This window comes from Vanessa cardui, chromosome 5 (assembly GCF_905220365.1).
Source record: "Vanessa cardui chromosome 5, ilVanCard2.1, whole genome shotgun sequence".
NCBI lineage: Eukaryota > Metazoa > Arthropoda > Insecta > Lepidoptera > Nymphalidae > Vanessa > Vanessa cardui.
In genome coordinates this window covers 6,764,403-6,825,350 of record NC_061127.1, presented here as the reverse complement: position 1 = coordinate 6,825,350, position 60,948 = coordinate 6,764,403, and the positions used below count along the sequence as shown (strand labels likewise).

General features: G+C 32.0%; 4 protein-coding genes across 5 annotated transcripts; 1 reads left to right on the top strand and 3 right to left on the bottom strand.

Moving 5' to 3' along the window:
• Positions 1-700: 700 nt before the first annotated feature.
• LOC124530007 (germ cell nuclear acidic protein) lies at positions 701-6,527 on the top strand. The gene is made up of 8 exons (XM_047103980.1): positions 701-862; positions 1,013-1,233; positions 2,302-2,412; positions 2,499-2,900; positions 5,223-5,430; positions 5,559-6,039; positions 6,132-6,266; positions 6,352-6,527. Exons 2-8 carry the CDS (start codon positions 1,020-1,022, stop codon positions 6,484-6,486), a joined length of 1,686 nt encoding a protein of 561 aa, XP_046959936.1. The 5' UTR covers positions 701-862; positions 1,013-1,019; the 3' UTR covers positions 6,487-6,527.
• Positions 6,528-8,103: 1,576 nt separating this feature from the next.
• On the bottom strand, positions 8,104-49,513 carry LOC124529639 (sodium-independent sulfate anion transporter). Of its 2 annotated transcripts, none has more exons than XM_047103460.1 (13): positions 49,245-49,513; positions 33,906-34,119; positions 29,532-29,727; positions 28,488-28,627; positions 26,285-26,365; positions 23,666-23,829; positions 19,918-20,072; positions 18,778-18,939; positions 16,223-16,335; positions 15,098-15,271; positions 11,337-11,487; positions 10,706-10,879; positions 8,104-9,084 (listed from the first exon to the last, which is right to left on the bottom strand). In XM_047103460.1, exons 2-13 carry the CDS (start codon positions 34,104-34,106, stop codon positions 8,888-8,890), a joined length of 1,908 nt encoding a protein of 635 aa, XP_046959416.1. In that variant the 5' UTR covers positions 34,107-34,119; positions 49,245-49,513; the 3' UTR covers positions 8,104-8,887. The 2 variants fall into 2 exon arrangements, with proteins under 2 accessions (XP_046959416.1, XP_046959417.1); XM_047103461.1 differs by lacking the exon at positions 49,245-49,513 and adding an exon at positions 41,959-42,105.
• Positions 44,035-45,687, bottom strand: LOC124529802 (uncharacterized protein K02A2.6-like). Its single transcript, XM_047103717.1, has one exon. It carries the CDS (start codon positions 45,685-45,687, stop codon positions 44,035-44,037), a length of 1,653 nt encoding a protein of 550 aa, XP_046959673.1.
• Positions 45,838-47,883, bottom strand: LOC124529801 (uncharacterized protein K02A2.6-like). Its single transcript, XM_047103715.1, has one exon. It carries the CDS (start codon positions 47,881-47,883, stop codon positions 45,838-45,840), a length of 2,046 nt encoding a protein of 681 aa, XP_046959671.1.
• Positions 49,514-60,948: the final 11,435 nt, after the last annotated feature.

The following is a 60,948-nucleotide window of genomic DNA, read 5'->3' as shown; positions in this document are numbered from 1 at the left end:
AGTGCCAAAAAATATGAATAAAAATCAAATATTTACATCTGAACTTTCCATGTTTGATAAATGAAACTGATTTCCATATTTCGAGTATTATTTTAAAAATCTTGCCAAATTAAGTTGATGATATTCTATTAAGATCATTCGAGCAATAAATTATCATAATAGCTGAGTAAAAGTGGCAATGTTTCCCAATCGATTGCCTCCAATTTTACGTCACGTTATTTGTGTAATTGACTTTGGACGCGTTTATATACATAACCTTAAGTGAAAGTATGGGGCTGGTCCCCACATACTAATGGCTTAAAACTGTTTTAAGATTCCGAAACCACACGCCACCGCACTTTTCTCTAACCAGACATACCGAGTCGGCAAATAAGTTGAATAAATTAGTCAATCGAACTTACCAACCCCTCTTCGATTCTGAAGAATAGAAGAGTTTAAAAACAGAGGTGGCATTTAATATTCAATTTACGACTTAATTAATTAGGTAATTTAGAAATAATAGGTGATATATTTTTGGCACATACGTGGATGGTATATGTATAAGCAATATACAAATTATCAGGTATTGTGTAAGCATTTTTTCGTTACGTTTCAAAGGTAAACATATAGCTAGATAAGCAAGTAAAGCCAATGGGCGGTGAAAGTCTTCGCGGTCGCTGATCTATGTCCAGTGTGAATACCATCACCACTTTCCTTCCCCGCGAGTGACGTAACGCTATAAAAGAGAGTGCCGTGAAGACGCCGCCGCTATATCGTTTCCGATCGCCAACCTCGGTCATAGCGTCCCGTTCACCGACATAGAAGGACGCGAGCGGAACCTCTTCCGCTAGAGCCCCAAAGGACTCAACAGTGAAAGTCAAAGGTGAAGTGCCCATAGGACTTAGTGATCTCGTGCTTGTGTTTGTGCTGTGTTATCGTGATAGCAGTGACCGTGATAGTGGCGGGACTTATCGGCACTGTCGCAATCGCGGTCATGTTGGCGGTGATGATTAAAGGCCTCTGTTTGTTTCAGATACGAGATGAGGTCGTTGTTGTTATTGGCGGCGTTGTGCTGCTTAGTGTTGTCGACTTATGGAAGTCCCATCTCACGGCCTGAACATGAAGTCCAGGAGAAAGAAGTAGGTAGGCAGTCTGCAGGTGCAGCTGCGCCCGCTCCAGCGGCTTCCTCTGACGACGACGACGATGACGATGACGATGATGATGATGACGATGTTGACCTCGATCCATTATCAGGTACGTTAAACAACAAATTCACTAAGAATTTAACAATTAAAAGCTAAATGTTTTTAAATTAATATTAATAATAGAAAAATTTATTTACAAAATAATCGTGTTGCTTGAAAAAAATACGTATTACATTACACGCTATTTAGACGGACATAATTATTTTATAAATTAATTATCGCGTTCGTTTTGATATGTGCAATAAATAAATCACATTTTGTGGCAATTAATAATAATAACTGTAGTAAATATAGCTCGCTTTTTGAAGTAAAATAATAGAGGAATAATTAATTTAAAAAAATAGCATCAATCAAGCTCTTTTGATACGTGATGGCAATTATGTACCGATATATCAATTATTAATCAAATTAACATTCTATGAACACCTGAGAATCTAATCCATAATAAATGCACGGGGTTATTATTACATTTACAGTAAACTGACTTGAATACTCTTTTTTATAAAAACATTTCTCACGATTTTTGCTTTTTTTGAAGTACGTGTTAATTTAAAAAAAGAATGATGTTATCTATTTTATATCTGATAGTTTAACGGTTTATTATTGCTACTACTATAAGTATTACCTACAACTACTAAGTGTTACGTGCAGTCGATAAAAATTCCAATGAATCAGGACGCAGACCAACGGAATGTGAATCGAACAGCGTGACAGGTGCTCTCATTTGCTAATTAATTTAAACATAAAAACTCAATCAGAGAAATTGAAGCTACTCTGCTTTCCACAGTCGAAAGCCTTGCTCAGGACGTCACGCACCAATCCCCAGCGCGGAATCTGATTAACTGTTTGAATAGCTCATTTGTACGAAGATGTATTGCAGTAAATAGTAATAGTACTAATGAATTAGCAAATCGTATTAACAGTTTCAAGTAAATATATTTAAATTAGTAGTTCCGTTACCGAAAAGTGTGACAAATATGTTCGAATCGTGTTAGGAAGCTTGTGATAATTATTATGTACCTATTCGTCACGAATTTTGTAAAAACCTCTAAATGTTTAGTAAGATTCAGTTTGACAACAAAGTAATTATATTCATGTTTTATTTTTCCCTTTATAGAAGACGATGATGACGACGATGATGACGATGATGATGATGAAGAAGAGGATGAAGCTGATGATGATGAAGATGATGATTATTTGGAAAGATTCTTCGATGATATCTTAGGAGGTAAATAAAACATTAAAGTAAAAAGAGAAATTTCTTATACAAGTTTTTGTCAACTGTTTTTTCTAAATTTATTTTCTTTTGTACAGGCGGAGACGACGACGATGACGACGATGAATCTACTGGAGTACAATCTGTTGTAGCATCAGCTGATACTGTTGCTGCTGCACCTGCGCCTGCAGCCCCGGTTGAGGAAGTTGCTGCAGCTTCTGAGGAAGTTGAAGCTTCCGAAGCCGCTGAAGGTGCCGTCGATGGTGATGAACCTGAAGCCGGACAAAAAGAGCCAGCAAGCGCTGAAGTAGAGACTCCTGTTGCCGCAAGTTCTGAAGCTGCTGCCGCTGCTGATAGTGATGACGACGAAGAAGAAGACGACGACATCACTGACGCACTTGACCCTGAAGATGATGATGATGATGAAGATGAAGAGGAGGACGATGATGACGACGACGACGATGACATTTCTGATGCCCTCGGCAGGAAAAAGCAAGCACGTGAGTCAAAAAAACTGAAAGCAAACGTTGCGGCGTATGCGAAAAAGAGCGGAAAAAAGACCAGTCACATCAAAGTAAAGAAAACCAAAGCGACATCCGCCGCGGCTGCAGCCGTCGAGCATAAAAAGTTCAGATAGTTAGAAGGCGCCGGAGACCGGGCGAGCCTCGCCCTAACATCCACCTGAGAGACCCCCGCGGTTCCCTCCTTAGCTTAACTATTTATTGACTATTTATTTACTCTATTTATTTTATTTATTAAGTGTGCGTGCTTGATGTGTGAAAGTGTAAGTATGGGGCAAAAGTTAAAAATTAAATTAATGTCTAGATCATGTCACAACAGTTCCGTGGCAGTTTTTTGAAATAAATCTGTTTGCTCTAATTTCTGTGTAAATTTTATTATACTTTCATATACAAAATACTTACTTACCTTTGTTGCGAATTGTGCGTCTAGAAAATATATAATGTAAACGATTAGGAGAGAAATTAATCGGTCAGAACTCTAGTTCTTATTGTCAGATAACAGTGACATTATCTAGTTGTATTAATTTAATTTTATTTGTAAAAAAAATAAACGTATACTAGTCAAAATCCTATATGTATTTATGTAAAATTTCCCTCCTCAAGAATAACAAAATTATATCCTCGTTATTTGTATACTGCTTAACTTTTATCACTATATATTATTTTATAATTCTTCTATATTGGCTATATATTAATATCGCATAGAGAACTTCAATGTAACACATGAGTAACTAGCTTTTTGACCGATTTATTTATGTAGTATAACGCACAAAGAAATCCCTGTTCCTATTTCCTACACCTGTAATGTCTAAGTAATACCAACAATCTCTATGTCCAAATGAATGTTAAAACTTCCATCAAAGATAGTGGCGAGTGTCACCCGATATCAATCTAGAAATCTTGCGCATAAATTTTAAGGACGAGTAGCGTGCCATAGATAGTGTCAAGGAAGAACTAGTTTCTTGTAGCCCGATGTATGTTAAGGGGTCGGCTATGAGGAGCGCGTTTGTTGCCTGCTTACTTTCCCATCCGGAGCTAGTTCGTTGAACTCACCCGATTTCTTCTACAACCTTGACACTTTCTTTGACCTTGCTCGGATAGTTCTCAGGAAATGACCTTGACTAACTTGACAATCAGTTAAGCTATCTGTAGAAAGTAAATTAAACCAAATATTTACTCTCACTAAATGACGAAATAGCCGTAAAATTTTGCGTGTCGAGTGAAAACAACAAACGAGATGGTAAAAGAGAAATTCTTAAATGTTTACCGTCGAGAAATTCTGGGAGAGTCGTGAGGAGCCATATTCGACCTAAATGAAACTCGTTTATCGCCAGCGATACCTAAAGCAGCATGATGGCGCGTTCAATCTCAGTCCCCTTTCATGGGAAAGAAATTTTTAAAATAGCCATGTAAAGCAAACATGTTAGTCATACATTTGAAAAAAAAAAAACATTCTAAAAAGCATGTACGAGTCATAAGTTTCAGTAACTTTAACATGTATTCCATAATTAGATTTCTTTGAATGTCCGATACTCGGCACGCAGTTTCTTTTACGTGTGGAAAATAGAAAATCCACTGTTGACTGGTCCTATTAATTGTTATTGGCGATTAGAATTCAACCGGGCTCGCAGATAGAGAAACAGTTAGTTGTTGGCGTGCCCATCGACGTGAATAACATTAAGCATGTTGCCGTATGAATTATTAGTCCAATGCATACCTAATTATAGACACTAATTGAGGTGCGTGATAGCATGAACGGACGAGTAAATATTTGCAAAGATGCAGTGGATTTAAAAAAGTACTATATAGTTTTGCTTGTTAGTCTTTTCGTGACTGTCAGTAATTAATTAGCGTTTAGACCAAGCTAAAAATAGCTGTTCTTTTCAATCAATTAAATTGAAATTGAAACTAGCTTTACAGTAATAATTAATTAAGGTTTTTTTATTTTGATTTCAAATATTAAAAATTAAACCATTGAGAAAATTTAGTGAATCACTTCAGTGTTGGAGTCAACAATTTATTTCTGAGAATTTTTATCATTGAATGAAATAATAGAAAGTGTAGTATTATTTGAACAGCAAACAAATGACGAATGTAAATAAAGAAAAAAGTTTTTATATATACTAAACACTTAATATAAAAAAAAATATTTGGACTTTTTTGTAGATAAAAGTTTTAAATAACAATGAGGCGATGTAAAAATGTAGCTGTCATGTGGCTCAGTTCGTTAATTTTTAGTACTTCTTTAGAATGTGACAGTATTCGATCAAAGTAAGTTACCTAATAAGTTATTCAAAACAGGTGCGTTAAACGAGGAGCCAGCAAAGAAACAAGCAACTGTTCCAGCAATTTACATAGTTAAATATAATAAGTTTGTGGACAATATTCTCGAAAAAATGAACGAAATATTGCGACGCTCCTATGACCCTGTCAATGTTAAGCTGCAACCGATCGACGCGAACAAGAAGACCTCCAAGCCACAGAAAAATAAGCCCAAGACGAATAAAAGGTAAGATATAAGTTATCAAAAACATATATTTTTGACACTGGTCCTTGAAATTTTTATGAATGGTACAATATTTTGATTCATATCTTTTTAAAAATAAATTTTAATTCGTAATTACGTTTTATTATTAGGAAAACTTCTAATAAGAAGAAAACTTCGGCTCGTGGAGGATTAACTGATACCAAAAACGGAAATACTACCTTAAAAGTTAATGCAAATGATAGGTTAGAAGAAAAAAATAAAATCGAACAAAACATCATGGCAAAAGATGAGATCGTTAATGAAATTGTTGGAAAACATTTCAAAAGCGAATCGAGAGCTGTCAAAGAGAAAGCAAGTACCAAAGCCAAAACAACTACTGCAAAACCAAAACCCACTAAGGCAACTAAACCGAAACCTAAACCACCTACAAAGACTACAACTAAGAAACCAGCAACAAACAAAAATAAAACAAAGACTAGTGAAAAGAGTAAACCAAGAGCTAAAGGAACTTTGTATGGGCTTTCATCCCTGAGGAGGAGCGGTGATGTTTCAGTTAGCATAATGTCTAATTTAACAACTGTTAAGGGAAATTTCGCCGTTGGCCCCCTAATATTACGCGTAGAAAAAGAGGTATAACATATTAATATGAAAGTTGTTTTCTCTTTGAAGATAGGTAAAAATACTATATAATAGGACAAAATTCTAAAACTATTTTTTATCAGGTTGGACGTGGTGCTAAAAAGGAACTTAAATCAGCTACAGCGACGACTGCAGAAATGATGGGTAAACTTACATTACGAGTCAACAACCAAGGAGTTGCGACTTTACATTCAATCAAAGTTCTGCAGCCCAAACAGGTATAAATATTTAAATTAAAATTAATGAAATAACAAACCCTCAATAAAGTTTATTGTAACATTTACATAAAACCCATTGTTTTAGGTTCGTGTGGACAGCAACCACGAGAGAACGCGTGAGTTGGCATGGCAACGCAGTGCAAGAATTGCTCATGTCGTTTCCGAGAAATTAAGATCAGCATCCAAACCGATGTTTCACCAGAGTGTTGCAAGACAGTAGATGACAGTCAAAAATCTTTAACATACCCAAATATATGAAAATGTATGAAGAAAAAAAGAAAACACATCGATTCCTTACTGAAATTTATGGCTTATTCAAAAGCATTTTATTAGATTTAAGGAAGTAGAATTCAGGATGAAAAAACGCTAAGGTTTTAGAATATGAAACGACTGGATTAGGATATTATAGTGTTGTAAGTTATGTTTATGATGGCTTGCGCGAAGTGCGTCAGAATGAGACTTTATGATACTCATAACTGAATAGTCAGAACATGCATTTATTATTGTAACTTAATGGTGCTAAGATGTATATTAATGTATCATCGAATATATTTATAATATTTAAATTAAAATTTGTTTTCTTTACCTCACATTCATCATAAATGACGTATTGTCATTGCTAAAATAAACAACACTTTCTTTAAATAGTAGGCTTGAATATTTCGTACTTTTTAATCCAAAAGTGTGCTAAGACATGATGTGCTAAGCATTTTTAAACGGGAAAGACTTGGCCTCAAAAATAAAGTATACAGCGTAATGTTTAATAAATGAATTGCGTTTTCTCGAATTAGAAGTATAAGACGATGATTGTTTTTTATTTATTGTCTCTGTGGTCCTTTTACTAAAATACTATTTTTGGGTTTCCTTTTTATTAAATAAGAGTAAGTAGAGCTTAAAGTAATAATAGCTTCTTATTACTTTAAGCTCTGGGCGTTTTTTTTAATCTTATCTTGTTCCCATTTCAAGTATTATCATTGTGAAAACTGTACATTTATATCTTGCTTTCCTAAATACTTTGTAAGTTGATGTTGATGAGATTGACATTGTTTCAAAATGCCATTTTTAAGAGCGGTGACATATTAATTAATTAGACAGCGGTGACATATTAGCGGTGACATATTAGGAATTAGAATTTATTCGGTTATTTCTATAGCTTTCTTAAATACGAAATAATAATTTATACTACTACTATATTACTTTCAGTCGATAATATTAAAATTTGAATTTTGACGGTTTGAAGTATATGTATTTTCATACAGAATATATTTAAACTGATTCATGATTCCGTTAAAATTAAAAAAAAATATGACTTTATTATTCGATTTATTGTTATTGTTGGTCGTCTCAATAGAAATGATTATTTATAGATCGAAGTAAAATTGTTTTTTGTCTAATCAGTGAATACTTTACGTTTACCTATATAGTTTCTTTGGAACCATTAGATGCCATTTTTCACAGATTTCTTTGAAACCATTAACGTGTAAATGTTATGCGGTTTTTTTTGAACTTTGAGATCTCAAAACGTTCGCTTAACGACAAAGCTTAAACTTAATATTTTTAGCGTTCGCCAATATCACGAATATTTCTTCCATAGATTCTAAATATTTCAATTTTATTTGGATAAATATTCCAAAATATTTTCTTATTAACAAATCGGATTTAGTAGCGGTATATAAACGTGAGAGAGCCAAGTGTAAAAGTTCAATGCATATTATATATGTATGAAGACTTATCTCCTTATTTAACGTTTATCCTGAGATTTTCTTTTTTTTCTTTCACGTCACTTGCAAATGCCTGAAAAACATATATTTGAAAAACGAATCGAAATAAAACCAAGTTTCTCGTAGTTAAGTACAATTTTATTTTCTTTTAAAGAAAACTGGACCGATTACACTTAATCTTAAAATTTTACACTGCATACAATTTGCAATATTTTACAATTGGCATACACATATTATAAATTAATGTTCAAAACATGCAACTTAGCAAAAATTCTATTTTATCTGTGAGGTATGATTGGTAACTAAATAAATGGTTATTAAAATGTGATGTAGACGTAAGATCAATTATTTTACTTCAATTCCATAAAAAATTGACATAATTTGCATTTTTCGTCACTGGTAACACATGATAAATTTGTATACATAAAAAACTTGCAACATTTTCACGGAACCGACTTGCTGGCAAAATACAAAACATACCCATTATTTTTTATAAATCTCGATTAACATATATACTGCAGACGTTTTGATTCAGCATATGATTAAGACTTTTTATTGTTTCTTTAAATATGTGGTTTGTATACTCTGTGAACCTGCATAAAGGAGTGTTTAGTGTTTACCCTAACAAAGAGTGATTACAGAATTGGTCTTATTTGTGTCTCATTTCATTTTGATTTTTTTTACACACGTGATGTGACTATGTATTTATACAGATTCATTTGATTTTGAATATGTCGGGTAGGAACCATACTTAAAACTTTTCGAATATATTATCCACTAAATCATAAAACGATTTCAATACACATCTTCATCTATTAACCTCACTAGAAATACAAACTTACTGGTATTTGCGTTATTTTGTCTTTCTTATTATTATTATTACTTATTGTTAAAATAATGTCATGTATCATTTATTTCTCTTGATAAAGATTTGCATGATATTGAATTTGTGAGTAGAGGAGTGGTCTTATCTTCGCTCACTACAACTTCAATTGATTCTTCGTCCATTTGAGTTAATGATTTGTAGGAAGGCGGTGGCGTTATTCGTTTCTTGTCAGCACTGTTCAGTTCAGATAAAGCGACTTGGCCGGTGAGATCTGTAAGGATAATTTAGTTTTAGACAATTATTATTATTTAATATTTCAATGAGTACAACCTATACAGACAATAAAATCAGAATGTCTGTTTGTAATCTTTAAATGTTTACTGTATGTATACACGGTACATATACCACAATATCTTTTATTTTTTGAGTAGAACAGCTGGACTGATTTTGACGGGACTTTTAATGACAGAAAGATTATATCGGGGAGAGGAGAGGAGATTATAAGGAGTAACTTAGGCTAGAACTATAACATTGTTATATTCAAAACCGCACGAAGTCGCAGGCAGAGGTATAGAATAAGCCAATTATTTTTTGCAAGTACACTAAAGTCTGCAAATGTCAGATTCTTGGGATCACGTCCCCGTCTTTTGCGGACAAGGTCTAAAGCTTGTTCCATCACGCTATTTTAATGACGTCAAATACGCGCCGAATGACAATCTGCCACATGATATCCAACTTTCGTTGAAATAGCTGCAAATCGCAAATTTTTCTAATGAAGTTCTTCCTAATGAGATCGAAGAACACAAATTAGAAACATGAAATTCAGTGCTAGCCTAACATTGAACCTAATAACGATTAGGATTGATGGCAATGACCACTTGGCTAATTAATAATCCGAAATGTCATTCCCTGACAATTCTTAAGCCACTTAATATATGGGTGATTCCACGATAAGAGGTAACTTGTGCGTTTATTACGAATAGAGATTTGACAAATTCTATTACTGACTCTCTGACATTTTACTACTCTGACATTAAAGATACTTTTGTTTAAAATTTCAGAGAAGGCTGAAATAATATAGTCTGTTAATGTTTAATATGATTGGTAATTATTATAGTCTGATTATATGTTAAATACAATTTTTAATTGAAGTTGAGTTTACTAATTTTGTTACTTTTATTGCCACACATTATCTCCCCTGGCCAAATAAGTATCTACCCTGGTCTTGGTGTCTCTACCATGCCCAATGTATTTACCCTGGCCTTGTAAAAAGTAACAAAATACGCATTAATTGACTTGCCCTTATGTGAAAAGATACATAAATAGGACCCAATCGTAATATAAGTGTTCGATGAAAAAACAGCAACTTTTCTCCCTGGCCGTATTGTCTATGGACTTGAAACCTCTTATCGTAGAATCACCCATATATTAACGACAATACTAAACAAAGTAACTCATTTCAGTCAGTTGAGTAGACACTGCATTTATCAGGAAAGTGATTTTGCTTATAAGTATAGTATCTCACAAATTTATTAATTTTGTTCATAAATTATCTTAACAAAGGTTGTCTGTGAGAAATTGAAGAACCTAACCTCGTTCGTTATATTAGGTAATAGAAGGTAACTTTATTGACGACCTCCGTGGTCGAGTGGTGTGTACACCGGTTTTCATGGGTACGCCACTCTGAGGTTCCCGGGTTCGATTCCCGGCCGAGTCGATGTAGATTGCCATTAGTTTTCTATGTTGTCTTGGGTCTGGGTGTTTGTGGTACCGTCGTTACTTCTGATTTCCATAACACAAGTGCTTCAGCTACTTACATTGGGATCAGAGTAATGTATTTGATGTTGTCTCATATTTATATTTATTTATTTTATTAGTAGATGCTGTCTTACTCTGTAACGTAGCGTCTAATTCAGCAGCAGACATCACAACAACGACAGTGGACCCGGCTCCACTGAACACCGACGCAACGTTCGACCTCGGAGACAAGAGGACCAGAGGTTGACCTCGTGACGATAGCGAGCTTGATAGCGCACATATACCTTTGGCTGCGGTAAAGTCGGCACCTGGAAACAAAACATACATATAATTACATAGTATAAAACAAAGTCGCTTACCGCTGTCTGTCCCTATGTATGCTTATATCATCAAAATTATGCAACGGAATTTGATGCGGCATTTTTTTCAATAGAAAGATTGATTCAACGGGGTTTTATGTGTAATACATGTACAATATAATTGAGAAAAACTGATAATTTTAGAGGTTTCTAAAGTGGTGTCGTAAAAACACATTCTGTAGTATATTTATTATTATTATTTGCACCCGTGCAAAGCCGGGGTGACTCGGTTGCCGGGTCTTCTCAACATAATTTTCTTTTTCATAAGGAACATAGCATGTTACCGTAGGTTATTGGCGCATTTGTGTTTTAAGGAATGGTAAATATTTCTCTTAGAGCGACAGACCGATAGAGTTACTTCAACAATTGTAATATTAATAGAAATTGAATATTGATAATTACTTACCTAATACATATCTGCAGTCAATAACGACAGGCATGCTGCAGCCTCCCTGTTTCTTCGCGGCTCGACTGACGTATTGTCGAATATACTCAACGCCAGGAAAGTATAGACTGTTTCCTACTGTTATCAGCAGGTAGCTAAATCCTGTGCTATTCTGCAATAAAAAATAGACGCGAATTATTGACAGTTAGTAACAGTAGTATATGGAAAAGCTTGTCCTGTTAATAGTCAAAGAAACTGGTTAAACTATTTTTTTCAAAATAAAAATCCTAATAAACTTTATTCAAGTGGCCTTTTACAAGCACTTTTGAATCGTAATTTAACAATTAAGTGAGGCTACCACCGCTTCGGAAAGTAGATTCTACCGAGAAGAACCGGCAAGAAACTCAGTAGTTACTCTTTTTCAACCTTTAAAAAAAATACAGTCATGTTAGTTAGTACAATTATTTAAATTAATATATCCTGCCTGGAAGTCAACAGGTATTAATTCCACGCCATTTTATCGTCTCTCCTTTTAAAAGCTCAATTAAGTAAATACTTATTGGATATCATAGAATTGGAGTCGATATATTTATTTGTGCCTCAGAAATGTCATGATATGACATGACATCAGAGCGAAAAAATAGAATAAAAAACTACATACCTATATAAATAGGCACTTCAACAAACGTAAGGAATTAATAATTTGTATTTCTAAAAATTCGAATATTATTAAAACTGCAAGATACTTTCGATTTTGTAACATTTATAACAATTATGTATACATATTATACTATTGCGTTCCATAGACTTCACAAAACGAATTAGTATCATCATTGTCTATGCTATATCTAATAACAATATAATATATTTCTAAAATGATATAAGAAATAAAATTAAGGAACTTAAATGAGGGCACTAGATGCTTTTGAGTGACACACAGGTTTATTTTTTCATCACTATTTTAAGTTTTCCTACTCATAATCACTTGGACCTGACGTCGAAAGTACCGACAACAACTTCAGGCAATGGAATTATTTCACAATTTAACATTTAATTACATAGTTTAATTATATATCAGCCAAAGATGTATTCATATGCATGTAAATTATCTTTAAGGTATTGGAATATTCAATCCAAAAAAAGCGAACGGTACTTTATATGTATAATTATATTATGTTTAAATTACACAAAATCATTATAAATTGTAGCCTATGTTATTCCGCCTGAAGTTAGGCTCGGGTTCCATCATAGGACACTAATTACTGTAAATAACAGCATTGTAAATCTGTTTATTTGAAAAGAGCAACTATGCGAGTTTCTTGCCGTTTCTTCTCGCTAGAAGCTGCTTTCCGAAACGGTGGTAGTATTTAATTACTGACGATTCAAAAACGCTTCATTGTGAAGTTTACTTGAATAAAATTGCTTTGATTCCGATGTAAATCCTGTATTACTGAAAATTTAATTCAAATCCGATCAATATTTTTTTCGTGAAAGTGTAACAAAAATACATACATCCAGCCTCACAAACTTAGGTACTTATAATATTAGTAGAATAGTATATCATAATCGAGCAGTTATAAGTTATATTACAGAATTAGTTGTAATTTTACAAGCGTAACTAAAATGTTAATTGGTGTTATTAAGTACATGGTGATTGCGATGGCCTTGAAATTTACGCAATACAACTGTAATTTAAAATGCCAATGCTATAAATAAGCGATCATTATTTGAATATATTTTAATTTGCCAAAAATAATACAATACCAAATGTAGATTCGAGCGATATGTCAACTATTAATTAAGAGTAATTCTAATATCAGCTATCTGCCAATGAAAGTACCAAATTCCGTCCAGCCGTGTCAGAGATTAGCCGGAAACAGTCACACAGACAAAAATGGTAGAAAATATTATTCTGATTTATGCAATTTGTATACACTATACATACATTTGCATTTAGTAAAAAGAGGTTATTTCAAAAGTACAAACAGACACTCCAACAATATTTTACATAGAAGACTGAATAATAATACATATCTGTTCGAATCCACAACAGTGAAACGTGATATATTGTAAATTGTGTAAAAGTCTTCCTCTGTTTTTAAGGTTCGAAATTTGGTCTGATTTGCTAGTTCTTTTCTCCATATGATATCCTAACATCCAAATAGAAAGGAAAACAATTATCTAGCTCGCAATTTATGTCAGGATAAATTTCCGCAACTAGCTTTAAAACTCTCATAAACTTTAATTGTATTTGTTATTACGACATACTATAAAGCTTATTTTAATTCTTTAAAGAAAAAAAACTCGACAAATAAAATATTTCAAAACAAATTAATATGAACTAAAAAGTAAAAAAAGTGTTTTAGGGTTCTCCTAAGTAAAATGAAATGAAAAATATTAGACTACTTAAAAGCCGATTTACGATTACATAAAATCGATTACGATTATAGTATCAAATTCACCCAGTCAAAAGTTATGAGGTAACAAACAAAAAAAATGAATAAAACAATTAGAATTATAGTATCAAAGTCACCCAGTCAAAAGTTATGGGGTAGCAAAAAAAATGCAGTAGAATTGAGAACTTCCTCTTTTTTTAAAAGTCGGTTAAAATACTACCAACTTCATAACCGTCATTGATAATGGCTGACATAATGATGATATTACTTGTTTTGAAAATTTGTTATTTTATTTGTTAAATATCTGCATATTAAATATCATATCATAATATGATACATATGTATTACAGTTCTTATCATATAATTAAATTTGAGGAAATCAGATTATATTTAGATATTGTTCAGGGGTAGATTTTTATCACATTAACAGCTTAACAATAATACCCACCTATAACAAATAGGGTTGTAAAAATGTGTTTTATCATTATTTAAATACCCGGTGAATTACTCGTAATGATAACTTAAGTATGTGTCTTATCCGTGAAAGCAATTGCAGTATTTTTTATGCGGTAATTTATTGATCGATAATCTTTTTATCTTGATCAGCAGTGCAAAAACAAACAACAGCAAAACTGCGTTTGTATAAACTTATGTTTTATAAAACAAGCCAGTGAATGCTCAATCAAGGTCGAAATCTTTGTACAGTATAATCAAATCAAATTTATTTTATGCAAGTACAGTAAAGCATTTTTCAATTGGCAACATTTCAACTAGACCATAATGTCCAAGAAGAAACAGTAAGAAAATCGTATAAGTGCACTTTTCAAATAACCAGACATACTTTCTTATGAAGTAAGTAGGTAATTATAATTATTGTGAAGACCAATCAATTATCGATTGTCAAAAATATATTACTGTTAGGAAAAAAACTCTTCGAATATTAGAACTGTCGAAAAAAACTTTTTTAATATAATTGTTGTTAACGAAATTATTTATTTATTTTTTGGTACTGTACGCCATCGTTTCTTTTGATCACTCCAATATTCAATTCGTAATTTTATATTGCTTATAAGACGAACATTGTGTAACGATTTTTTAAATTTACATTTGACCATTTAAGGACGTTTTTTGTCTGTTGTTCTAAAAGCGTGTACGTATTGACCTATAAAATAATTGTTAACACTGTTTAGTCAGATAAACAATGAAATTATGTACGTCACAATTCTTACAAAAATATTTTATATCTTTAAGAATATACACCATCTTAACAGTTATAGGTATATCATCCATTCTTAATACCTCTTCCACGATTTCGAACAATAAGGCACAGAGTACACTCAGCGTAGCAAGTACGCTGAGAATACTAGAAATGTATGGAATATTTACCGTTACAATTTCAGCTTCCATAGTTGGTCTTGCACTCGGATACAGGAGTAATATAACATTCAGTAGGACTCCAGCGACTATGCCCAGTTCGACTCCGACGACGAGGCAGAGGACAAAGGTAGCGAACGCCGGCACGAGGTCGGCGCGGCGCGAACGCCACATCGGTTTCACGACCTGCAACATTCATTACAAAATAAATTAATACGGAACCAAATATAAGATTGTGTTTTTTTTTATTCATACTATATAATTTTATAATTATCTTGCACGGTTGCGGGAGAACCAATTATATTCTAATAAACAGATATGTTATATCCATACTAAACAACAGAAAAGAAAAGTGTGCCGCGCCGGGGACCGTTTATTTTAGTTTATTTTTACATTTCGTTAAAAGTAAAAAGGATAGCTTGATAAGAACAATAAGTTAAAGGTATAACTAGATGTTTTAATTACGCAAAACGTATTACTACGTAATTATGATGTATAATAACGTATTACTACGTAAAACGACTAAAGGCAAACGTCCCAATTAGGTCGTTTTCTAGTCATCACTTTTTGCGCGTTAATAACAAATCTGTTTACTACAACATCATTGGGGAGAACGCATTGAATTGAATTGAAAAGGTAGATAAAAAAAAGAAAATAAAATTGTAGTCTATAACGTTTACGCTAATGACGCGACGATTTGGTAATTAGATCATAATCTCATACCGATTAATTTAGATGTTTTAACGCGATTAACACACTAAATAACACACAAATACATTGATAGTAGATGTAAAAGAAGTAATCTTATGGACGTCGGGAGAATTGACAAAATGTTATAAATATGTACATTTTAAGCTACAATTAAAATGACGTAAGTTTTGAAGTAATGCATTAGTCTATCAACAATGTAATTATAAATATAACTGCATTGTTAAACGTAAGGAAGTATTTATGTCGGTATAAAAATTTAAAAATCGAATTATACTTTTTATAATAAAATTGACAAATATAGTTTTCGAATGATCATCGCATATTATGCAGAACTATTACACAGTTCCTATTGAATGACTTAAATTTTTTTCTTTTATAATAAATAATATACAACCTTTTTTAACCTTAATAAAATCTTATACTAACCTCATATTCAATCATAAATATAACCGCGCATATCACGACGGCAGCGAGGGATGCTTTCGGTATATAATAGAAGTACGGCGTAAGAAGACTTAGTGATAACAGAACCAATATACCTGGAACGAAATACTACATATATAAAATATATCATACATTGAATTAACTTTAAATAAATAAACATAAATAATCAAAAATTATAAATAGATATTTAAGTCCAATGACTTGTAGGGCTATAGAGGCGAAGTACCTCTCAGGAAGGAGATATTTAATACGAAAAAAGAAACTTAAATGCTATGGAAATATCAATCAAGGAGTCAATCTGTTTTGTAAACTATAATTGTAAGAATAATGCAAAATAATATTAATACTACAAATAAAAAAAATAAAAAAAAGACAATTCTAACAAATTTTCAAACGGTAACTTCAATGTTCATTGAATTACATTTCAAAAGCTAAACTGAAATAACACTACAATAATTACGTAATACGCTTTATTATCTTTGTAAGTATTTGGTTAAAATTTAATACGAAAAAACTAACTAATTTCGCACAGTATTGAAAATATATCGATAAAAAAAAACAACAGTTATATTATTCGTGTATTTGCAATAACAAACCATAAAAAAATAGAAGCGATTGTTTAAGTTGATAAACGTCATCCAATCTATCTATCAAGGCCTCTACAATTATAATAGATAGTAAAATGAAATAGCAAATTCGATTTATTATATTAATAAAAACAAGTAATTATGTTTATTGTACAAAATCATTAAGTACTACTGGTGCAGTAGTGGCAATTAAGTCTTTTCAAATTTACATAACCTTTTATTGAATCAATGATAATTGTAAACAATTAAGTATATTGTTTAGTAGAGCTTTGTCTTTGTGTGTACCTCCCATGATGAATATTTATCAAATATTCCACCAACAAGAATCAATGTTTAGTATTGTTGTGTTCTTTGGTTCTTCTTCGGTTTGAGTATGTGAGCCAGTGTAACTTCAGGCGTAAGGGACAGTTTAGTTTCCATGGTTGGCGGCGAATTGTTGACGGTAAAGAATGATGTATATTTCTTACAATGATGATGTAAAACAAATAATCTTAAAAGAAAAATCATTTTAAGGGCGGTCTTATCACTGATGTGGTGATCTCTTTCTGGTAACAATTGCACATGCATCGGACAGTATCGACTCGTATGGCGTAATGGCAAAGGACATAACGTTCTATTATATTGTCATCCCTTTCTACTATCTCTATATAAACAGCTTTGTGGGAGCGCCTTACTAATGACTGTCAAGTACTGTCCCATCAGTGAGGCGCTCATAGTTCTAAAAGTATTTTATGTGCTCATGACGGCACAGACATTTGTAACTTTGCCGTTACGTAAGTTCAAATCCTTTGTTAAAAATACATTGGTAAAAAAGGCATATTATTCGATACAAGATTTTATAGATGATACGTGATAAAACGTGGAGATAATTCAAACTCAAATTCCTTTATTCAATATAGAAGCATTACACTTACTTATTGATTGTCAAATAAACACTACCACCTACTAATAATACCTGTTGACTTCCAGGCAGGATCTATTACATACATATATAAATTGTATTTAACTGACATGACGGTATTTTTAAAATGTTGAAAACGAGTAACTATTGAGTTTCTTTCCGGTTCTTCTCGGTAGAATCTACTTTCCAAACCGATGGTAGCTTCACTTAATTGAAAATGACGAGTCAAAGGTGCTTATAAACGCCTACTTGAATAAAGTTTATTTTGATTTTGATTGTTGCTATCCTGCTCTTTTGTGAGTGTATATACTTCACTAATGTATATCGTTATGATTATGTCAATAGTATTATCTAAATTTAATATCAATGAAATAATCATTTGATTTCTGTAATAATACGTCATTACTTGATATCTATCAATTTCGATGTTTCATAAGCGCCGGGCCGCTCATGACCTCGTATGTTGTATTTTTTATATAAAGTATTCACAATGTATACACGTGTGGGTAGAACACGTGATCTTAACGAAGATGACGAATTCAATTCCATGCATGCACTTAATTGATGTTTATGATTAATCTCGTGCTTAGCAATCCATACCAATATTATAAATGCGAAAGTAACTCTGTCTGTCTGTCTTGCCTTACGGCCAAAACTATTGGGCCGATTTAAATAAAATTTCATACACAAATATTCTAGAGCCTGGGAAAGGATGTCCTTTCCCTAGTAGCCTATGTAGGCTACTTTTTAATTGCAAAAAGTGTTGTAAAAAAAGAGGTATTACATCAATGTAATATTTTCAGTTCATTTATTTTTACTTGTATTTTAATACATTTAGTATAACTATTTTTTACGCAAGCAAAGCCGCGTGTAACAGCTAGTAAAATATAAAATTAACCATATATATATATATAGGGATAGCGTTCTCAAGAAGACCTTAGACCAACAGTAGAACTCTCGGTAGACGATTATAATTTTATTGCACGAGTAAAAAAAATACTATTGAATAAAGAAATTGAATTGATAAGTAAAATAAATCTTTAACTTACCTGTGTAAATGCTTCCAAATTGAGTAGCGACGCCGCTGGCATGGTTCACCGCGCTGCGTGAAAAAGAGCCAGTTATTGGCATGGCGCTTACAAACGAGCCCAAGACATTTGAAAGGGATAATGTTAGTAGTTCCTGCGTCGCATCGACCGACTCGCCACTAGCTGCAATAAGAAAAGGCCCAAGTGTTTTCGGATTCCTAGATATTTTGAAGTATATAAGCTTTTAATCAATTTAACAGTTTCACAAGCAAAACCTCAGCTTCACCAATGTGGAATTTGCCATTTAACATACAAAATGCATATTTGAATTATAAATATGAAATACAAGTGACTGGCTCTGACTTTAAGTGTGGTATTAATTAAATTTTTTTTTTAAAACTTTATAAAATTAAACTATATAAATATAATTTATACTATTCGGGAATAATGTACTTTACAAGTGAAAAAAATGAATTGGCTTATTATTTCTGGACATTCCCTCCTACATAAAAAACACACAAATTTTACCTCTTTATAATATTAGTAGTAATAGATAGAGCTATAGGTAGCGGTAGTCTAAAATAAAAAAGAGTAGTTTTGGATGGCAAATAGCCGTAACTTAAAAAGAAGCAGTTAGATCGTATCTATACAGATAAATAAACTCGTGTAATAACTTGGTTTGGCATTTAATCATTACGAGAGTATTAATATAACACAGAGTAAGAGATAATACTAAAATCAATATCTATCTTATAATTACAGTGTAATCGTGGGACGTAACATCTTAATTCCCATAGGTCTGTGGCGCATTGGCGATGTAACGCTTAATATTTCTAATATCATATAAAATAATATTTGTATGTACCGTATTCTAATTTCATTTGTTTAGTCCTTCGATTAAAAAGTGTATAAGCCCAAGGGCTCAAAATCAAACCTACGACTTTAAAATCTACTACTATTGCGCTAATGAGTTATGTTTTTATAATTATGTTTAAAAAATATATATTGTTGATTCATGATATGAGCTTTAAACTTATTAATTACGCATGGCTCAAATCATATAAAGAGACGTAACGAACAATATAATAACACAGAATTAATTATAAATGTATGCAAGAGCCAGTACTAGAAATACATCACTTAATATAACAGCATACGTACCGAACGCTTTAGCAATGGCGACGTTTCCGAGTACTCCGATAATTGGAACAAGTACTATTGAAGAACCCAATTCTGAGCACATTTCGATAAACGTCACATTCCTACCGTCGTGCTCGGTGCCAAACGGTGGTATCGACCACGAGGGCAGCCCTTCTCTAGAACAAATCGCCTATTGTAGGATAAAACATAAAACATTCAAATACACGAAATAATGTCGAATTCATTAATATAACACGACTTTAGTTATATATATCTTGGCAAATTTTAGTTTTCGAGACAAGGAATTCGTGGACAAACGTGGTGGTAGGGCTTTGTGCAAGCCCGTCTGGGTAGGTACCACCCATTTACTAGTTATTCTACCGCCAAATAACAGTACTCAGTATTGTTGTGTTCCGGTTTGAAGGGTGAGTGAGCCAGTGTAACTACAGGCACAAGGGACATAACATCTTAGTTCCCAAGGCTGGTGGCACATTGATAATGTAAGGAATAGTTAATATTTCCTACAGCGTCGTTGTCTATGGGTGATGGTGACCACTTACCATCAGGTGGCCCATATGCTCGTCCGCCAACCTATACCATAAAAAAACACACATACAGACATACATCAAAGAAATTAAGCACATATGATTTGAAGCCTTAATACATCATCATACTGATGATGATCATATTTTTCAATTCTAATAATGTTACATACATATATGTCGATGATATAACCTTATTTTTGATTTGATGGTGCTATCAAATCAAATTCCTTTATTCTTTGTATTGTAGTTATTGATTGTAGTTATTGATTGATGATTAATTTAACAATAGCATTGGTTCGTAAGAGCCGAGATGGCCCAGTGGTTAGAACGCGTGCATCTTAATCGATGATTGCGGGTTCAAACCCAGACAAGCACCACTGTATTTATATGTTAAGCACATATTGTGTTTATAATTCATGTCGTGCTCGGCGGTGAAGGAAAACATCGTGAGGAAACCTGCATGTGTATAATTTCATCGAAATTCTGCCACATGTGCATTTCACTAACTTGCATTGGAACATCGTGGTGGAATATGTTCCAAACCCTCTCCTTAATGGGAAAGGAGGCCTAAGCCCAGCAGTGGGTAATTTACAGGCTGTTACTTTACTTTTTTTTTAATGGTTCGTAAACCGAAACACCTAATAAGAACTTCAGGCTGTTTGTGGCTGACATATATTTCCTTTATGATTACGTTAAACATATATAGAGGAATGATTTACATTTAACCATCTCCAAATTAATATTATCAGTTACTATTCCATTATTTGACGTCCATATATTATGAGATCATACGCATGTTAACTAATGAAAGACGTTTCTATGACACAAACTATATTCCACAGTCTGTAATAATCATTCGCAATCCCCAGATAATATAATTGCACTACAAATTATAAAACAATATTCCCCGTCTGCGTCTGTCCGTTTGTACATTCACGATTTACTCCAAAATGCATGAAAATCCGTTCAGAAGTTTTCATGCGGTTTTTACTAATAGATTGACGGATTCATAAGCAAGATTTAAGTTTATAAATTATTAAGGTTTTATTGTAAATAAATTAAAAATAGAACGATTGCTAAACACTCTGGAATAAATAACAACAACAACAACAGCCTGTAAATTCCCACAGCTGGGATAAAGGCCTCCTCTCCCTTTGAGTAGAACGTTTGGAACATATTCCACCACGCTGTTCCAATGAGGGTTGGTGGAATTAGCATGTGACAGAATTTCAATGAAATTTGTCACATGCAGGTTTCCTCACGATGTTTTTCCTTCACCGCTGAGCACGAGATGAATTATAAAGACAAATTAAGCACCTGAATCAGCGGTGCTTACCTGGGTTTGAACCCGCAATCATTGGTTAAGATGCACGCGTTCTAACCACTGGGCCATCTCGACTCGAATAAATAAACAAACTATTATACAAAAAAAAAATTCTTATGTCGTCCGTGCGAAGATGGGACGGGCCGCTAGTTATATTATAATCGTAAATATACATTCAAGAAAACTGTGATGGCATGGTTGACAACGCGTTGACCTCAATCGAAGGTTTATCGCAGGTTTTAATTCCGGCTAAGCATTGAGCTTTAATAATTCACTGCTATTTATTAATCATTATATTTCCGATGAAGGAAAACATCATATCATAATCATTCAGAGAGAAATATTGACACGGACATTCGTTTATCAGCAGAATTGATGAAATTAATAAAACAATTATTATTTTTATCATTATAATAATACTAGTAAGGAATTACTCGTACACAAGAGCGGAGAGGGCATTACAAAACAAAAGAGCATCATACTTTAACAAAAGAACGTCATACGAGTCATAACCTCAACGCCCAAGTTTAACCTCAAATCAACGTCTCATATAAAACTAATCTTTTTTATTAATGCAATGAAGTTGCTAATTTACATATTGAGAATGCAAAGCGGAAACAAAACAACCGCCTATGACCTTTTGTAATGATTATAAATATCAGCGCTTTATTTATTAATTGGAAATCTAACGGAGTTATGACAAAAAGAACATTTCAATTCATACACAGATATATGATAATGAGGCCAAAGGGTAATTACAATATGAAATAGACGTAAAAAAATGATTCTAAAGAAATATTTATTTGCGTGATTAGAATCAAAGAGCGTTTATGTGAGTTTAGCGCACGCAATTAAATGACAAATCAGCGGCAATTGCTTTCATTTCACAATTAATTACTGATTAGAGCTGTAAAGACTTTGTTAGTCTAGTGGCTCATAAGGCCGCAAAACCTCTAAAATTTAAAGAACACATCTCGGAAATAAAAAAAAAATTGATTCTTTTTTTTAAATTTTGTAAATGGACGACCATAGATCGGACCTTGAAAAGTGCATAAAGGCGTTTCACACTTGAACTCTTTTCAATCGCATCTAATTTACTGTTCCATTGGATACTGAATAAGGGAACATAGAGAAGGTACACTTCTTCATATACATAGAGTATTATATATATCTCATGCTATTAATAAATTGGTAATGAGATAATCATCATGTATAAACTGACTTAAAGCCTTAAATCCTAGCAAGAAATTCTAATTTACCACACCATATCATTTTATTTTTCGCAAAATTTGGGTCCCTTCCAGGTCTTATTGGCCAGGAAATGTGCACAGCGAGGAAAATGAAAAATCGACAATAATCTTTACTTACTTCGTCGTAGTAGATAAATAAATAACGTGCGACATTTTTTTATCAACGATATATTAATACGAATAATATAAAATTTATACTTTACAGTGTTGTATGTTTATTTTTCTTAGAAACGCTTATCGTTAATTAAGAATTGTAATGTTTTTTTATTTCTTTATTTAAGTACGTTATAATTAACGATAAATGGCTAATAAAGTTACTCATAATTGTTTTCATTGGAATTATGAAAAAAATAAATTATAAATTTAATCTAATTTTCTTTTTAATTTATAATTTTATCGTAAGCTATGAAATTGACCACCAAGTAAAAACGTAGGCTTAGCAAAGCCTTTTAACGCATAGTTTAAACAAATACAAATGCAAAATTAATAGCAAAATTATAAAATGTAACGATATGAAGAAAAACTGGAACTTACAGAATAAATTATCCGCAATTCAAACACTTACCTTAATAAAAACAATTATTATTACAGTCGAAATTCCCAAAGAGCTATAAATAATGGTATAAAAGAATTTAAAAGTAATAACCTACTTCACAGTTCCGGTGAGTTTGAACGGCGATACTGAATGCGACTCCCATGTGAAAGCCATTATAGAACATACAAGAACGATTATAGCATTTCTCGAAGTTGATAACAGCCATAATATCTTCTTTAAACTTTTTTTATTCGGCGACGTGTTCATATCTTTCATTTTCTGCAAACAAAAGCATTTATACAGTTTCTGAATAAGGTGAAGTGTGATCAAATGTTTCCATATTTTGTTTTTTTTTCTTATTCGTTCGGTAGGGATATTTATGTGGGAAAAATGTATAATACGACACAACTTAGATGTAGCATCGGCAAATTTAATAAAACCGATTACTGACGATTTATACAACCAATACAAAGCTCCCTATCGCGCCATTCGACGCTATGAATTAGCAATATAAATGTCAACTTGACGATTATATTAGGTCATATGATATTAGAAGTTATTACGTTTATGTAGAGATCATATTCACATAACAAATAAATATTGATAATTCGGATGTGATCGGTTTTACGAAATTTAGCCGATGCTACATCTAAGTTGTGTCGTACTATACATATTATTTTTACGAGAGATTCTTATCGATACATTAATATATTGATAATAATCGTTACTGATAGTATATAAATTTTATATGGTCGTGATGCTAATGCTTTATTCATTACGAGATACGCGCCCAAGGCCGGCTTTAGGGGGCGGGCTGTTAAAGCCCCGAGGCGTCCCGAAACTAATTTCTAAAATATTTTGACGAGTTAATAAATTGTGTGTAGAGAATGTGCATATAGTTAAATATAAGTAAAATACTATATCTGTGTAGTTATGTTTCACATATGCACACGAATTTCGAGAATTACAACACAAAAACTAGTCTAGTAATAGTCGAAATCCATTGAGATCTACGTTCTATAGAAGTTATAAAGCAAAGATCAGAAGAGGTTTTGTATTTTTATATTTTTCGATTTTTTTTTATTTAACCTATCAAGAACGCTAGAACTGTGCTGGAGTATAGTGGCACTATAGCTTTTTTTGTGAGATGCTAACTTCACACACCGATATTTAAAATGGAACGAGTTTTCATTCTATTTTTAAAAATGACAAAAATTTGAAAAGGGATCTTATTTTAGTACTTCCGGAACAATTGGAATAAAAACAAAAAAAGCGTTCTAATTTCAAATAAGTGAGTGAGTAAAACATAAATAAGGCGTATTATCGGTTCGAATAGCAAAGAGTAATCGCACTAATACAGTGGCTTTGTGAAATGAAAACAAACGCGCATCACTATCGCGACTGTAACGCTGTTATCGTGTGAAGGTACATTGATACAATCGCGTTGTCAAAGGATTCTGTTTGGCGATATAATCTCACTTGACATACTCGGCTAGGTGAAAGGGCGTAATGTGACACAGTAATCATGTTTAACAAATTACTTCCTGTTAATATAAGCTAAAATTACAATAAGATTTTATCGAAATAATTGCGGATTAAAACTACAGTAACAAGAAATTAACGTCCATAATAATTTAAAGTATTCAATATTGCCTCTTTGTATTCGAATCTTCATAATTTTTTATTACATTGACGTGACATTTTTCATAAAAAAATTAACTGATTTTTTTAAATCGTTTCATGCCTTTGATAAAAGATTGAAGCCATGACCGAAATAAAACAGCACAATATTATTTAAAACAGTTTTTAATTATGCAAAAGTATATTGTTTTCAGTAAAGTGTTTACTTTTTTTATTTGAGCCATACTACCAATCTGATTTAAAAAATAAAAAAGACTACATAAAATGTTATTATTTTGGGCACTTTAGCTTTATTACATTTTATATAACGTAAGGAGTATAAATATGTATTGTTAAAATATATAATCTCAAGATAGGCATTATCACGCAATGCACGCGATACAGCGATTAATTAATCGTGCGTTTTACGATGTACAGTCAGAGTAAGAAAACCTTCGTCAGTTTTTAGCAAATTAATTCCTTTATCGAGTCTTAAACTCTTAGTACCTTTTGAATTTAAACATCATTTCATTGCGACGCAATACGTCATTCTCTACCGGTAAAGCAGATTATCGCTCATAATGAGCACACGAAAATAGATCTTAAGGTGACGAACCTTTTCTTATCCCGACTGTACCTACATAAGGTCTGTATTACACAAAGCTTTCGGCCATAAAGTGTGGGGTGATCCAATACTTTTAAATATATCTTCAATATAAAATTCTCATAAAATTCTTTTGGGTGGGTTTTGATAAACAATAATACAGTTGAACGATTATTTTATGTATATTTTGATATTAATCTATACATATAATACAATTGGAGTGTCTGTTTGTAATATTAAAATAGCCCATTTTTAATCAACGCATATGTATGTTTACACGGTACATATACCAAAATATCATTTTTTACAATTTTTGTCTGTGTGACTATCTGTTTGTTCCAGCTGATCTCTGGAACAGCTGGACCGATTTTGACGGGACTTTCACTGGCAGATAACTGATATAATAGGGTAACTTAGGCTACAATATTTTTTTATTAAATTCAAACGCGTCCAAGGTTGCGGGCACAGCTAGTATGCAATAAAATATAAAATAAACAATTGAACACTTACCCTCATTAAAAGAAGTATAATTATGCACGAAATTCCCAATGTACTATCGGCCAGTCTAGCGTTTGGAATGTTGATGAAAACCTAAAAAAACAATATATATTAAAAAAATAAACTGATTTAGTTAACAACTAAAGTTCTTCCCTTTATCAATAGGGGCTGATTCTACTAACGTATAGCGGCAATGATAGATTATCGATTCTACTCCGATACAAATTCGGATTTTATTCTGATATAAATAAACCTTAGCTTACGATTTCGTAAATAAGGATCTATTTTTATGAATATCGATTACGATACAATCTTGATTATATTCCGATTCAACTTTGACCGCACCGATTGGATCGATTAGTAGAATAGGACGGCGATTGGTAACGATTACGTTTCAATTAGATTGCGAAAAGGAGTACATTTTTAAGAAAAAAATCGGACCTCATTTCGTTGGCTTAATGAAAAATAAATTGTCAAATTAAAAAACTAGAAGATATTTTACTATATTTAAAATGATCAACAATGTAAGTATGATCAGATTGATTTGATTAAGTCAGTTGTATGAATTTGAACCAAGTGATTTTTTTTTAGTAGTAGAGATAATAAACAAAGTCTTTTTCGCTAATTATTTATTTATATAATTGTCTTATTTATTAATGATAATTAAGGTTGACATCGCTGTTTTTTTCAGCAGTTTATTTTAAATGTGCACAACTCTTTTGGATATATAGTAGATAGCAATTAAGATAGGACTTAACGCTGGTGGTGTGCAGCTTATTATGAACAGATATAAGGAGGTATACTTAAATATTATTTTGTAAAAGTATAATACGTTGCCCAGGGACGGCTGAGAATTTCAAATCAGTTTTCCATTTCCTAAATTTCTCATTAACATAAAAAGCTTGCATTAAATAAAAACGAAACTGTGCGCAGTGTAAGTACGCGTCAGGAAAATTTCAGCTCTACGGAAAAATAAAAGAAAAGCAATGAATTGGAGTTTAACGGGATCTCTGCAGGACGATATGGACGATGTATTTATTACCCTTAGGAGTTTATTACCATATAACAGTTTCGTGGAATCAGGTCACCTCACTTACAATTACGTTAACAATATAACGCTCAGTTTAGTAAGCTGAGATGAGCTGAGATGACCCAGTGGTTTTAAACAAGGTGGTGTGAACACGTACATCTTAACCGATGATTGTGGGTTTAAAAAAATCAAAATCAAAATATACTTTATTCAAGTAGGATTTTACAATCACTTTTGAATCATCATTTAACAAATATTTTGAGTGAAGCTACCACCGGTCCGGAAAGTACTGTTCTACCGAGAAGAAACGGCAAGAAACTCAGTAGTTACTCTTTTTACTTCGACAATAAACCCAGACAACACCACTGAGTTTTAAATTATTTCATTACTCTAATTTACACGTGAGTCCAATCTAAAACCTTCTCCTCAAAGGGAGAGGAGGCCTCTTAGCCCAGCGGTGGGAAAATTACAGGCTGTTATTATATACTATGCTCAGTTTACATCGGCAAAGTCTCGACCAAGGTTCATATACACTGTTAGAATTTCTGTTAAAAGGAAAACATTTCGAAAACAAAACACGACGAAAATATGCTAACTCAAAGACAAACCAATCAAACGGTACTCTACATTTAATCAGCCAATTATTTTGAATTTCGAACGGAATTTATTGTATCATATTTAATAGTATTCTATAAATGAATTATTATTGTATTACGTCACGGGGACTTAACATCTTGAGATAAATTATTTTGTCCGCGTTTATGTTATTAAACTCCTAAGCTGTTGGAATTATTTCAATGAGTTTTTTTGAGTAAACACACACACACACACATACACACATGTTTTGGTCCCCAGTTTAGATTAGGTATATGAACCTGACATAGGTGAAGCTTAACAAGTATATAACATATGTATTTCAACAGGACGAAGACGAAACTGCTCCTAGTATATCGTAACATTTATACACATATGTTAAAGTCAGAACTATTTCCTGTCTGAAATTACCTTTGTCTAATGACGTCGGTTATATAAGATTTATTTAAGCGTGTCATTTAAGAAATAGGTATTACATAACCTTGTGGTTCTCGTAAGGTACACTTCACACGGAAAATTGAAACGCAGACAGAAATTAATTCAATTTAACATAAGTGTAAAAACATTTCCAAGTTACAATGTGTATTTTACCTGTTTTAAGGTGTCTATGAAACCCTTTGATTTGAACTGAATTCCCAGTAATCCCTTGAGCTGAGACACGGCGATGATGACAGACGTCGCTGATGTAAAGCCTACCGTCACTGGTACTGATATAAAATCTATGAGGACACCTGTTGAGAAAACATAATTGTAATTTTCAAGTTTACTTTTGAGCTGAGATGGCCCAGTGGTTAGAAGGCGTGCGTCTTAACCGATGATTGCGGGTTCAATACCCAGACAAGCACCACTATATATAAGTGCTCAAGGAAAACATCGTGACGAAACCTGCATGTGTCTAATTTCATAGAAATTCTGCCACATGTGCATTCCACCAAGCCTCATTGGAACAGCGTGGTGGAATATGTTCCAAGCCCTCTCCTTAATGGATGAGGAGGCCTTATCCCAGCAGTGAGAAATTGACAGGTTTTACTCTAGGATACTTTTTAATATTATTTTTTGTTGTCTATAATCCTAAAAGCGTTATCGATACGTATAGAATCATTGTATAATTTATATTCATTTATGAAGGCGCGCCAAAAAATACAAATATAATCTATTTTGTATCTTTTGATGATGTATTACACACAGTAAGACATCTGCTAAGCACAAGCGTCACTCATAGTAATATAGTTGACAGTAATTTCACGAGAGAGTTAATTTGAGATTAGTATGTAAATGTACTATTATGCGATTTTTTAGGAAGTACCTACCATACCAACTTGTGTTCAACTATCATCATGTTATGTAACGAATGTTACAACTTGATCACATTTTTTCAGAATTCTATCGAGGTCCCGGACATGCTCAACCAATCAATTTTCAGTGCAAAAAATTTTTACCAATCCGAAGCTACATCAATTCTAAATAATTAGCTATACAAACCTTTGCTCGGGAAAAAATATCAAATGTTTATCGGTTCAAATACAGTTATTCACGTATTGATTTATTTAATAGGATTCGTTTAGTTGTCGACAGTAATTATTACTTAACATTTGCAAAAAAATTGTAACATAAAATAAAATCTATTGTACATACCCAAGTGCAATATTCCCATGATGAGTTGAACAACACCAGTTAGGAAGCACAATAATATTGCATAATCAATGTTTCGTCCTTGTATTTGTTCGTACGTCATGAGGGCTAGCAGGGCAGTTGGACCTAAGGTTATATCTTTGCACGAACCAAGAATTAAGTAGACAAAACATCCCATAAACGATGAGTAGAGACCGTACTGAAACAAAATAATCTTGTCAAAACTAAAACATATAGAGAATGAGAAAATCCAGATAATAAAATTCAGCCATAGCAGATTCGTATGGTCTATTGTACGTATTTCTACAAGAGGACAAAGGCCCAATAAACAGCATTTGACATCGAAATCACGTGACATCATTGGTCGAGAGGTTGTATAAACTATAATATTGATTATTGATTTGCGAAATATTTTGAACGTCGAGAAATCTGTTATCGCAAATTTGGCAGTTAAATTAAAGTAGGTAGATACATGATATATTAATTAAAGGCTGTTAGTAGTGCATAATATAGCTGAGCTATTAGCGTGACATACATATTACGTCAGTCTACGGTTTATTTATTTTTGGTCCTTCTTGGTATGGACAATAAACAATACTTAGTAGTACTAGTCTTTTAATTTTGAATTTGTATTAGTACGAGTATTAGCCGAAAATGATTAAAAGGCACTAAATCTTGAACCGCTATGACGCGTGTCAAATTCATGTTCATCAGACGTCTTACGATGGTGAATATTACGCAATGATTCCGATAGATACATAGAGTTAAATATAAATGTATTAAAAACGTATTTTAAATGGTCGTATTACATTGTAAAATATTTGTCATCTTTTGATCAACCATGATATCAGCATAATTACTATCAGATTAATATGCGTTTTTCATTACCCACAGTGCGGATATTTCAATAATAAATAATTCGTTAATTGTAATGTCCACACTCATAACTGTTAATTGGTAGGACAAACGCAAAATAGCGCAAAATATCGGTCTCATAAAACATATTCATTTCTCTTCATTTCAATAAAATGAGTGGTAATTTCAGCAGCGATCACTTTTGCCAACTTCATGAATCATTCGTTAATGATCACTTTTAATATGAATATAAATTGTTTATATTAAACATTGATAAACAAACGCATAAAATAATAGTAAACGAGACATTAAATACGAATAGAGGCAATTATTCCTATTATAAAAATAAATTCACAACTGTTTATTATGCGCTAAAAATGAACGATTCAAATTCATTTTATTTAAGTGTTGCTATACAATTTGTAATTCATTGAAAATCTAACAACACTATTTTTACAGCTGTTCAAGAAGTTTGGAATCTATAAAGTAAATTATATCTAGTGATAAAAGTAATAATGGACTACAAATGGCTTTGAAAACTTTCTCCCTTCACCCATAGACACTTGCACTGTTACATAAACCTCTTTTTACAGAGTCAATGCGCTGCTAACCACGTGATCTAAGAAATGATATATTTTATGCCTGTAATTAATAACTGGCTAAACACGCTTCAAATGAGAACATTACTATGATTTATTACTATACTGCAATACTTTTGAATGGTAGAGTAATAGACATATTTAGCAAATAGTTATGCTGTGACTTTGTGCGCGATTGAATTTAAGAAAACAGTTATTATTATATTGTTGGTCCAGCCGTACCAGAACAAACAGACAGAAAGCCTAAATTGTAAAAAAATATATATTTCTTTAATTATGTGCCGTGAATACACACGTATATGCATTTAGGCAATAAGTACTAGCTGTAAATAGATTTATAAATTTTAATAATTTTTTTTGAGATAAAATGCAGAATGACAGCGGGAATACGAAAAAGAGTATAGTTTCACAAGCAAATAAGAGCAATTAAAATACGGTTTTAAATTTGGTTGTATTGTTGTCAAAATTTCAGATAAGCAATGTAATGAGATCGTTTGAAATAAAATAAGCCCAGCTGTGTTTCTATAAACGATTGTGTACGGCGCCAATGAAGCATCGTTTACTTCAATGATGCTTAATGAACTTTAATTCAATTACATTAGTGATCAAGTACTACAGATATAAACAAATAGTTAGTCTTTTGTAATATTTATAAGTAAGAATACGTAAAGCTCGTAAATATGCCATTGCTTGCAAAAGGTCTAGGCTTCTGTTAAGGAAACAAATGGTTGGGGTATATCCACAAAGATGCTCTAGATTTGAATACAGCAGAATGTGTAAGACATATGCAGGTCGCGTCACGTTATTTCCTGCAGTTGTAGTTTTAGTGATACTTGTGTTTTTATAAAGAAACGAATTATACTAGGAAAACACTATGTTGCTAAGTTAATATAGCATTTTAGATTTCTTATTATATTGTGGTTCATCTCCAGTAAAAGTGCATTCCAAGTTCTGTTGAGATGGCCCAGTGGTTCTGACCACGAAAGGCAGTGAGGAAAATATCGTGAGGAAACCTGTATATAATATGTATGTCTAGTTTGAACGATATTCTGCCACATGGTAATCCACCATCTCGCCCTGGGGATCCCGTGGTGGAATATGCTTTTAACCTTCTCCTTAAAAGGAGAGAAGGATTTTGCCCAGCTGTGGGAAATTTACAGGTTACAGGTTAAATTTATTTTATAATCCTAAAAGTATGTATGAGATCAGATGAATTAGAGAATATTAGTGAATCATTATGAAAAAGAATTAGCAAGTGAATAGTCGTATAAGTCAATATTAATCACAGTATCTTGTAATGTTTTAAATATAGTAAACAAATTAAGAGTACAATCATAGGTTAATGAGACCGATATAATAATATAAAAAATAATAATTGAAGCAATAACCTTTATTAATTAAATTCAGACCAAAGTTATTGTTTACGTTAAACCAACAATAATATTATCACTTCGACAATAAACATGCCATGCTGTTTTGTATATTGTATTTTTAAAAATCACTCGAAACACCGATTTGGAAATCTATCAATCACATCATGATTATCTACTAATGTTTTCAATTTTCCAAGAGCTAGACACCGATTTCAAATAAATTTGTACTTACTCCTTTTAATGAAACCTTGCTTGTAAGGTTATAAATATTTCTCAATTTAAACTATTCGAAATGGAATTATTAAAAAATCTTTGATTGATTCCTTTAAATCGCTTAAAGTAAATAAGAATATTCAAAGTTTTGCAAGTCATCATTTCAATGAATATACATATGAAAAATAATTAAATAGTAAAATAAGGAAGTGTTTTGGGGTAAAATCAAGAGAATTTATGAGAAGACGACAAGGGCCATTGTATGATGAGTATCACAACGAGCCGTAAAGAGCTTGATTTATGGCTAAGACCGCGGTTTCTTAGAAGAAATATTTATATCAACCGTTTACTATATTATGCATTTATTCAACTTTTCGATCTCAGATACTAGATTGTACGGTACGTAATTTAGGTTTTTTTAATCTCCACACTCAAGTGGCAAAGGCTTCCGAATTGCCATAAATACTTTTTATTTTTAGTTTTTTTATTGGTACTAACCAAACATGAGGTCAAACAGCCAAGTAAAGTACTACAAACATTTGTTGTTAATATTACTATATTGTAAATAAGTATATCACCAATAATTGTTATCTATGTCAGTTTAAGTTCCACATTTTATTACATTTATATCAATTTTATGTTGTACAATAATTTTTCCGAGGGGAAATCTTTTTTATCGATTTAATGGACGGTCGTAAATATTTTTTCTCCTACGGCTGTTTTCGATTCTCAAGACACATCTGTCTGAGAAATTTCATCGTGATAGGTTGTAAACTCTAGGGAAAAGAAAGCTGCGGGACGAACGAACTGAATTAAGGGTTTCACTTTTACGACTTGACACACAAGTACAGAAATCCACTATAGTAAAACAAAACTATATCCCATATTGAAATCAGCACGTGTTCTTTTCAGTAGACATTTTTTCATGGTAACGTTTAAGTAGATACTATGTAGCTAGGTTACTGATTTTTTTTTTATGGAATAGGTGGCAAACGAGCAGGAGGCTCACCTGATGGAAAGTGACTACCACCGCCCATGGACATCTGCAATACCAGGGGGCTTGCAGGTGCGTTGCCGGCCTTAAAGAAAGGTGTACGCTCTTTTCTTGAAGTTTCCCATGTCGTATCGGTTCGGAAAAACCGCCGGCGAAAGCTGGTTCCACAAAGTGGTTGTGCGAGGCAGAAAATGTCTAAGAAATCGCGTTGTTGTGGATTTTCGGACCTCAAGGTAGTGCAGGTGAAACTTAGAATTTTGACGAGATTTTGCGTCACATATCTGAATGCTTTGTAAAAGTAAAGAACATATTATAATAACGTAATGGAACTCATTTCACTTACCTGAGGCGGCAGTCCAGCTAGTGTGGCGTAAGCCAGCGCCTGCGGGATAACAGTAAGCCCAACTGTAACACCAGCTATAAAGTCTGCTAAAGCTTTTTCCGAATTGTATTCGGGAAACCATTGTGCAATGGGCAATCTTTTATACATTAATCTAGAACACCAGGTTTGCTTCTTGAAACGTTTCTTTGATGGCGAAGACATTATTATTATTTACCTGTTAAAAGAAAAATTAAATTATTTCATTAAGTAAATAACTTAAAACTACATTTAACATGAGATATTAGTTCAACATTAGTCACTATAGGTATAAATTTGGTTCTGCTCTACAGATAAGAACCGGTAAGGAACACAACTTTGCTGAAATTTACAAATTAAAATAAAATATCGATATCCTGTGTGACAACGAACGTTTACTAAAATTTAACATGTTTTTCATGTATTTACGTTTACTTTCATGATTTTTATGGTACTTTGGTGGTTTATTTATTTATTATACTTAAATGAAAAGACGAAATCATATAAGATCACGCTTTATATAGTAAAGATTATCTTTTTGAAATAAGAACGCAGTTTTTACTTGATGGTACCATAATTGTCGACGGACAACAACATCGAACAAACAGTTCCCATTAATTTGAATGACTTCAAATTAGTTGGTTTATGTCTCTATATGTTAAATATCAATTTTAATAATTTTTCAGGTACGCAATTTTTTCCATACCACCTGATGGTACGTGGTAGTGGAGTCCAAACGCGAAGATGACCAGTAGATAGTTAGGAACAATAAACTGCACTGGTCATGCTCGCTATGCTGGACCGAAAATGCCTCTACACTTCCCGTTTGAAGGAGCCCCGATTAGAAGAAGGGAACACGTGTTCTGGTAAAGAACTCCATTTTTTGCGGTGCGACAAAGAAATGAGCCAAATTTCTTTGTGTGCGATATATTTGATAAATTTCATATTATATGAGCAAGTGGGAGGAAATAACTTTCGAAGTTACTCTTAATTTATACAGTAGTAGTTAGTATGTGTACATACAAAGAAACTTTTTAAATTTAATGAATGTTGGAATGCTTGAACATGTAAGGTAGGAAATTCTATTAACTCTACAAATAGAAAGTTGTAGAATAACTTATATCTTTTTAAGGCACATATACTTAATTCAATTTGAATTAAAGAAAAATCTTTAGATCCAATAATGTTCAATGCTGTAGTACTTTTCAATATTTACCTATTTTTCTTTAGATGATTTTCTATCCCATTCTAGTGTAGGATATTTTTAGCAGTACCCATTATATAGATCATATAATTGTCTTCTATATAATTTAGTTAATAAAGGATTCATGATTTGAGCCAATATGGACTTGAAAGGGCGTCAGTGAAGGCGACGGATGTAAGCCTTTTCCTTAATAACCTACAAAGCTTCTCGGTAGGGAATATCGGGGGTTAATTTAATTTAAGACCCTTTGTGTTATACACTTACCATTTCTCAATAAATATTCCAATTCTAAGCACAGCTAGCGAATAACAAAAGGTCGAAAGTAGTTCTTACGTAACGGCGATAAAATAAGTGATGATCTTATAGGTATTATTGTTTGAGTAACATTCCGTGTTCAACAGTACGCAAAGTTCTCCATTTGCAAACGTGAAGGGAATAATGAACGGGCACAAAGGGTTGTGTGGACGATAGTATCTTCTATTTCCGTTTTATTACTATATTTTAGATAGAGTCGGTCCCTTTAAAACGATACATCGGGTTGTACACGAAATACAATATTTGTGAGACGATTGTTACTAAAGATACCAACATTTTAAGAAACTTTCAATTATTAGAACTCTAGTAAAATAGAAAGTATTATTTTTCCGTTTAACGGTGTGTCACAAGGAGGATTCGTGGAGAGGGATTCGAAGGGTTCGAATCAATTACCGTCAATAGCCCCTTTAAGAAAGAAAATAGTCAGCAAAAATTAACAGAACGCCAGTATTTTTATCATTGCGGTACTGATCAGCGAACTGGCTATATAACATTGCGTTTCGCTTTGTTAACTCTGATGGTACATCGAGCTAATAAGCCTATAGCAGACAATGTCGCACGGCTCTTTGTTCCGCCAGGCAGGTTGCCGGGCCAATTATGCACTATTGGATTGAGGATTTTCATTAACTCTGTGTTTGCTGAATTGTCAGTTAGTCCACAATACAGGGCTAAAGCAATTGCATGTGGCCAATACAACATGTTATCTAGTAAATGTACATGTAATTTTGTGGTTAACAAAATGATGATGTAATAGACCGGATGTACTTATTTACTATTTAACCACTCAGCATTATCTTATTAGAATTTATAACCGAATTAAACCATTGGCATCTATTTCGTTTGGACAAAATTTGAAAGCGAAATATACATTTTATATTCCTGAATCTAACTATTTAGCGAGTTATGGCATCTTCGGTTTCCTGATTAGTTTGTTTTGATACCGAGCTTATCAAAGTTCAATTCTCAATTGGACTGAATTTCGATTTGGTACTGAAACAATTAATTGAAATTACATTGATTCTACAATGACATTATCGTAGGGCATTGTTTCTTTGGTATGTCTATTGTTTGCATCACTTTTAAAAGCCTTACGATTTGAAGTTCGAATGAAGAATTAAGAAAAATAGTAGTGTTGCAAGTCTTCCTTAACACGAACAAGCATTATTGTTTATATAACAATCTAATAATAATGGGAATAAATTTGCGATATCTATGACCTAAGCGTTATAATGCTAGATAACGACACGTTTGCGTAATTCTAATTAAATGAATAAATTCGTGAGCTACTCATCATCGTCCAAGGACTGATATAATTTAATCGCCTGTCAATCTTTATTTGATAGGTAGTGTTTAGTATTGAGATTTTATCTAAAATTCAATTCACTTATCTATTTTAATAAATATTTTCCGTCGATTGAAAATTGGATAGATTTAAATATAGAATCCCGTTTATTCCGATATATCACATCAGGTACAATTTCGGTTAAATAGTCGAAAAAATAATGTCTGGCAACATTCATTTTTCTGTTTTTAACGGCTGCGTTGTTTCTGACCTTTTTAAAGATTCGTAAGTTTTGCATTATTTTTGTAATTTATAAAGACGAATGTTTTTTTCAATATTATTTTGTGTTAGTTATTTTTGGCATGGGTTAGCGTACTGATTAATAGGATATCTGATGGTAAATGGTCACCACTGCCTATACATTGGTGGCGTATAACGTTCTAACCCTCTACTCCTGAAAATGGAACACAAAAATACAATTCATTACTGGTGGTAAAATATTCGATGAATGGATGGTAGCTACCCAGATGGGATTGCATAGACTCTACTACCTAGTATCAGATTTTATATTAATTACTACTGACCGATTTTAACGAGTTTTTGCAAACAGTTTTGAGGATACATTTTATTAGGGATAATTTTATCTGATACCCAGTATAAATAAAACATTGCATGTATTATGCTTTTATGTTTATCTGCGGTATTATCGGGTGAAAGTGAAGGTTTTTACAACACACTGTAACTGTTTGAGGTTATTAGCTAGTTTTCACAATCACGTAAAGCACATTTATTTTATCATATTATCAAAAACGTAATGAACAAAAGATAATGTTTTTAATCTTCGCATGAATGTTTTCACTCGTAAATGATGTTCGTTTATGTTTTAAAGAGGTAACTGTGAATGTGCTTTAATAATAAATTTATGTAAATATTAAATAAGTTAAATGAGAAGATGACAGGGTTGGAAGCTCAAATCGCTATCAGATCAATTTGATAACATGTGCACATGATTATATGCTGTGCATATACTCAGATACTAGCGACGAGCCCCGCCTTCACACGGGGCAATTTTGTATTGGCTTACTGTTCTTGTCGGATAACCAAGTAAAAAGCTAATATGGCATAAACGCTCTTATGTTTCTGAAAATTCCTGTTTACTGCACCTAACCTGTTGACGGTACTATTTTCTTGATAGACCGAGGCTAATAGGGATCAAGGATCGTTTTTTATAAATATATAGATTAATTTTATTAAGTTACGTTGTTGGAGATATTACTATGGTCCAGAGTAATGTAGTGTTCGCAAAAACATAGGTTTTTTAAATGGATAGAGTTCATAATGACCATTCTTTGTAAAAAAAAATCTGATAAACTAATGGCTGGAACCCAGGTTCTCTGGATCTTCAGGAGTTTAAGTTAGCCACGATACTACCAAAGACTTTCATTTTTATATAGTGTTTATTTAAAACGATAAAAAAAACTTAATGAGAACACATAATTTATGCTTCAGGAATGCTCAATACGGAAATATTACCCTTCATAATTCACTTTCATCGAAAATTCAATTATTATATAAAAATTATTGCTGATAGTTAAAATAAACAAGGATGGGAAACAGGAACTATTTTAATAACTAATTTCTGTTGCTGAAGAAAGAGTTATCAAGTGCCAATTTTCTATGGAAAATCGAGAGAGAAATATCCAATTAATTCTACTAATAAGCTTCAGTAACAAATAAGTGGTGAACAAAAAATATATATTCTCTAACAAATTGCTGGGAACGCGCGCCCGTCGATTACGAGGCTTCGATTTGTTACGCGCCAAGTGCAAGCTTGACACGTATTAGTCGTTAATACGAAGGAATTCTCTCATTTTTTACCGTTTGTTACAACTTTAATATTTATGCAGCGAGCGATAAGCAGAACCATTATAAAAGAATAAAGTTAAGATGTTAATCATGGAAAACGTTTTGTTATTGGTCTTATATTAAGAAATGGTTTATTTGTAAAGTAACGGATTTTTTTTTAATAGGAAGTTTTGTGTATTACTTGTAAACCAGCACATTTTTATGATCAAAATCGAATAGGTTCATTGGATAAATTTTAAGTTTGGTTTCCTTAAAAATTAGACGATAAAAAAAATAAATTAATAAAATAAATTTAACATATAACATTTCCTTAAAAAATGCCGTTTGTTTGCAGGTACACATACTAAGATAACATGTAAGCTCACTCATGACAATGAACATCGATATTAATTTAAAAAGTAAGGGCGCGCTTTCGCGAATGAATAAGATTTAATCGTTACTGAAGATTACGGATTCGAACAAGCACAACAAATTTCATTATTTTATTTTTATTTATGATTATGTATCTTCCAATATACGTTGTGCACGACGGGGAAAAATTTACAATGTTTTTCATAAAATAAGAGGAGAGGTAATGGGTAGAGGAAGTAGATTTAATGTTTTCAAAAAATGAGAAAATGGCTTTTATTGAGCCTATATGAGATGTCGATCCTGTCAAGGACGATGATGGTGCACATCTGCAAGGGTTGGACTTGACTTTTTCTCTAACAAATTACGGTATCCGTGTTAGTCCAACGATTACAAGTCAACGATTCATCACGCAGGCGTCGAACGGTACAGCACGTACTCCGGTCATCAATCCCCTCCTGTCCGATCCTCGATCCGTCAACGCTATCGGGAGGGACTCTTAGCTTTAGATGAACAACAAAATTATTTTTTAGCTTTTATCAAGATTTTTATAAAAATTCAATATACTGTGACATTTTATAAGTGGCATTATATTATGCACAGTGGAAGCTAAAGCCATGTTTACGAATAAAGACTGCTATTATATATGTATGTGATTTTCAATTGAATACAACTTATTTTAAGATTATATACTAACTTTACTTTCACGTATCAAAGAACAATTAATAATACTCGATTTTATTTTATGCCTTCAATAAATTTTCGCGTTGAAATGATAAAATTTGTCATACCAATTTTGTCAAAAATGACCAACTTCATTCAATTTTGTGGATCGATTGTTCTCAATACAAGTTGTCATTTGAAAGCAAATTGACATTTCAATCATCCCTGATTGGACGAACGATGATTAGAGGAGCTTATATTACAGGAAACCAATTCACTGACTACGCTAGGCAGTCATCAATTATTGTCAATACAATTGTCACATTATTCTTTGTACAAAGAATAAATGGTTATTCATTGCAGCATTTCAAAGTCGTGGAGAATCATTGTGGTTCTTACGTACATAGGATTAATGGACTTTTGTAGGGTTACTCGTGGAACTAGGTGAGTAGCGATTAAATGATGGACAGGTATATCCCGTTGTACGCAGATCATATTCGTACGTATGTAATTTGCGGATGTCTAGATAAGATAGCCTTATAGCTTATGCAGCAATTATTCCATAATTAATTCTCGTCCTTCACACTAATATGGGATACCTAGGCACTAATCTTGGCTTAGCGTATAACTTTACTGGCTCATGGCCAGACAATGTCTTAAACAGTCATGAACATTAATTCTCAATGAGGTTTAAGCGTAGATCCATAGCTCCAACGTCTTACCTAGCGATAAAGTGGTTATAACCATATAATTACTATGTGTTGAATACAATTAATTTGGGGCAAGATATGTCTTAAATGACTTAGCCATTAATACATTACTGTCTACACATGAGCCAAAAAGAGAATATCTGAGAATATTCCTATGATTTTATCTCCAATAAATATCAGCCTTAGAAATTTATTTACTAGCTACATGTAAATTTAGCTTTAATAATATATTTTTGTAAAGTAGAAACCTCAAAACGATTCCTCGGAAACGGTTTGACTGATTGGTTGATTTAATCTCTTTTAAACGCCTTATATATTTTTTCTTCAAATGAGGCAGTGTTTTTCATAATTTATAAAAAAGAAACAGGATTTTTGTCATATAATTTAGTAATATATTTTTATATCTGTAATTATTTCCCTGCTGATTGAAGACGAAAAGGATTGAAGCATACTTTAACATTCTTTTATACTGTTTACAGGATACGTAAGGGGCAGTATTTTATACGACATATTCATGTTTCTTTAGTGTATCGAACAAAATCCAAGGCATAAGAAAATTACAAAAATCTATGATAAATAACCGTAAAAAGCACGAATAAGTTCGTACTATATAATATGTAACTTGTGATGTGATTGCTCACACGAGAGAAATCTAATACCGAAATTATATTAAGTAAAAGGCAATGTTGGTATATCTTTACGAATCTTACCCTTTAAGTGTTCCTCAAAACAAAAACTGTTAAGTTTCTTTGATGTTGCTTGTTTAATATTGTAAATTAAAAAGTTTAAAAAACGGCAGAATAAATTTTAAGTCTCCAATATATCTTTCATCTATTCTCCTTACATATCTAACATTAAACGAGGTACTAAAAAGTGAAAAACCACTCGGTTTTTCATTAAAAGGTTATTGTACTACTTATCTGTTAATTCAAGTTTACGTTGCCGGTTATATAACTATTATTTTATATCTTAATTAATAAATTTACATATAATTACATTTAAATAACGCCTTGGTGAAGAAAATTGGACAAATTGTGCTGAAAAACTAAAAGCGGCGTATTTTATAACGAAATCTTCACTAAATATCAATTGGAAATAAATAACCAGTTTTTTTCTATTTATATCAGAATTCATAATTGTAACGAGATAAAATAGTTCGCACTTAACTATACATATTATCTCGTATCTTTAAACATAAACAACATTCTCTATTAATCCAGAAAATTTAATCGTATTTAGTTTAGTAGTCATTGTATGGAAATCGAACAATTAGTCATTTGACAGTTTTATTTATATTACCTACATAATAGTTCTAGAGATCTAGAATATACCGGATCCTATGCCCGAATGAAAATTGAAAAAATGTATAAATATAATGCATTATAAATGTATTTTAATTTACTACAAACTCTTAAATAAATTGATTTTTAATATCCTTGTGTAAGTAATCTTTATATCTTACTTTTCATAGAATTTACGCACGAACGAACACAAGCCGCACGCATGCACCCGTTACACACAAATGGACTTAAATCCACACTTTGATGAATAGAAGTAATATGCATTAAAACTTTATAAGAATGCGTTTGTTTTTTATTATTTTCTTTAAAACTATAAATAACTAGTAAATAAACTTAATTTCATACTCACCACAATGAGTTATTAAATCAATGTCATTAAAGTTACAGGAACTGTCACACCAAACGACATAATGTATAATTGGGTTTTTAACAAAACGCCTGATTTGTTACGCGTTCACTATTCAACTGACTTGCATGAATTGTATTTTTCGTGTATATTTTTAATACCTTAGTTTTATTAGCAATGCACGATTAGGTAGTTATAATATAGTATAATTGTATTGCAAAAATTGCAAAACACATAGGTGCCTTAGCCTTGACTGCGTATTTTTGGCAAGCTGTTTAGAATTTCATACGTAAAAGATCAATCAGTTTTTTTTACTTGCGTATACTTTCCTTGAAAGGAAACATTCTCTTTAGTATGATTTTATGGTATATTTCTTTAGCCCGTGAGAAAGCGAAACGTGAAAATTACACTTTGAGCATTTTGCTTACGCAAACAATGTTTAAAATTGTTTTCGGGGGTTGTCTAAATAACCGGAACCAGGAGTATTTGGTAATGCTTTTGTAACATTTTTTTTATTATCTTACCAGTTAAACCTGCGGATTAACCCGCGCAAAATTTATAAACCGACCACCAATACATACAATGCATACAAATCGTTACTCCACATTTTACCCCCGAAGGGTTAATTAAAACAATGTAGCCTATGTTCAAACTATCTCCAAAGTTCATTTAAATCACTTTAGTGGTTTCTGTGTGAAGAGTTAAATAGAAAATGCCGATAATAAACAAAAATTTAACAACAAAATAAACCGACTTGAAACAGAACACTATTTCAAAACAAATTAATATGCACTAAAAAGTAAAAAGGATAAATGCGCATTCGACCTCACCTCAATTATCAACTTACATTTCTATTCATTGATATGTTTACCCACTTTTAATCTAACTCAACACATGTCGATGAATAACAATGATAAAAATATCTTTTAGAGTTCTCCTCGGTAAAGTCAAATGAGCTTTACTTTTTTTTTAAATTATGTTGAATGATATTTCATTAACTGAATGATTTTCAAAATATCCATTTATAACTCTTATTGTCTGACCACCTTATTATGATTAAACCGCTAAATCAAGAATTAAGGAATTTAATATGAAGGTATGCTGTAACCTATATGGGGACCAAGGCATAAAACATATGAGAATTAGACAACATGATTGTAGGTAGGCCTATGTTCAAATCTGTCTGCATACATACCACCCGGCACTCACTCATCTATTCTACTCTACTTCCAAACATAAATACTTAGTCGTGTATTGTTCTGGTTTGAAAAGTTGAGTGATTAATGAGAGCTTTATAGAGTGCATTGGCAAGTTAAGGACTGTTAAATATTTTTTACAGTACCAATGCTGATAGGCAAATGTGATTCCGTACCATTAGGTGGCCTATATGAGTCTGAATACCAAAATCATAAAAAAAAACTACTTGACAATATATAAAAAAAAATTAGGTGGTAGGGCTTTCTGCAAGCCCGCCTGGGTAGGTACCACCCACTCATCAGATATTCTATGGCTAAACAACAGTACACAGTATTGTTGTGTTCCGGTTTGAATGGTGAGCGAGCCAGTAACTGCAGGCACAAGGGACATAGCATCTCAGTTTCCAATGATGGTGACGCATTGATGATGTAATAAATAGTTAATATTTCTTACAGTGTCATTGTCTATGGGTGATGGTGACCAATTACCATCAGGTGGCCCTTATGCTTGTCCGCCAACCTATTCTATAAAAAAAAAATAGTTGACAATTAATTAATAAAAAATAACCAAGGAATTTTATGGCATGCCAACATGTATCAACAGCATTTTACATGTTTATTTGCAATGATGTTCTTAGAAATTTTATGGTTAAACCAAGATTAATTAGTTTATTTATTTTAAGTAAAAGATACAACATATTTGAGAATCAAAGCTAAACTATTTATTTTGTCAAATCAGTTCACAACTACCTACAATCATATAATATTAATTAATCATTCATTACAAACATAACATACCTTCCCCTCACACATTTAAGTTATTTATTACATGTAAAGATTTGCCCAATTACAACAATAAAATAATTTGGAAATTAATTAATTATCATTCTGTAGTATTTGGTATGCCAATTATATCCGGCCACAATTCTGGTGGCGGTATTTCAATAGGTTCATCTGTTTGTAGTGAGTCAGAGTTTGATCTAGGTGATAAAGATACAGGAGGCATGGTTCTATCTTGAGGCTCGTTATTTTGTCTAGTCGCCTCAACACTGCGAGCCAGAATTTGATCAACATGCCGACGTTGTAATACTCCGTCTTCTGTCCTCACCAGATACGAGCTGGGACCCTCTACCATCTCTACTACAGCCCTCTTCCATTTCTCACCTGGTCCATACATACGAATCAGTATCGGTTGGTCCACTGTGAAAGCTCTTCTTGGTGAGGTTTGGGCTGCATTATCCAGCTGTAACTCAGTACGACTTGGTACAGCATCTGGGTGTAAATTAGACACTGCTGTTCTGTATTTACGCCCATTTAACATCTCAGCTGGACTTTTGTTAGTAGTAGTGCAAGGTACTGTACGCAAATAGTATAAAACTCTAGGGAGTTTTTCACTCCATGGTATCTCCAACTCAGACAATTTCTTCAATTTATTTTTGAAACTTTGTATACTCCTTTCAATTTGGCCATTGGTAGCTGGATGATATGGTGGAGAATACAAATGTTGTATCCCATTTTTGCTTAGGAAATTATTAAACTCTTCAGAAACAAAAGTCCTACCATTATCAGAAACTAATACATCAGGAAGTCCCTGAGATGCAAATATTTTCCTGAGAATTGTTGTTACACTGGTACTATTCATAGACGTAACAATCTCTGCTTCCAACCATTTACTGTAGCTGTCAATTAATAATAGAAAAGTTTTACCTTGGAATGGGCCTGCAAAATCTATATGCACTCTTTTCCATGGCTTTTCAGATACAACCCACGTCTGCGGGTCCCTTGGTGGGTTGTTTCTTACCGCTTGACACTGATGACATCCAGAAACTAATCTCTCTATCTCCTTATCCATTCCATACCACCAAACATATCCTCTAGCATAAGCCTTAGTTTGCACAATTCCTGCATGTGGAGCATGTAATAACTTTAACACATCCTCCTGGAGGGTTTTAGGGATAACAACTCTATTGCACCACAGTAAACAATCTTTACTATGTGATAGAGCTTCTTTGCGCTGCCAAAATGGTTGTAAGGTAGGATCGGAATTTGAACGTGGCCATCCATGTAGCATGTTAAACATAACCTTCCGTAAAACTGGATCTTTTTTCGTCTCCGATGCTACCTTATTAGCATCTAAGTTCCAACCATCTGGAGTCTCATCCAGTAATAAAACATCCTTGAGAGGAGCTTCCTCCACAGAAGCCGTAGGAACAGTCCATCTACTAAGAGCATCAGCATTACCAATCAACTTTCCTGCTCTGTACTTAATAATATACTGATAACAGCTTAATTTTAATGACCAACGCAACATTCTAGGTGATATCTGTTCTGGTATTGGTTTATCTGGATTAAACAAACCAACCAAAGGCTTATGGTCTGTTATAATAGAAAATTTACGACCCGCTAAATATTCATGAAACTTTGACAATCCAAATATTATTGCTAAAGCCTCCTTGTCAATTTGTCCATAACGTCTTTCATGTTTCTGCAGAGTTCTCGATGCCATCATAATTGGCCTTTCAGAACCATCATCCATTACATGTGCAATGATTGCTCCTAAACCATAATCAGATGAATCACAAATAAGGAGCAATTCTCTATCCAGCTCATATCCTACCAAAGTCAATTCCGAAGATAGAAGATTCTTAGCCGTATCAAAAGCTATTTGTTCAGGTTCACCCCAATTCTAAGGTCTCTTAGAATCTAGCAAGCGGTACAGTGGTTCCAAAAGTGTAGCCTTATCGGGTAAAAACTTTTCATAAAAGTTATACAGGCCTAAAAATGCTCGTAAAGTTTCTTTATTTGTTGGTGCTGGTTTCTCACGAATCTCCTTAACCTTAGCTGGTGCCGGGTGTAAGCCATTAGCATCAATCATATGACCAAGGAAAGTGATACTTTCAGCTGCAAATATACATTTTGATACATTTAATCGAAAACCCATATCATGCAATTTATCTAAAACTTCATACAATCGCTGTTCATGCTCTTCTTCATTCCGGCCCATAATTGCTATATCATCTAATAAACAAGCAACTCCCTCCTTGTCAGCAAAGGCTGTAGACATCACCCGTTGGAATATAGCCGGTGCTGCATTTACACCAAATGCTAGGCGATTCATTTTCATTAATCCAATAGGTGTGTTCAGAGTTAAAAGCATTGCTGTCTTATCATCCACTTTTAATTGTGTATAAGCTTGTTTAAGGTCTAGTTTACTGAATACACGACCACCACTCAGCTTTACAAAAGCCTCCACCGCTTTAGGAAGTGGAAAAGAATCTACATCAATTGCCGCATTAACTGTAGCTCGGTAATCACCACAAATCCGTAGTGACCCATCATCCTTTTTCACAATGCGTAATGGAGTAGCCCAATTGGAGTAATTTACAGGAGTTAGAATTCCTTGATCCACCATTTTATTTAATTCTTCATTAACTTGCTGTTTTAAAGGAAACGGAATAGCTCGGGCTTTTAAAAATTTTGGTGTAGCATCAGCACGTACATGTAAAGACACCAGTGGTCCCTTATATTCTCCTAATTCACTAGCAAATAATCCAGGAAATTGATTCACTAAATTTGTTATCTTATCTTCAGACCAACAAAGTCCAACAATTTCAATATTTAATCCATGAAACCAATTCCGACCTAAGAGACTAGGCCCTTTGCCCGAAACCACTATCAAGTCACATCGAGCTTCCTTAGCACCCAACTTCACATGTACATTTACTTCACCGAGTACTTTTAATGGTTCACGAGTCCATGTTACAAGTTTTATATTAGTAGCATTAAGTGAAGGAGGAATTGACCACAATTTATTGTATGTATCTTCAGAAATAATAGTTCTTGATGCTCCAGAGTCAATTTCCATAGTCACTTTAACACCTTCAATCATAACATCTGCTGTTATCGCCTGACGATAATTTTCGGAGCAGACATATATACCCATCATAGATCTATCACTGAATGTTGCCTCCTCCCCACTGTTTTCAATATTAGAGATATCCTGCGTCTTTCCAGATCGTTTATTGCATACAGCTGCAATATGCCCAAATCTCTTACAATAAAAACATCTTGCTTTTATAAATGGACATTTCTCTCCTGGCTTATGTGCACGCGAACAGTGTCGGCAATCATTGGATCTGATTTTACTAATATCCATGGGTTCTGTAACATGGAACGGAGTTTGCTTTGTCTCATTAGCATCGGGGTACAAATCAAGTAACGCCGCTTGGTGATTAAGACACGTCTGTACAGCTGTCTCATATGTTAAATCTTTAATCTTCAATAATTCACGCCTTAAGCGGTCATCAAGCACACCCAACACTAACCGGTCTCTTAACTGACGTTTTAAATCCACAAAATTACATTTAGCGCCTAGTAAACTTATCGCCGAAACAAAATCTTGCACGCTTTCACTTTGTAATTGTTGACGTTTATGAAATTTTCCCGCTTGTAAAATTTCGTTAACTTCCGGCTCATAAAACTGATCCAAAACACGAAGAATGTCGCTAAAGTTCACATTCGTTGGTCGATTTGGAACCAATAGTGATGCAATTAATGAATAAGTCTCCTTCCCGCATTGGGATAAAAACAAAGAACGCGCTTTGTCAAGGTTGGTTTCTTCATAACCCGCGGCATCCAGAGCACACAATAATTGTTCTTTATAATCACACCACTTGTCCGTTTTAGGGTTAAATCGTCCGGGAAACACTATATTAGCAATATTCGATGCCATTTTCCACAAAAATTTATTAATTTTCCACAGTCGCCATTAAAAGATACAACATATTTGAGAATCAAAGCTAAACTATTTATTTTGTCAAATCAGTTCACAACTACCTACAATCATATAATATTAATTAATCATTCATTACAAACATAACATTAAGCAAATGGTATTATGATGATATGATGATTTTACGCTTATGCTATTTATGTTTACATTGAACAAAACTATAAGTTTATTTTCATTAAAAAAAATTTAATCAAAATATAATAATTATTATGTTCCTAAGATGTCTAATTGTAAATTACTGTTCTATACTTATAAGGCATGATTATTTAAGAACCGTTCCAAGAAACTGGCAAATAAAAACTAATGTACATTATCCTGTATGATTTTTAATAAGATTTTGGAAAGTGTTTATTTGAAATTATAGAAAACACAAGACAAAATTGTTGCCAATTTATTTACTCAATAGCTGTGATAACAATGAATGTTTTGTGATTCTTTTTGGAAACATATGTTGTCGTCTTAGTAAGTGTGTTTCCTTTTGAAACATTCTATCCTTCACTTGTTGGTTACTAAATAGTCACAGGTTTACTATGAGTTAAATTTCTAGAAACAGCATGTACTTTTATCATTTTATATCATATTACAAATTGAAGATATAATTACGATTCATGATATAATTGCTAAACAATATTTGTGACAAGTAATATTATCTCATGAAAAAAGATTTTTGTAACATTTGATTGGCTAATAATAATAAAATATTGATTATTCAAAAACATAAATATATATCAAGAGAATGAAGAGATAAATTTTTACAAATATTTTCATATTAATTTTATACAACTAAGTCTGTAATCAAATCATTATGTGTACCACATGTGTTAGTTGTTATGTAAATAAGTTTTAGTAAGGTCAATTTACATAGCAATACATTAGATAGTTTTCAATATTGAATCAGTTGCGGGAAAAATTAAACAAAAACAATTATCACTTTTTTTGAAGGGTTTTCAAACAAATTGAGGAAAAATTTGGCTGATATTTTTAAAAGTACTAAAAATTTGTTAATATAAATTAAAATTTAGATTTTGTAACTAATTCTTAAAAATATTAAACTTAAAGTTGAGTCAAAGTCACAAGACATAAGTAAATATAAAAATATTTAATATCTATATTATTGAAACATCGGGTATTATAAGGAAATATTTATTCTAATAAGTGCTATTTTAAAAGCTGTCTTCGAAAAAATACTTCTAAAAAATACGAATTGGATTGTAAATACGAAATATTATATTGTAGAGGTGCTTTTTGGTATACTTAATGCAACAGTTAAGTAAGGTAAATATTATGAATTGAATTCTTACCAAATCACAGCTTTGATATCCACGTAAACTAAAAAACACTGCAGTCGGTTTTTAATATTAGATCAGTTTTAATTCATCGTTCGTTCTTAACAATTTTAATAAATAGCTTTAAGCATATATCAGTCATGTTAATAACTAATTTATTATTATCTTCGTTATTTACAGCTTTTTAAACTTAGACTATAAGCTGTTTATTTTCACTCAAAGTTCAACGTCGAAAACCAACTAGATTGTAACGTCAGGTGTCAATTTGATATGGCACTGACATTTGTAAGTGTTTCTATAGTTTATAATTATCCTTTGCGAAAAGGCAAAAGTATTGCATTATTCAGCTATATTTTCAGTGACACTGAATAAGTAAAGCATATCTAATTACTTAAATACAAAATTTTAGGATGGATAACTGAGTGAGTGATCATATATAAAAAAATACAGCGCATTAAGAATGTAAGGAATAGTTAATGCTTACTAAATTATCAATGTTTATAGGAAGTATTAACTAAATGATTGTTAAAGTTAAACGTTGACGTCTTGTTTACAATGAAAAGAACAAATGATATTCAATATAAATAAAAATCCTCATTGCCCTTTAATTGCATATTGTCGCAAATTAAAAAAAAATTATTTACCAAATAACACGTGGGGAAAAATCATAACTTGAAAAATAATTATTTTCTTACGCGTCCAACTTGTCGTTCTCGCTCAATTTTCAATATTAATTGACACTTGCGGGAATTATGACCTAAATGCACTTGCTTTGTCACGAATACCGTCGAATTGCGCGATGAGGAGCTATCTCTATTGGTTGTATAAATCGGCAGTGATCGGTTTTATTGAATTCGCCGATGCTACATCTAAGTTATGTCGTACTATGCCGATATCATGCAATCAACAAATTAATATTATTTTTAATGAAATCGTTGCACCTAATAATACTAGTAAATTATATAACATATGACAGATGATTTTAGAGCCTTTTAATTTTTTTAAATATTAATTAGCTGGTAACATTGGTAGTATTTAAATAAATAAAAAATAACATTGACAAGGTACTAAATTTTTAAGAACATACATTTTTATCGTATTTTTTAAATATGTAGAAAATTACAAAGTTATAATATACCTACCCATGGGGGAACCCATACACAATGATTTCAATAAGCAACAAACTATTCTTGGTACTTTTATTTGATTTCAAAACACGCGCAATACTAAAAATCGATGTTTGCATGAGAAAAGGTATTTATTCTCTTGGGGTTATCGGTCAGCCTGTTCTTTCAACCTACTCTTTGTTTAGAAACACTCATATATTAAAATTTAATATACTTAAAAATGTATATAGTTAATAATGAAATATTATAGAGCTTGAGTCAATTTATTGTTTGTTAAACATATTCGCATTATGGTCTTAGAAACAGGGTACATATAGATGTAAAACCTGGGTAAGTGCGAGTTGGAACTGAGCAACTTAAGTATTTATTTAATGAAGTATATATTTTTAGTATTTGGTGTTATAGGGGCAACAGAAGTACATAATCTATGAAAATTTCAGCCGTGTTTAACTATAACGGTTCATCGGATAAAGCCTGGTGATAGACGTCTGTCTGCCTAGAGATTCATTCTCTAATCATTCTCTAGTCTTAGTAATAAAGTTCCGTTGTACCCTTTAGGTACAGAACCTTAAAAAGTGTGTGTAATAAAGCGCGAACATATATTCCTCGTAAAAATACATTGTTTTTGTAATCTAGCTTAAATAGATGTAATACAATGGTGAGTAAGGATATTCAGAAAATATAAGTTAATAATTTCCAAAATTTCTTGCACGTAACGCTCACGTTTTCGTATCTTTCTTCTAACGCTTATGTATTTACCTGATATCAGTCGAAAATTGAAACGCCACTCACGTTTTCACCTAAAGCAGCGTACTTACATACTGCAGTGAAAATTTAAGCGAACGATATTACCGAGTGACACTACTTTGTACCGGATGCAACTTTGTTTGAAAGAACCAATTTGAAATGTTGCTTATTTTGCTTTAGTGCGACCATGTATAAATTATATCAATTTATGTTCCTGTTTTGACTCATAATTTAATACCATTAAAGCACACAGATATATTTTATTTTATTGACAAGTTACAGGCAGTAGGAAAATATAGAGGAATTGATAACCTCATCTTTTTTGAAGTCGGTTGAGAAATAGTACATACTTATAAACTGATAACTACATATTTATCATATTTTTTTATTGGCTTTAATTCACCTTCTTCGTTTGGCAATGCCAACATAGTATTAATGTAGATCAGTATGAGAAGATTATCTTACATCTAAACATAGATATTTTATTTAATATAGTAGTAAGTCCTTTATACGACATTTTTCCACCCATTGCACATATTATCATAAGAAATAAATCATCATGTAATCAAGCGATGGTCTCGCTTAAGTTCTAATCAGGAACGTATTTCAGGTATAAATTTACCTGAATGTATTTCTAAGGGCAATGTCAATATTCACGCATGATCGTTCCTTTTGAATAGTTCTTACTATAGGATTGGATGAATGATTCCAACCGATTCACGGTCGAAGAAATTTGCTATATGCTTCTATTTGCTCAATATTCGTTATTGGTCATGTCATTGTGCTCCACGCTTTATTTTGTTTGTATTTAACCGATGAGCTGGCGTTAGACGAAATATGAAACTGGGGTAGGCACATCGTTCGTTCGTCATATTACGCACATCCGTGATTTATCCTCATACGCGATAGCTCATAAAATTCCACACGGTATAAGCTGGGCGCTTTCCTTGTCTGTTATTCTAGACTTTTATCATTTTATTATTAACTTCTTGTATCTGATTGCATCTCTGAATGTATATTTAGAGATAACAAAGCTTTTTCAATTTTCTGTTTTTTGTTTCAAAAATTTTGTTCTATTTCGTTTATTAGAATGGCAACATCTACTGACATTCTAAAACAAATAAAATACAGATTAAAATAATAACCATTAGCCTTTTGCTTGTTTATCTACTTAATAAATTAAATGTTAATAATCTCTACTCCATATAGAGCTTAGCTTAAAGGAAACACGGCCCTCATTATAATCCTTTTCTATTTTATAATAACGTCATCTAATGTGATTATACAATAGGTGCATTCAGAACATTTATATTAAAAAAAAAAAAAAAACAGTTGTACTGTATTTATTTGTAGTCCAATTCTTTGTTAATATGTAATATTTTCTATGGTTGCAATAAATACTTTATAGTAGGTACATTAAGGCGAAAATATGTCATGTGTCTTTATAATAATAATAATTAACAAGCAATTACAATAACAGCATTTATGAAAGTACTATTTCAAATGTAACACATTCATGACCTCTTAAATTGTTCCATACATTTTAATTGTAAATAATAATAATAGGAAACATTGTAAAGTAGGTATAATTAATTACTTACATAATAACGTAGCTTTTGTTGCTGAACGTACAAACGTACAAGCGGAGCATCATGAATAGTGAAAATTAACTATGTAGCGTTTAGTACATAATATAAATGCTCTCTGTTGTGTGAAGACAGATGCTACCATATTTCGTGGCTGGATTGCTCTGTACGAAATCATTAACTCACGAGCACATTCTAGACAATATGCATTACTCGTACTGTATCTATATAATTTAGCTGTATATGTTTTGTTTAGCTATACTATTCTATAGTTTAAATATTGTATAGCTTCTCAACATAGAAGTAAATATCGATTATATTTGAAAATTTGGAGTTTTAGTTGTTTATTTTTATTTATAGGTTATTAATGTAAAAATATAGCTGGCAGTGAACAATTGATAAGTATTGAGAGATGTTTGTTTATAAATAAATAAATATTAGACAACATCAGATACATTACTCTGATCCCAATTTAAGTAGCCAAAGCACCTGTGTTATGGAGAGTCCGAAGTAGCGACGGTACTACAAACTCATAGACCCAGGACAACATAGAAAACTAATGAACTTTTTCTACATCGACTCGGCCGGGAATCGAATCGGGACCTTGGAATAACTCATAGAAACTGGTGTACACACCGCTCGATCACGGAGGTCATCAAAATTGTTATATATATTATAAACAATAGTAAGAAGAAACATACATCTTCGATAATAAAATAAATATGTAATAAACTCTGCAACAAAGCATCCAGTACGCCCGCTACTCACACACAAGGGGCTAAAAAGCAATGCCGGCGAGCGTCATGCCGTTTGCCATAGCATACGTCGGTCTTCCCCGAAGGCCCGCCAACAAATGTTTCAAATAAAAATAAAAACTAGGCTTTCAAATAAAATGGATATTTGAAACTGGTAGTAATGATTCAATTTATCTGTAACAGTTTAATAGAATATATTTGACATAGACGTAAATATGTTATTTTTTTTTCGATAAGATTGTTGTTGTTGACTATCTATATTTTAAATGTTCATTATGTGTATAATAATAATAATAATCTTTATTTGAAAATATATAAGCATTACATTACCAAGTCGCTTATATCTACAATAACTACTAAAGATTTTTTTTAAACATTCTTACTAATTTAAATAAAACATACTACGAGGACAAATGAAATAAAATTTAGTAAAAAAAAATTAAATTAAAATTTATGAACAAAATAAGCTTAAATCTATTTAGGAACTACAAAATTTTTCTTTTATATTTTGGAATATGTAAATTTGTTTAAATATAGTATAAATAGGATCCTAAAATATGTCTACATCTCGACAACGTAAGTTATTAAAAAGTTTAACAGCCCTAGCAGTGGGGCTGTTGCTAGCTTGAGGTGAATGCCACTTGGTGGGTAGCAAAACAATCTACGAGTATGTTGCCTTCTTCCAACACCAGGCATATGTATCACATATCTACACAATTACGTAGTTAATATAATCATAAATGGTGATTGTTAATATTTTATCGATAAAGCTATTAAAACTACTAAAACAAAATCGAAAGATCTTGCTGAACACGATCGTGGAAAATCACAAAGTGATATGCGACATTGATATAATTAATATAAGATTCGAGTTTAAACGAATCAATTCAAAACATTTGACGAACTCCGTGGTCGAGTGGTGTGTAAACCGGTTTTCATGGGTACGCTACTCCGAGGTCCCGGGTTCGATTCCCGGCCGAGTTGATGTAGAAAATTCATTAGTTTTCTATGTTGTCTTGGGTGTGGGTGTTTGTGGTACCTTCGTTACTTCTGATTTTCCATAACACAAGTGCTATAGCTACTTACTTTAGAATCAGAGTAATGTATGTGATGTTGTCCAATATGTATTATTATTTACTTATAAAAAAAAAATGTTGACACTTTATGAAAAAATACGAAGTGACTTTTCATAGAAGTACTAAGAATAGTATGTAGTATAATTATAAGTAGAAAGTCAAAACTCACCGTAGAACAATAGCGTGAAATACCGAATGTGATTTACGATATTGAATATAGGATACGCTTATCACGATGTATGAATTTGTATCACCGTAAGTCAGTTGTCAAAATTTCACGAGTGAGATGCGAAGTGGATTCTAGCAGAATCCCACTGCTGGTTTAATTAATCACCATTTTGAGAGCCGACTTTGAAATATTTGAATTCATTCGTTTTCTTGACAATTGTGAATGCTTTGAATAAATCAATGAAGAAAGCGAAGTTACAAAACCTATAGAACAATTATTATAAAATGCATTTTGTTTAAGCCCATCGCTTATAATACTTAATTTAAGTTGAACAAAATCATAGTACAAATATTTTCATTGTTTGGAAAGGTTTGGGTCTTCTTAGATCGGAGTACCAAACTTTTGCTGTAAGTTTTTATTTTTATAATATCTTCTGAAGTTTAAATAAAAAAAAACATTACTAATTAAAAATTATGTTTAATGGAGTCAACATCACGAAATAAAAATGTAAATATTGGTATCGTGACTTCAATAGAGATTCACTGTTTCAACCCTTCAGGAAAATATCTTCATATCTGTAACAAAAAAAATATATTAATCATAAATTCAAATTAAAATTAATATATAATATAAATTAAAATTAAAAGATGAAAATGTCTACGAATGTCTCGTGAACAAGACATTCGTAGACAATGTCGAAATATCGAGCTCCACCGAACAAAAATAAAAAACATGGTAAATATCCCGAAATTAATAACTTTAATAATAAAAATAACCATGTTAATTTAAAATCCTATAATATATATATATATATATATATATATATATGTCCGCATATCTGACCGCATACATATATATATATGTATGTATGCGGTCAGAATCTCAAACGAGATAAATCACAGAGCAGGCGTTTATGCACATAACTCTTCGGCTACGGACCACTTGACATTAGCAAGGTCTTGTCCCTAACACGGACCATTAGCTACTAGAAGAGTCATATTCATCATTATGGAAACTTGCTGGCTTTATTCTGAGTATTGTCAAGTCTTTATCCAAACATTTGTCAAAATATGAGATAAAATACACCCATGCTCGTCGATTTTAGTATGTACTTGTAATTTTTATGTATTCATTTTAGTGAGTCAATTTATATTAAAACGAATGTACATTTTTGTCTTAGAAATTGGAACACTAGTTTAAAAAAAGGAATTTTTAACAATTTTTTGCTAGTTATGGTATAATAATTATCATTACATACTATAAAACAAAGTCGCTTACCGCTGTCTGTCCTATAAATACTTAGATATTTAAAATTACGCAACGGATATTGATGCGGTTTTTTATATACAACGAGTGATTTGAAAGGAACGTTTTATACATCGACAATTAAGTGAAGAAACACTGATAATTTTATGAGTATCTACTGTGATGTAATATCATTGCACCCGTGCGAAGTCGGGGGGGATCGCTAGTTCTATATAGCTTGTTGCTGTTACCAATGTTTCTAGTGGTTCTGATTTTTACTGTAATTTATAAACTAGCCGTGTGTCCCATGGGATTTGCCTTCGGAAAACATTGTTACGTTGGTATTTTATAAACAGAAGCCAAAACGATTTCCATGTTTCTAACATTTAAAATGACGAAATTTCAAACAAATTTGCAGAAGAATTTGACCTTTTTATTGATGATTTAAAAAAAAAACTCTTAGGGGTTCCTCATTGACAGTTTAAATATAAATTCCAACTCTTAAAATACGACGAACTTCATTACAAACTCTCATCTTAAGCTTCATCCTCTTATGTGAGGAATTATCAAAAAAGCTTTAACAATTGTCTTTAACTCATTAACATAAGCTTAATACTTATTTCCATGTTATCATCAGAAATGGCGAATTTCCATATAAACTTAACCCCCGCTTAACACCCTTAGAAGATATTAAAAATGGAATCTTAGTGCTCACTTCCTCTCATAAGAAATTCCTGAGTAAAATTTTAATCCTGTTAGACTCGTCGGTTTAGACATTGCACGTCAGTCAGTCAGTCATTTTAAAATTTTAGTAAGAAGGTATTTTCATACCGTAATAAAGACGATTATAATTATTATAATAGTAATAGTCTTAACAGTATTTTATAATGTGCATAAAATATTAAAATTTTATTAAAAAAAAATCTCATTTAAATACACGAACAATACGATAATGAATTATCAATTAGTTATTCTGAACTTATTTTTATACAAATGATTAATCTTTTTTTATGAATTAGCAAACGAATATTTCGATTTAAATATGAATTAAAAATGAAGTTTTATACATTTATTACACGAATTATGTTATTAAGAAAATCTATTATTATCAATTAGTTTTTTATCAACTATCAATTATGTTAAAAAGAATTGTGGTTCTATTTTTATTCCATTTTTAAAATCGAAATTGACCGATTGTTTTTCATTGTTTTCTTATCTTGGTAAAACATCTTATTCTTAATTTAAATACCTACAGAATTTTCTTCAACAAAATTTCGAAATTCGAACAGAAATAGAGACAAAAGATTACAATCTTTGTACGTTATGTTTCATTCATGATGTACAATCACCGAGAGTATTCAGGAATATGGTGAGTTGTATAAATAAATTCAATGTAATGTGTGTATGCTTGTTCAGACTACAACATACCGTACGTGATGAAACATAAAAGAAAGTTGACGGTAACTCAGGTTAGCGGATAAAATTGTCTTCTACACGTCGTATTTTTACTAAAATGCTTATTTCCTCTCTTAAAGGAAATGTTAAAAAATACCTCCCTGGTATTTTCTTACCACGGAAAACGTTGAATATGGAGAATAGTTTTCAACAACATAATATTTACATTGGTCAAGTATTTCAGCTAATAATACTTATGTGTTTTAAAAATTAATAATAAAATACCAAATTAAGTTTTAAGAAAACATTTTTATTTTTAAATTTAACTGAATATAAGAGTTTTATGTATTTGTATCATAGCTTTAAAGTGGCTAAATGCAATGTTAGGCGTATATAAGTTAACTGTACCATTTTTATTTATGGAATTATGTATGGTATGGTAACAGGAAAGGTTAACAAAATTGTGTCATAATATTAAAATACATAATGAAGCATTTCCACATATTTAAAAAATATATTTAAATTACCAATAATTATAAATCACACCGAATATGTTTTTAAGTAAGATTAATTAAAATAGACAACGAGCCGCATGTGTTATCATTTTCAGTTAATACTAAGCCTTTGGGAGTTTGAAACCCAAATCCGAGATTGTAAGAGGTTATCAGAAGGACCTAATTTAATTCATTGTCCCCGCCTTGTCGACCCTTCCCGACAAAGCGTAAACGACCCTGTGCAAAAATCTTTAACTGCGCATATTAATGGGATCCGCTGAAAAGCTGTTCATTTTCTTATGTTTTTCGCTTATTAGGTTTTTCATTTACATATAACAAGTTAATTATTCTTTACGCTAGCCTATTATGTAAGCAGAATAAAAGAGTAATGAGAATGTTGCTTCTAAACCTTTTGTTCTCATCGGACTTGTAAGATGAAAGAACAAGGTTAGAATCTTTTTTATTCATTTAATACACGAGCTTAAATTATTTTTATTTTTATCTTAAATTATCTTGGTTATAATAGTTTGGAAATAACACAATACTTTCTGGTATTCTATTGTATAAAATACTATAGGGAGACGCATTAAAGAACTCGTTTATCTATTAGTATAGATATTATATTATAAATGCGAAAGTAATTCTGCCTGTGTAAAAAAGAGTAAAGTAACAATCTTTAAGTTACCCACTGCTGGGCTAAGGCCTCCTTTTCCATTAAGGAGAGGGTTTGGAACATATTCCACAAGGCTGTTCCTATGCGGGTTGATAGAATGCACATGTGGCAGAATTTCTATGAAATTAGACACAGGTAGTATCGGTTAAGATGCACGCGTTGTAACCACTGGGCCATCTCAGCTCATGTCTGTGTGTTGCCCTTTAATGGTCAATCCACTGGATTGAATTTGAAAATATTGCTACTAGTCTACTTATGCTTAATATCTGACGACCAACCCTTAAAATTAGTGCATAACGGAGGATAACACTTAGTTAAATTATTCGATAACTCGATTACAATTTATATTCCACACATCGTAAATTTAAGGACAGTAATATTTTTAGCAAAAAGAAACACTTAAAATTTTACCCGTGGATTTGCTCGCGTGGAAATATATTTATTGATTAATTTATATCATCGGCAATTTAAGACTCGTTTATATACCTCCTTTGTTTCAGGAGTAGAATATCTAGGAACGTTTAAATATATATCTACTCATTCTAATCAGTATTCCAAAAAATAGTTTTCACGATTCTAACTCAAAAAATGACTGACTTCATAAAAAACTTTTAACTCTTATTTCACTCTCAAAGGGTATAATTTACAAAATTCCTTTCTAAGTGACCCCATCTTTATTAGTTTGCGCTCGGCGATGATAAGTCAGTCAGTCAGTTATTGTATATATATAGATTTCATGTCATAAAAATCATTGGCAGATTTTATTTAATTCGTAATGAAACCTTAAAATGCAATGTATTATTTATTCTTATTGGTTGATGTATTATTTCTTATTCGGGTAAAATAAGTTAAGAAAAGAAAGGATTTTTACTGTTTCCTATTGCTTATTGTCAAAGGAAATCAAAGAATATGAATAACCATAGCTCAAAGAATTCAACGATGAATAATGAAATGAAATCGAGTTCAGTAGCAATAATAACATCGTTAAGCAGAAACGTCTCGATATTTTTTGTTTATTATATTAAAACGAGTTTGTTTTTAATTTATCAATATTTTATTATAGCTCTATCGAGTATCGCTATTATGATATTTAAATGAAATAATTTATAACATATTTATTCATATTTATGTAGGACATAAACGCGAAATATTCAACATCAATAGCTTGCTACTAGGAAAACATGCCCAATTGATGGTTTTTATTTATTTTCATTCATGCGTGCAGATATTATTACAAAACCATATAACATTATATAATCAAATACTTGAAAAGCAAACATTGAATTATTTTCACAGCGATAGTGGATTGCTCTTCCGTGTACCGTTTTATTTTGATTTCATTATAACATGACCTTGATAAAAAGTAACAAAGATTTTTTAATATACCTAATATATTATAAGTGAAACACCCAAAATGTAAATGGAGTCATAACTGAAGTGGAAGGCCTTCTGAACTGGTCCATTTATAGAAGGTTATTGATGTTTATGCATACTAACGGACGGGTAAAAAGCTTTTCCATTATTATGTCAAGATCTACTTTCTTAAGGCTTAACGCCAAGGCCCTTGAATATACTGAATATTGGCTGTATAAAGATATACGATAAGTGAAGTTTATTTTTCTTTATGCTATAGGTACTTTATAAACAGCCTTCCCTTGTTAATAATTGAATACTAATGTGTCCTCTAAAGACCCATTATGCTAAAACTATTTATTTAATTAGGAATGTAGCAATGTAAGTGTTCCTTATATAAATAAACACATAAATCGTATACAGTAATAATAATATTCATATTCAGATTGCTTATGAATTTATTAAGAAAAGTGTAAATGTAAAAGTCGTATAATGCTTAAAGTAAAACTAACACAATCATGCGAAATCATTCGTTTTAATATAAATCGATGATGGACTGATTAGAATTACTTTTATTATGAACTGGGTATACGTCCTAGTTTCACACAGGTACAATAAGGATATAGATCCTTTTATTTTTTATATGGATAAACCAAAATAAAAAGAAAAATTCGGACAAAATAATAATTTCAGTATAGAAAAATATTATTAAAGTAATACATACAAATATTCCACACGAATCATTCTGTTCCTTGTTGAACTAGTTTAAAATACATTGCGTAGTTTAAAGGAATTAAACGTACAAATGGCGGGAAGCGTTTTATACTTGTGCTGATCAGAAAAAAACTATCAATATTTTTTGACAAAACCACTATTGACAATAAGGTTTTTTACAGAATATTTTTTTTTCACAGGCTGTAGCGTCTGTGCCTTTTTGAGATATAAGTTCGAAAAATTTGTACTCATTGTTAATTTAGTACTAGTTCCTTAATATTCGTTAGCTAGGACTATTCCAACTAAATAGTCCCAGTTCATTAATATTCTAAAATTGATTTTATTCTTAATATTGTGAAATATGTAAATAATGATTTAACGGTTA

What these genes read in the sequence shown, in the direction of transcription:
- LOC124529801 (XM_047103715.1), bottom strand. Translation starts at nt 47,883, where the DNA reads ATGGCATCGAATATTGCTAATATAGTGTTTCCCGGACGATTTAACCCT.
- LOC124530007 (XM_047103980.1), top strand. Translation starts at nt 1,020, where the DNA reads ATGAGGTCGTTGTTGTTATTGGCGGCGTTGTGCTGCTTAGTGTTGTCG. An exon ending in CGGCAGGAAAAAGCAAGCAC is followed by an intron (nt 2,901 to 5,222) that starts GTGAGTCAAAAA and finishes TATTCAAAACAG; the next exon opens with GTGCGTTAAACGAGGAGCCA. An exon ending in AAGCCCAAGACGAATAAAAG is followed by an intron (nt 5,431 to 5,558) that starts GTAAGATATAAG and finishes TTTTATTATTAG; the next exon opens with GAAAACTTCTAATAAGAAGA.
- LOC124529639 (XM_047103460.1), bottom strand. Translation starts at nt 34,106, where the DNA reads ATGTCTTCGCCATCAAAGAAACGTTTCAAGAAGCAAACCTGGTGTTCT. An exon ending in TAGCTGGACTGCCGCCTCAG is followed by an intron (nt 29,728 to 33,905) that starts GTAAGTGAAATG and finishes ATTTTGTTTCAG; the next exon opens with TACGGTCTCTACTCATCGTT. An exon ending in TTATACTTCTTTTAATGAGG is followed by an intron (nt 23,830 to 26,284) that starts GTAAGTGTTCAA and finishes TTTTGTTTGCAG; the next exon opens with AAAATGAAAGATATGAACAC.
- LOC124529802 (XM_047103717.1), bottom strand. Translation starts at nt 45,687, where the DNA reads ATGGATGATGGTTCTGAAAGGCCAATTATGATGGCATCGAGAACTCTG.